This window comes from Ruditapes philippinarum, unplaced genomic scaffold (genome assembly GCF_026571515.1).
Source record: "Ruditapes philippinarum isolate M1 unplaced genomic scaffold, ASM2657151v2 ctg3864_1_1_1_1, whole genome shotgun sequence".
NCBI classification, from domain to species: Eukaryota; Metazoa; Mollusca; class Bivalvia; order Venerida; family Veneridae; genus Ruditapes; species Ruditapes philippinarum.
The window spans coordinates 127,896-199,984 of record NW_026859228.1 but is presented as its reverse complement, the minus strand read 5'-3'; the positions used below and the strand labels follow the sequence as shown (position 1 = coordinate 199,984).

The 72,089-nt window shown below is 31.9% G+C and overlaps 7 protein-coding genes across 8 annotated transcripts; all 7 read right to left on the bottom strand.

Moving 5' to 3' along the window:
* Positions 1-360: 360 nt before the first annotated feature.
* LOC132755694 (uncharacterized) lies at positions 361-2,118 on the bottom strand. The gene has a single exon (XM_060746584.1). The coding sequence runs from the start codon at positions 2,116-2,118 to the stop codon at positions 361-363; it is 1,758 nt and encodes a 585-aa protein (XP_060602567.1).
* Positions 2,119-24,911: 22,793 nt separating this feature from the next.
* On the bottom strand, positions 24,912-29,171 carry LOC132755712 (E3 ubiquitin-protein ligase TRIM71-like). Its single transcript, XM_060746616.1, has 2 exons — positions 29,042-29,171; positions 24,912-26,670 (listed from the first exon to the last, which is right to left on the bottom strand). The coding sequence occupies exon 2, from the start codon at positions 26,662-26,664 to the stop codon at positions 24,949-24,951; it is 1,716 nt and encodes a 571-aa protein (XP_060602599.1). The 5' UTR covers positions 26,665-26,670; positions 29,042-29,171; the 3' UTR covers positions 24,912-24,948.
* Positions 29,172-32,937: 3,766 nt separating this feature from the next.
* Positions 32,938-37,179, bottom strand: LOC132755702 (uncharacterized). Its single transcript, XM_060746598.1, has 2 exons — positions 36,680-37,179; positions 32,938-35,015 (listed from the first exon to the last, which is right to left on the bottom strand). Exon 2 carries the CDS (start codon positions 34,081-34,083, stop codon positions 33,289-33,291), a length of 795 nt encoding a protein of 264 aa, XP_060602581.1. The 5' UTR covers positions 34,084-35,015; positions 36,680-37,179; the 3' UTR covers positions 32,938-33,288.
* On the bottom strand, positions 34,242-35,009 carry LOC132755693 (E3 ubiquitin-protein ligase TRIM33-like). Its single transcript, XM_060746583.1, has one exon. It carries the CDS (start codon positions 35,007-35,009, stop codon positions 34,242-34,244), a length of 768 nt encoding a protein of 255 aa, XP_060602566.1.
* A 241-nt stretch (positions 37,180-37,420) lies between the features above and the next one.
* Positions 37,421-41,932, bottom strand: LOC132755701 (uncharacterized). The gene is made up of 2 exons (XM_060746597.1): positions 41,882-41,932; positions 37,421-40,073 (listed from the first exon to the last, which is right to left on the bottom strand). Exon 2 carries the CDS (start codon positions 40,065-40,067, stop codon positions 38,505-38,507), a length of 1,563 nt encoding a protein of 520 aa, XP_060602580.1. The 5' UTR covers positions 40,068-40,073; positions 41,882-41,932; the 3' UTR covers positions 37,421-38,504.
* A 4,932-nt stretch (positions 41,933-46,864) lies between these two features.
* LOC132755692 (E3 ubiquitin/ISG15 ligase TRIM25-like) lies at positions 46,865-48,319 on the bottom strand (the record flags this gene model as incomplete). The annotated part of the gene is made up of 1 exon (XM_060746582.1): positions 46,865-48,319. A coding segment is annotated over exon 1 (1,431 nt), but the record flags the coding sequence as incomplete, so codon positions are not given.
* An 8,986-nt stretch (positions 48,320-57,305) lies between these two features.
* Positions 57,306-63,368, bottom strand: LOC132755700 (uncharacterized). Of its 2 annotated transcripts, none has more exons than XM_060746596.1 (2): positions 63,285-63,368; positions 57,306-59,687 (listed from the first exon to the last, which is right to left on the bottom strand). In XM_060746596.1, exon 2 carries the CDS (start codon positions 59,679-59,681, stop codon positions 57,966-57,968), a length of 1,716 nt encoding a protein of 571 aa, XP_060602579.1. In that variant the 5' UTR covers positions 59,682-59,687; positions 63,285-63,368; the 3' UTR covers positions 57,306-57,965. The 2 variants fall into 2 exon arrangements, with proteins under 2 accessions (XP_060602579.1, XP_060602578.1); XM_060746595.1 differs by lacking the exon at positions 63,285-63,368 and adding an exon at positions 60,751-60,866.
* Positions 63,369-72,089: the final 8,721 nt, after the last annotated feature.

Sequence of the window (72,089 nt, the reverse complement as noted above, 5' to 3'; positions counted from 1 at the left end):
TTGTTCTTATTCCTTGCGTAAAAACGGTTATTGAATGTTCATAGGGTATTCAACTATTCTCTGGCAATAAAACACCTATTTCTGCATCTAGTTTTCCTTTATCCAAAGCCCATGCAAATATACATTTATTTACTCTGTAATCATCATAACTTAAAAAACGGCTTTAATGATTACAAAACGTTTTCCATCAACAATGTTTTTATCCTATTTCACCTTGTACCGATACATTAAGAGTGTACTAACCGGAGCCAAGTTATAATCTCAGTGCTCTATGATTCGCCGAATTAATGCATGAAAACTATTGTTCTCCACTAAACATAACCTAATACTGCAAAATCTATTCTATAAAGAAATTTATTGTCATGACGACATATTCCTTTGTATCCATTTAACATGGAATACTTTCACAATATCAGCCCGTGGTTTTTCTTTCTGTGATGGACAACTAACGTACAGTTTTTGTTCTGCTTCACAGTATGTTACAGCTGTTGGTAAATAGATATTTGCTTTCTCTAGTCCAATAATGTCACATTTTTTTAAGCTGCTTGACAGTCTCAGAATAGTGTGACTGTTTCTGCAACATATCAGTATAGTCTCATCTTCTAATTGTTCTTGGCCGTAAGGAGATTGATATTTTGGTTCTTCAAAAACGGTGTTAACATTTCCTTTCCAATCCATTTTCAAAACCTTGCTTTTTTGTTTCCAATCTGTATCCGATACATATATAAACGATTCATCATTGCTGATCAAAACTCTGGTAGGCCCATAGAATATAGTAGGAGAACCAAGAACATCAAGAATTTCTCCTTCAAGATTGATAATGATTATTTTCTTTGATTCCGCGGAGGAGACAATAAGTTTTCCCCGGCTATAAGCAACACCATTGCACTTGTTTCTTACATCTATAAGTTTATATAATGAAAGTTTCGCGTCAGAATAAGACAATATCTGAAGAAAAGTTTCACCATTCAAAGTTACAGCAAGCTTTTTTTCTGGAAGAGTTATAACATCCACCGGACCTAAAGACATCTTTACCTCTGTTACAACTACATTTTTTTCAATGTCGATCAGTGTTACGTTTTTGTTTTTGTTATCAGCAACAACCATTTTCGTAGGAGTAACCATAACCATTCCAGTAATACTACATTTTTCTTTTTCTGATATCTGTTTAATGTCTATTGTATCTATATATTGTAAATCTATTGCTCTATCTGGGTATGGTTGCACAAATGTTGCCAATGTTCCATAACTATTCTCAGTCTTAAGAAAATCTATAATGCTTGCGTTGCGGGTAAATTGAATACAATCGTTTGTTGTATTTGCATGCAATGCGTTCTTTTCCTTATCTGTCAGTATTGGCAGACTTTTTCCGACGTTTTTTATCTCGATAAAAAGCTTATTTTGCTTGTTCTGTTCTTGTAATGACCTTAACAACGAATGTGAACATTCAAGTTCTTCAGTTATCTCTAAGGAAGCAGCTTTTACGGTTTCCTGACTACACTTTGCTTCTTTTACTATTGTGTCAGCTTCCTTTAATATTCTGGTTTCCATTTTGTCCAAACATTCATTTATCTCTTTCCTGAAGACTTTGATATCTTCAACAACTTTGGCATGACTCTGGTCTAGATCTTGCGCAGCTTTGCTAACATAAAATATGTTTGATTTACATTTTGTTATCAATGCTTCCATTTGTTCTAATATATCTGTCATCTCGTCAGACAGGATTCCAGAAACATCAGGAATATAGTCCACCTTACACTGTTTGTGTTCTAATGTAACGCATACATAACAATCAACTGATGTGTGATCCCGACAATAAAATTCTAGTGGTTTGTCTTGGTGTTTCTTGCAAAAATCAGCTTTATCCCCAGACATGCCAGATGCTATTGGTGCATTTACCTGGGTTTTTGGCATAGATTCTTTGTCAATGAGGACATGATTTCTCATTGGGCGTGGCCGTCTGTGATGTTTGAAGCATGTTTCACATAGATGCTCTTGGCAGTCTTGGCAGAAGCCATAAGCTGGTTCCTTCAAACCATCATTTTCACACGGGAGACATACTAATGTCGAGTCTTCAGCACTTACAGCTCCTGGATCTAATTTCCCAGGGACCTCCATCCCAGCCTAAAAATATTACATGAAAAGTATTTATTTATATTAATATTTGTTATTCATATAATAAAACAATTATTGACTAGTGAGCCATTGAATATGATGTGATATTCACCGGCAGAAAGTCATATTGACCTCGGCTATCGCCTCGGTCAATATGTCATCTGCCGGTGAATATCACATCATATTCAATGGCTCACTAGTCAATAATTGTATAATAATGACAATTGACATAGGTTTATTGAATTCATCTTAATCTCAAGTTGAGTTAATGATAACTGATATATGATTATAGCCCTAGATGAGTTGTCTCATTGACGGTGTTCATTAGCTCACAGTATTTTATTATATCTCTTCTTTAGTAATGAAATAATGTTAGATATATATATATATATTTGTTTTGGATAGGGGTGCTTATAATATTTACATCGAAGAAGCGTATGGAAATCATCTCCTATACCGGATTGGCATTTTAAGCATTTTCTTTCACTGTATTCGGTGCGTCTGGTTTTCGATCGACCGGTTTCAACTGGTCATTTATGGTTTGATGTCCTAAATCTTAGAACCTTATTTCCCTTATATTGCGGTAATATCTTTAAGTAGTTTTAAAATTTAAATTTCTTTGAGAAAGGGGCATATTTTCTATCTTAATTTTATCCAATCTGATGACCACTTTTAAATGAATTGATTTACTAAAGATTTTTTTGATCATTTTCGCTATGCTATTGCTCGACAAAGATTTTTGCTGTAACCACAGATAAGAGTAGCCAGTATTGTAATGTAATTATTTTGTTTCATCCATTTAAATAAATAAGATATTTTAAAGTTATTTGAAAAAGCACCACGTAACAGAGTTATGATAATTTCGTATTTTTCTGGGTTACATGTTTGTCCCAGAAGGATATCATTATTGATTTGTTTGTTATTTCGATAGGGTAACGGCCTAGCTCGCCATGTAGTATAAAGAATGGGGTACTTTTATAGTTTTGGTGATTGTTCTTAAGAAGTATGTATTTCAATTAAAATAGAGTATCGACGTATTTTTCTTGTGCCAAATTTCATGACATTTTTTTCTGTATTATAGCTTTCAGTACTTGCAATAGTCATTGAAACCGTTTAGTGATTTTTTAAGTGAATTTTTAACAGTATCGTCTGCGTACAATAGGATTAGAACTTTAAATAGAAAGTGTGTTTCATTACTGTTAGCTTTTACCTCAATTACTTCATTACCGCATGACATAAAAAATGTTCAAGGTCATTTAGGTAAAAACTAATTATCAGGGAAGATAAATGGTCCCCCTGGCGTCCGATTTTTCTATTGCAAAAATGCTGATTTATCGTTATTTATTGATATAAACGATTAAATATAATTGTACATGATAAACTTTATTTTTAAAATCGGTTTAATTGTACCTACAAACCAGTTGTCCGGCAATTTTCCTGTATCTAAAACTTTATTAAAAAACAATCATAGAAAGGTATCATTAAATATTTTGAGCTTTTTAGATATTCATTTAATATCATGTCTTCTGAATGGGTTTTGCCAGTGTTTGATTTTAGATAACTTTTTTCAATTTCTTTCTGTGTTTTTGGCATATTTATAATTTCATCGTCGTCATTAAAAATGAAATTGGGCCTCATTTTCGCTAGACTAATTCATATTTAGGGGGTAATTATGTTTTTGTTTCGGTTTCATACTATTTGAATATTTCCAATAATCTTTCGGCCTTTTCGTAACGTTTTTCATTATTGTTTTTATTCTACATGGTGAAACTATTCATTACTTTTTTGTTATTTTTGCTAGATGTCTTTAGGTTTAATTTATTAATGTCTGATTTCAATTACTTATACTTTTTTCGAGCTAGATTGTATTTTATTCCTACCTATAGGGGCGAACCACAATTTGTTTACCGTGTTTTTATTTTTTTTGTTTCTGACACGGGCTATTATAATTGAGATGTGATTTTGAGTGAAAAGTTTTAACCGCAGAAAACTGAAATATAGCATTGATTTTTGCAGATACTATATTAAAACTTTTTTTTGTGTTGTCGCTGTACAGTTATGTGATGGCTGGCGAACGCTTTCTTCGTTTCTAAATTAATTAATTCGCGCATTCTTCATAATATTTAAGTTTATTGATAAAATACAATGGCCCTCGAAATGCATGGACTGTCTACTTCGATGATTTCAAAATTGAGAATTTTTTGTAATAAATAAACATTTGAAATACAATAGTCAATTATCGAAGCGTTGCGAAAAGTACATTTGCCAATGTTGGCAACTTTTTCTGTTCTGCCATAACAAATGAAAAAATTATTATTATTACAAATGTCTATTTATTTAAGTACTGTTTTTTCCTTATCGTGTGAGAACCTGCTTAATGATTTATTCCATTCTTTAAGTGTATTGTTTGCCTCATAGAAATGCATCATTTCAGGGTCATAGTCAAAATATTTTGCTAAAAATGATATTTTCGGGTTATCGGGTAACATTCCTGTATGTGCATTTGTATCGCAAGTCAAGGACACATTAATTATAATAATTTGGTTCAATTTTGAACAAAATATTGCTGGATATGTGACAATTAATCAATATTGTAAAACGCAGAACATACACAATAGCAATTCTAAAGAATAAAATATTTTTGGTTATTTGTAATCACAAAATGTACTCACAATCGCTATCTAAGATTTCTGTGTAACGAGAAATAATATTGTGTACAAATACACCAATTCCACCTAATTTTCGTATATTCGATTGTTCTCTTGGTTTAGAAATAAATTCATAGTTTTGTAAAGATATAACATAAGTGACGTTCAGCTTTGTTTCAGTAACACAACAAATATCAAAATTATTCATCAGATTCACTACTTCTGAGTATTTAATGCGAGTTTTCAGTCCACATTACACAGTGTTCCAATTTTAAGTACCGGGTAGATGGTTAAGTTGTTTCCCCTTATATCCCATTTGTCTGCCAGTGTCGAATCTGAAGGAGGTTGATATAAGTTTCAAATAAGAATTCACTTTCCGTCCGTATTTAACCATTTGCATGTAATATCATCATTTTAAGAAACACTTTGGTTGTATTTAGTGTGAGATAGATTTGTGTTGCACCATTAGATAACTCAATATTTAGAGAAAAAAAATGATAAAGCGTTATGTACTGACATCAAATATCAAAGAGATTTTCACTCTATACCAGTTGTCAAGAGGTAAAAGGAAAATACTAGTGGAGAGTCCTTAAAGTACGTTTATTTTATGTTTTGATTAAAGGGAAAATATCATTTAACTATTCTTCAAACTGAGATACCTTGCGTGTTTGTTTATTTCATAAACAAGAAAATAAAATAAGTTATAAATTTTATATTTGTTTACCGATTGGCAAAATTTTTAGTTACCTGATAAGATTATCAAGCGATTATTGACTGGCTTCGGTATATAGCGAAGCAAAGGGTGACCAATGCGTAGGAGTTTGTATCAGTGTACTTAAGTAAAATATTTAATGTCACGTGACTTGTTCAATATTTTATGTAGCAAATTTATAAACATTTATCACAATTAGCAAAATTTCGCAAATTGTTAATTTGCTTTGATTTTTACCTCGATATGGTTTATAATTTAGAAAGATAAAAATGAAAATATAAAAAGGAACAAAACAAAAAGTTGTGGTATGTGACTTGTCTTGAACACTTCAAATATACCTTTTTATCATTATGACGACAAATACATCATGTAATAAAATCTATTTTGTTAGTATACTCATAAAATTTGATTTGATATGATATTAATTTTAAATTAATTAAAATTTCTTACCTTGTAATAAATAGTCTTATGGTTTACTTTGGAACGCGGAAGTTCAAAAGAACGTAACAGGGGAATGAACTCTAATTAAACAAAACATTATCTATCTTATACTTAAATGAATATTGTAGATAGAATATTGTAGATATAATATATGTTTCTTAAGGTGCTTCATATTTTGTGAAATCTATAATATATCAGGTTCGAATCATGTATCAAAATTTTAGCTTGAAGAATGTTCTCTTTTAGCAGGGTCTTTCAAATAAGACTATGCTTTCACTGATTCATGCTATATCATGCTAAATGGCATGGTGCAATAAAAAGGGAATAAATCATGACGTAAAAGTAACATAAGAATTTGTATTAGTTTTATCCCTTTGATTAAAATGTCTTCAGGATAATCAATATAATTGAAACTGTAGTACATCAAGATAAAGCATTTCAGAACGCAAATTATGCATGCTAACTTAAGCACAGTTTGAACTAAAAAAATAAAACGGCATAGGATAGTATCAGTTAGTGACCACTTTAGCAATTAGTTCAATAGATTTATGTTTGAGTTAAATATGATAATGACCATTAATGTTCTTTAAATTTGACACAGTTCGTTTAAAGATTAAAGGACCTCAAAATTAAGTACGAAAATTAAGCCCTCTCGCGTGACTACAAGCAGGCAGACTGCTTGGCTCTATAAAGGTGACTAAGGCTAATCACTTTCTGTTACAGTAGTTTCAGAGTACATTGTAGTTATTTAAAGACCCCTACACGATTACTTGAAAACAGCAATATATATAAAAAACAACTTCACAGACATTTGCAAGTGGGTAACTGAAGACCTGTAGTAATTGAATCAATGTTAACAGCTCGCATGCCTTCAACCAGGACACATTGGTTTATACAGAATTTATTTTAGTTCGATATAAGCTTATAGACACACTTTCGAATCAGGAAACGTTGTGTATACTATACTAAGAGAAATGTTGTCTTTCGTAATGTAAATATTACAAACTATATATGTTGTCAGTTAAAGAGTAAATCAAGATGTCTAGGCATGGTCCAGCCCTTTTCTTTCACTTTCCCTGTTTTTCCTCTTGCACGGAAAGCATACGATGTTTGGTCGGGAGTCACGGTTAACAGGATACATGTTATATATTTCATTTCCGAATTGTTTCCATCAAACTAACTTTGAATATAGAAGTTCTGTGATATTTTCGAACAGCTTCTCAGCAACCGAACTTATTTGCAAACATATTTTGTGCATCTAAACTATAACAAACAACAACAAATTAAAGAAAGAAATGATATAAGTTTATGATTTATCTAAAGATCGTTAAGACTGAATGTCTTTTCAAACGTTTCTATAAAATCCCATCCTTTCTTCAGTATCAAAGAATGTAGATATGGTATCAAAAACTTAAGTATAAAACTACTTTTCATTACACATGCGGCTATTTAAGAAACGTTCCGACATAATATCGATGTGGAGGTTTGTTCAGATATTTGCAACTTACTAAGGTAAGCGTGTTTAGAAAGGAATCTACGAAATAGAATGCATTAGTCTTGGAATAAGCAATTTTCTGAATGTTGATTCTAAACGCAGAGTTGGGAAAATATAAAGTCCTTTAACAGTAATGAAAACTGCTAGGAAAAGGTTAAAGTCGCGATTACGGTTTATTTAGCCTGTGCACAAGAGACGCACATTACGAGAATATTATGTAAGTAGTGATAAAAATAAAGCAAGTGGACAATGCAACAAATTAAAATATCCAGTTGCTACAACGTCATATCATTTGAATGGTCTTATTTTATGCATTAAGTTTCTATCTTTCTATATATGAATCTAAGATTTCAAAAATGAATTAATGACCGAACGTTCCTGTGTATCTTTCAAGCTCATTCCACTCTAATATTTTTTTCTCTTTTAGCAACTAACGTACATAATGTTCTCTATCACAGTGTGCTTAAGTATTACCATTGTTTGCTTTCTTTGGTTATAAAATAACATATCTTAGGCTGCTCAACAGGTTCTTTGTTACACACAATTAAGAATCCTTTCATCTGTTATAGACAGTAATTACCTTCATAATTGATTCTTCAAATATTGATTTAAAATTTTTTTCCTATCAGTTTTTATAACTTTGCTTCGTTTGATCTTATCTATATCTGACCAGTTTTAAGAGCAACTTTAAACAAATACGTTTTAAACGGTCAGTGTTAGTTTGAATGACAACTTTGATATTCTGTTTTTCTAGAGCAACTTTAGAAATTGTTTGGACGTTTATGTTGCAAAAGGTGTTTGTTTCTATAAAACATTATGTGAGGATTAATTCTAAATTACCTAAATTGTGTCATAGTTTGGAAACCTTTCTGTTGGAAATGTGTCAGAGATAGATAGTATACATATACATGCACAGAGCGTTTAAACATTAACTGGACGATCAATCGATAAACAAAATATAAGATTTTTAACTTGTTTTTGTTTTCTTGTTTATGAAATAAACAAACACTCATGGTATCTTTGTTTGAAGGATAACCAAATGATATTCTTCCTTTAATTAAAATATAAAATAACCGTACAAAATTAAACTATGGATTCGACAATCTAGTAGTTTCCCTTTACCTCCAGACAACTGGTATACTGGGATCTGTCATAATACATGACAAAATATGGGTAGTTATATACATGATAGAAGCTACTTTTAGAGACAATCATGCTCTTGTAAATGATTAACATTGAGCTTGAAATTACGTTTTTTCTAATCCTTTTCAGACACATGCAATAGTGGAGTTAGTATTTGATGAAATAATTCGAAATAATTCGAAGTGATACCATTAGCCCAATTATTCAACCCTTATCCGTGATGATTTCATTTTTAGTAACTGTGATATTTTCATTTTTTTTTTTAGATTTTAAAGATGAAGTTTAGGTCGTTCTGAAAAAGAAAAAACTTCCATATAAAGACCATATGAAACACTTCCTTATAGGCTGTGATAATTTCAGCATTTTAGTTTTGAAAATTGAGACTACGTTTAGGTGAACAACAATGTTATTTTAATTATATTGATGAAATACATAGCTATATTAACATAAAATGAACTACTGTGATATAATTTATTTTCGACACAAATTGCTAATGAAATCTTATTTTATAACCTCAAAGGAAATATATAAGAAAAACATTTTGGCACCTAAGTCTGGCTAGATTATTTATGTGACAACAATTCTTTATAGCCACTCTATCAGCAATAATCAATGTGGTTTTATAATCGACTGGAGATGACCCGTATTCGAACTTGATCTAGTTATACATCAAAACAACCTTCCTAATAAATTTCCACTATAGTGTTAACAAGATTTTTCTATTTTTAGCTCATGTGACCTAGTTTTTGAGCAGAGATGACCCATATAAAAACTTTACCTAGAAATCAGCAAATACAATTTTCCTGATCAATTTCAATATATTTTGATAAAAACTGCAGCCACTAGAGTGCTAAAAATATTGTTCTATTTTTAGTGTCTGTGGCCTAGTTTTTGACCGGAGATGACCCATATTAAAACCTGACCTAGAAATCATCAAAGCAATCTCCTTATCAATTTCCAGGATATTTGGATCAATACTGCAGCCAATAGAGTGTTAACAAGATTTTTTTCTATTTTTAGCTCATGTAACCTAGCTTTTGACAAGAGACGACCTATTTTCAAACTTGATCTAGAAATTATCAAAACAACATTGCTGAATAATTTTCAGAATATTTGGATCGAAACTGCCGTTACTAGAGTGTTTACAAGATATTTCTATTTTTAGCTCATGTGACCTAGTTTTTGACCAGAGACGACCCATATTCGAACTTGACAAAGAAATCATCTAAACAACATTCTTCACCAATTTTCAGGATATCTGGATCAAAACTGCAGCCAATAGAATGTTAACAAGAGCTTTCTATTTTTAGCTCCTGTGACCTAGTTTTTGACCCGAGATGCCCCATAAAATCATTAAAGAAACTTTCCTGACCAATTTGCAGGATACTTGTATCAAAACTGCTGTCACTAGAGTGTTAACAAGATTTTTCTATTTTATGCTCCTGTGACCTAATTTTTGACCGGAGATGACTAAAATTCGAAATTGACCCAAAAATTACGAAAAAAACCCTCTTGACAAATTTCCAAGATATTTGGATCAAAACTGCAGCCGCTAGAGTTTTAACAAGAGCTTTCTATTTTTAGCTTCTGTGACCTAGTTTTTCACCCGGGATAACCCATACTCGAATTTGGCCTAGAAATCATTAAAGAAACCTTCCTGATCAATTTCCAGAATAATTGGATCAAAACTGCAGTAACTTGAGTGTTAACAAGATTTTTCTATTTTTAGCTCTTTGACCTAGTTTTTAACCGAAGATGACCCATATCAAAATTCGACCTAGACAAGATCTTTCTATTTTTAGCTCATGTGACCTAGTTTTTGACCCGATACGACCCGTTTTCGAAGTTAATCTAAAAATCTTCAAAACAACCTCCTTGACAATTTTTCAGAATATTTTGAACAAAACTGCAGCCACTAGAGAGATTTTTCAATTTTTACCTCCTGTGACCTAGTTTTGACCGGAGATGACCCATATTCGAATTTGACATAGAAATCAGCAAAACAACCTTTATGACCACTTTCCAGGATATTTGTATTAAAACTGCAGCCACTAGAGTGTTAACAAGCTATTTCTATTTTTAGCTACAGTGACCTAGTTTTTTACCCGAGATGACCCATATTCGAACTTGACCTGTATTTTTTAAACAAACATTCTGACAAAGTTTGATAATGATACAATAAAAACTGTGACTGCTAAAGTGTTAACAACCCAAATGTTGACGACGCACAACGCACGACGACGGACGTCGGACATAGCCCCATCACTATACCTCACCTTGACCACTTCGCGGTTAGGTGAGCTTAAAAATAAGAGAGTTATGACTGTTTTACTGAAATTTCTTAATAAAGAAAAGTAATTAAAAAAGAATTCCAAAATCACCTTTCTAGAATTTTTTTTCAGTTTGATTATATGCATTTCACAAGAAATTATTTAGTCAAGAAAATTGTAAGAAGAATGTAGTATATTTTTTCATGATAATGGTTAGGGGCATTACCCGGTGGTCGTAGACTGGTTAAATTTAACCATTGAATTTATCCCTTAGATAACTTTTGAGCAACATTGTTTGTTCAACTAGACAATTTTTAGCCAGTGGATATGATTTATCCGTTGGTTACGACTAACCGATGTTTTGAACCACCGGGTCCTTGTTTTTATCAGCAGGAAAGCTTCTTAAGTTTATATAAGGAACTAAAGGGAGATATCAGGCCAGAAGATCTTGTCATTGATTTTGCTGTACCAACACTCAATTGTCTAAAAGAGTATCATTTTGCAAAGAAAAAATGAAACCAAGTTTTTCAAGAGTAAATAGAAAATACGATTAAGCTTGCCAAGAAGAATATATGGAACTTAGACTATAATAATAATAATAATAATAATAATAATAATAATAATAATAATAATAATAATATTATATATATTTTCAAGCTATATGTTGATAGATGGTAAAAAATCAACTAAACTATCAATGTAGTAATAAAATTCTTTTGGGTATTTAGTGACATCAAACAGTTACTGAAAGAATGTAAAAATAGATGATAACACTAACTTCATTAAAAAGCAAAACAAAAAATACAATTTCATATACCTTTGAAAACAAAACACCAACAACGAGAACGAACATGACCTTTCTGACCTAAATGACAGTTTTAATTGATTACATCCGGTCAGACAATTTTGAACGTATCAACTTTCATTTCCATTGTTAAACAAAGTCAAGGGTTGAGCTCTATTTATAATAATAATGAATTTCTTATGGGAACAAAAGCTGAAGATACATCATAAAATTGTTTTTTTTTGCACGTTATCTTCATATACTCTTAATAAAAGAGCTGGGACAGTTAAAATATCTCACAAGATATAGTTCAGTTAACTTACAAGTGATAACAGTTCACCTTGTTTATTTTCCTTGTATTTTAAAATAATATTTTTGGTACATATGTCACCAATTAAGGTAGGGAAATACATTTAAAATTCAACTCATTCAATTAGTACGTGATATCAGCATGTGTTGACATTAATGTTATCAGCATGTGTTTACATAAATGTTATCAGCATTTGTTGACATAACCGGATTACGCTGTGACGAGTATATCATTTTATACACAAGCTGGTGATAGGTGTTTATCGAAAAAAGATAAAGTATGTCTTGATATGATTATTGGTCATTAAGATACTTAAAAGGGTGCAATGCATTGTTTTGTTGTATTTTGATTACCCCACCTGTTTTCACTGACCGGATCTTGACATGCTCACAAGATCCGGTTGGGGTTCAAATCGGTTATATACCGTGCTAACCGAAATAATCAGAAATGTGTAGGAAATAATGTTAATGATAATTATTAGTAAAGATAGTAAATAAAATCATTACAACACCAGTCCATCCAATGGCTTAAAGTGTAACACTGTAATTGTTTTTGCATTGACATTAGTTCAAAATAAGTTCTTAAATTATGATAACTATTTTGTACACGAGTCAAACAAAAGAAGATTTTTCAATATTTATCAAAAACATAACAAATAAAATGATTCGATCGCCTTGCCGACATTCTAGATATGCTTCTCAATGTAAACTCAAACGTCCTTATTTATCATTTAGTAACCATTTTGTACGATTTTTTTCAATAAAATGTATGGAATCATGTCATATCACGCTGTACGTGTATTTGTGCCCTTGTTAAAAACATTCTAGTTTTTGAACTATGAAAAAAATATGATTTTGTAAAATTATTTTTAGTAAAAGGCTTACATTCATACTTAATCGTCCGATTAAGCGTTACAAGGCAAAATAATTATTGCCTCTTTTGATTATATTTATTGTCACGTGACTTGTAAAATCTTTTGGTATACCTTTTACCTTTAAGAACAAACAAATCAACAAAAACAAAAAGCAAGAATACATGAATATACTAAAATTATCACAACAGCATACGTTATATTCAAGATATTATACTTAAATATTGAACATAGAAATATCTTACCTTTTAATCAATTAGCAATATATCTGCCTATGGAACGCGGAAGTTTGCCTGAAGATGAGTGCAGTCTTGTTATACTTAACATGATTATCTCAAATACGAGGGTTGTTCAAAAAGTAATAGGTCTGCTGCTCTACTTTTCACATTGTTTTTAATTTCCGTACACAATTTTACATAAAACAAATATCAAAACATGTTCTCTACATACAGTGAAAAAAACACAAAACACAACAATTCTGTTAAACCTACCAATGACAATTAAGGGGAACACGACCCAGCACACGCTAACAATAAATTAAATGACGTTTAAGACGTCGCATAATCAATTCAAAATATAACAAACTTTATTCTTTCTGAAAGTATTCTCCTCAGTGTTCTAGGTGTCCGAATCATGTACCTATATCCAGGCCTCGGCGAAAAAGAAAGCAATCACATTCTCGTTCCTCTCTACGAAACAATTACCCGGTGGCCGGCTAATCTCGGCTTTTTCTTACAACAATATGATTATGTACAGTGAATGAAAAAATCCAATTGAAAAGAGTTCTCTTGTACTGAGCACAAGCTATTATTCATTAAACTAAATCATTTAAAATGATACTAATAATTACTGTGTATCATTATCATATTTATTCAAATATAACACGTATATCTTGTATTTTAAATAGTTTTGAAAACAAATTTCTTATATTCAACCATTTGGTCAGAACCCGAGGAAGACATCGGACATGTCTGACATTTTGCAGACTGTTTACAGTCGATCCTATTATAGCGCAATCGCAAATGGCATCACTAACGTTTTGTCAATTTTCCGCTTTCATTCTCGCCTTTTCCTGCATGTGATCTCGTATTCACCGTCTTTGAACTGCTTGTGCCAGCTAAGATCGGGTGCCCTAATAGCCTAATAATTGTTCTGTGTAAATTAAATCTTTTCGTATGTAGCTGAAGAAGTATGGCCTAATTGTAAGCAAGATACAACGGTCGCAAATGTTCCGTTTTTCAACGAACGTTTAGGCTAACGCTATGACCACTGTTGTTTAAAACTTGATGATCATTTAGCTATTTTATTTCTTGTCTGAATGACATTAAATTTGGACATAATTTCCTTAAATATGATTAAACGTATTGGTGGAATATATGGAAAAACATACAACAACGTATGAATAAACTACATGTATATCAAAATCTTTCTGATGCGCTGCGCCAGGTGCGTGTTACCATGGTTATTCAATATCACAGGGAACAGTAATTCAAACAACGATTGTCGTACATATGAAAATATTATCAAATTAATGGAATATGAAGACTCAAGAGTCTTCATCCTATTAGTTTTTTTGAACAACCCTCGTACGTTAGGAAAATTATTTTTCATATAAAATATATTTCAATGATTGTCCATATACATGTATATTCGATCTTTATTTATTCTTTTACATCGAGAGTAGATCTGTACCAAACCATATGTGCACTGTCAAATACAGTGTTAAAGTTTTCTACGTAATACAACTACACATTTAAGAGAAAGAATCGTGACGATTTACTGAATTTGGAATGTAGTGTAGTTTTAACCCTTTTAACAGTTATTTAAAGAAATAAATCGCTTATAGATATAATTATATTAATTGAAATGAAAAATGTAGACGTGCAACAGTGTTGAAAGCAATATAAGAACGTATGCACGAAATACAGGTTGATACATTCAACTTTATGAGATCTTAATTTCATCTTTTCGACTTCTATGGTTCACGATCACAACATAATGAATTCACGAATTCACGATTTCAAGTTGGTGACATGACGTTTTGAACTTTACGATTTTAACTTCTTGAATAATTAATGCTTGTTCACGGGTCAAGATATAGTTTGAACTGAGCGTTTTAAGGTAACTTAAAACCCCCGCCCCCACACACAAAAAGAAAATTTTTACTCAATTTTCAACACTTAAATGTGTTGGAATCAATGATCCCGAAAGACCAGAAAAATATAACGAAAAATATAACACCACTGAAGTAAAGTACGGGTCGAACACTATTGATTATCTTTGAATTCATATTTATTTCATGTCATATTTGAATAGAAAGGACTATGAGAAAAGTCAACGCTTAAAGATATTTGCACATGTTTATGAAAAAACAAAATATGTATCTTCAACTGAACAAACTGCAGTCTACTATAGAGTGTGTGAGCGAAATGCACGTTGCTGATAAATTTTGCACATTAGAAAATATTATAGTGTGGTCCTCTACGTTTTCCATGACCCAGAGTTTGAAATTTGCGCCTGACCGAGGGCCAGTAAAAATTCTCGTTCTGTCAAACAACAATGTCCGAAAATAATCTTTGGTATATACAAAGATTTAAATATTATATATTTCAAATAACTAAGACATTTTTTGTATTTAAGTGAATGAAGTATTTGTTTTATTTTAGAAAGTGTTATTGAAAAATATTTATCAACATCCACAATAACCATGGTAAAAACTAGTGTTTAAAGGTAGATATTAGCTTTTATATAAACATAAAGCACTAACAGAATTTGATGATATTAATTCAAAACATTGTGCATATTTACAAGAAAAGCAGTAAATTAAAATCTAACCACTTTATAACAGCTTTATTTATTACACTAAGAAGCTTAAGCTGAGAGTTAGGACTGTATCGCATTTTACAATATTTACTCAAACATACTTAAAAAATAAATCATTGTGTAAAAACTAAAATGTTTGGCAACCTGTACATGCATTGTAAGTTAAAAAAAACTTAAAAAAAACTTTACATTAAACCGGCTGTCTATGTTTATCTCCAAGGCTGCCAACGCATTATCACACGTTTTGTTCCTTCTAGCATGTTTTTATATAACCTTTCAAACCTATCGTTCGATTATTTCTGTCTTAATCGTTCATATCATAAAATCAATCATTCATGTCACATTTACACGTAATTCAATGACAATAAAAAAAAATCACTTATCAACCAAGGTTATGAAAAATATATCAGATTGAAACTCGTAAAATATGAAAACAAGAATCAACAAGGAAGAGTGGTATTCAATGAACGCACCCTCAACACAATCCAGCCACAAAGGACCACCGGCATGGTACCCGATAGGACACTAAAATACAGGAATGGGCACAAGGGCAAAGCACTGGCGGAGGGAAAGAGGGCGTTATTATAAAGAAAACAAAAAAGGTTATTGAACTAATCATATTCCTTAAAAACCTTACCTTAGATTGATTCTGTTTACTTGTAAATATCTAAATTGCTTTATTTGTTCATTTCATATTATTTTACTCTTAAACACATTTCCAAAATTTTCATGAAAATTAACGTTAATCTGTAGGCGTGCTGCTTTAAAACCGAAAGTTTTACATTGCCGCAATATGGACTCCGTTAAGGTTTCCTTTAAGTCATAAAAGTTGTGCTCTTTAATTTATGGCTTGTTTTCTAACCCTACTCAACATTTCTCATGCCAGTTAATATTTAACGTCTGCTACACCAACCTCCTCGCACCTTGCGTACTAATCAGGGGAAGTTACCGTTGCTGGTACACTACATTTCTCGCAGCGGTTACTTCCCCTTATCATTACAGCTCTTGCAAATCTCATTCATTATAAGATGGGCTTTCACTAGTGTGATATTCTTTAAACATTATTAACAGTAAAAGGCAGTCACTTAAATGATAGCAGGCGACTCCCTTTTATAGCGGAAAAAACATTAATACAATATGTAATATTATAGCTCGAAACGTAAGTACCAGATGGATTGGCAAATTGTAATTAGCTCCTGGTCAACTTGATTAAAATGAAGAAATATGTATCACTAAAAATCTTAAAGGAATATTGAAATATTACTGTTCCATGGGTATGACCATATAAAGGCATATTTGGCATTATTATTTTGATCACTTACGGCCTGTCTATAGTCGATCGCTTTTCAACAGGGGTCGCCTTTTCACGCGTGGGTGGCTCATTAAATAACTGGAAAATCTGTACGGTGTCAATTTTCAGCGATGTAACACCGGCAATATCTTCAATTTTCCGTTCTGGGTGTTTTTAAAGTTTCATTAGGTTATCCCTAAAAACTTGAAATGACAGGCCGATGATTTTAATGTTGAAAATTATGCACTGCTCAAATCGGTGCTAGGGGGCCGTGATGGATGTTGCACTTTTTCATTATCCCTCATGTACAGACTCAATCAAACCGAGTCTGCAATTTTCATGTAATTTTGTTGTAATTACTGCTTCTGAGGGGTCACTTTCAGATTATTTTCCTGAAAAGGTGAATTCATCTAAAGATACTTGGTGGAGAAGTTGGTGGTAAGAGCATATCCATCAGAAGTTTCTTATTCCATAGCTATAAAGGAGCATGCAAGTTCCTGATGTGTGACCTCTTAAATAGTGTGAATATCAGTACACATATATCCTGCTATATTTGAATTTAATTCATATTATAGTATATGCTATCTTTGAGAGTTTGTTATTTTTCTATTCTTTTAACATCATATTTTTAGATATTGCACAAATTATCATTTCATTTTCTGCAGACTTGTACATCCCTTTATCAGTGATATTGACCGTAGACCTTTTCGGACGGCTTCGAAAATATTTGCAAATTATTATTCACGCTCCTAATCACCAAGGAAAGAACACGGACTGTGCGACCACCTCATGTACTCATAGCAAATGATGGAAATAGTTCCTCAGACCTCGGAAAGCGTTCGCAAGAAATAGTTCCCGTTTACTGTAGTTGAAATATTTTAAATAGTTTTCGGCATTACTTCGCCAGAATTAACAACTGTATACAGTTATCAAGGCTGCTTCTTGAGACTTTACATTTAATGCTTTTTCATATTTATACTTGTAGTTATAGGCAATATATTACATGCATTTTAAAGAAGTAGCTTTCGTTTCATCTGATATTCATTTGAAAGTTTTAGAATAGTTTGTGCACTTCGACTCGGATCTTCGCAGCAACCATAGCAAAATCTTTTGCAATTTTATAACCAACATATATTAACTTTATTTAAGTACAATAAAATAGAATATTAATAAAACATATCACTATAGGGTGTTTACTGTTGTTTTCTTTATTGAGTAAGGAAATAAATTGCATACTTTTGCAATTTACCCCAATTCTTTTTTTTCACCGACGTAAAATAGCGACTATAGATTTATGGTTTGCAAGTCTTGCGAGTAGGGACCCAGACATGTCACTAGTCATGACTGTCACTAAAGGGTTAATTTCGAAGCAAAAAGTAGGTAAATGTTCGGCGGCCAATAAGACCCTAAAGTGTTTAGTAACCTGTGACAATTTGAAAAAGAGGTAGCACTGAAAAGGGCTGTTATGCCAGCAAAGGGAGCTAGCCGTCTAACCGTACTAGGGGCTCACGCACCCTTTCTCGTCATCTCTAATATCCCGTCAAAAATATCGAGTACAATGTACAAGTTCTGGTCTTTGTTTAGTTTTCGCCAATTTTCTTTATTAATTATGAAGGATAATAATTGAAAGAGTAAAGTTTTTTCTGACATAATGTACACTTTAAAATATATAACTTCATACAGAGCTGAATGATGGCGAGAAACTAAAATTTAGATGTAGACAGTAAATACTTTAATATATTGTTACACAAAAATATTTAACCAATTGTCATTCTTTTATCAAGTCTTTTTAAAGCAATAATTTCCTTGATTATATCTCATCTTACTATGATAAAACAAACTAGAGATATCACTAAAGCTGATCCATATTCCCACCAGTAACTTTAACTTTCTGGAGCAAATTTTGAAATCGACTTATAATTTATGTTTTGTCTGTGTACTGTGTAATAATTAATACACTTAATTGCATATCTTCCAGAAATTATTTTTCTATTTTGAGTACCTTGTCCTAGGGGTCCCACCGAACTAAATGCTAAGTTTCGTTACAATAGCTCATTTCCTCCAGTAGCAATTTTCCTATTTTTAGTAACAGTAACATTGACGTAGGGAGCAATTCCATCCAGGGTCTTCATATAAGCTTGCTTTATACCAAGTTTGATTACAATATCTCATTGTCAACTTTAGTTATCATCCAGAAACCATTTTTTTTCTAATTTAAGTAACAGTGACATTGACCAAAAGGAGTCCAGAAGCAACCCATACCAGGGTCTTCATATAAGCTTGCTTTTTACCAAGTTTTATTACAAAATATAATTCGTAACCTTTCTTTATTGTCCAGAAACCATTTTTCTATTTTTTAGTTACAGTGCCCTTGACCAAAGGGAAAGACGCAACCCCAACTGGGGCCTTTATATAAACTTGCTTTATACCGCAAGTTTCTATCAAAAATTTCATTACTAACTCTAGTTATTGTCCGGAAGCCATTTTCCTATTTCTAAGTTACAGTGACATAGACCTTGACCCCAGGGGGTTCAAAAGCAAATCAATAGGGGTATCCGCATAAGGTTGATATAAACTAAATTTGATTACACTGTCCATTCCAGACTCTAGTTATCGTAGGGAAACAATGAAGTGGACAGACCGATGAACCGAACTACAAGCTAACTCCTATTTACCTTCGTTTGTGGGGGTATAAAAACCCATAATATCTGCTGAAAGGAAGGAAATACTTTAATTTTGAATACACACATGTAATAGATTTATCTGGTTTAGTTGTTTTTTTCTACTGCAAACAAGTTTTGAACTATAAGCCGTGAACGCGTGAGGTTTCGTGCAATTTTCTCTTACATTTAAGACTTGGTCCTACAGTCAAGCGAGTTAAGTTGAGTTAACGGTATTTAAGTAAATGTGGCCAGAGTAAAAATGGGGCGATGGTTGCAGAAAAAGCAATTTCTTTGAAATAAAGTACAAAAGGCCTTTATACAAACACAATATAATTAAAATATATACATATACACAAATATATATATACATGAATATCGCATGCCAATACGCTGTTACAATATACGTCTTTAAAGATTAACATACGCGGGTTCAGAAAGGTATGACATAATTAATCACATCAACATATTTACAATACATGCGAAAAGTGAAAACATATTTATATATAAAAACTTAACAACAGGACATACTTTTAAGATTTTTGTATATATTTTAATACAGATTGACTGGCTTTAAGAATAGAATTCTATTCGTGTGGGCAGTATCGCAAAAAATGACAATAATGATTAATAAAGTTAAGAAAGTACACTGGTAAAAACTGAATGCATAGCATAGATACATATTTGCAAGTGTGTACTGTACATAAATTATATCATTACATGTTATATTATTTTAATATACGAGTAGTTCATCATTTAACAATTGAACATTTATCATTCTATTTCCATATCAATAATTGTAATTAACTTTCGGTAGTATCTTCTTCATTAAATTCATTAGAAAATAATTATGCACTGTGTGGTATTTAGATGCCTCCAAAGAGGCAAATGTGGTACAAAATGTATCTTTCTTTTGACTTAGAGGGGAAAAGAAGGAAAAAAATTAGTGACGAATCATTTTTACGTCCACAAAGTTTGTTGAATTTAGTTGTAATGAATATAAAACTTCAGCTTGCAATTCGCACAATTATCCGGGAAACTGAAAATATAGCTGACCCTAATCAGTAAGGCAACTTGGGCCACCAGAAAGGAAAAGGACAATCTATGGTAGCTTTGACAAACTGCACCGAAACATGATGCAATCTTAAAATGTGTACAAACTACTAGTGTTAAACAGTCGTATATGAATTTAATAAATCCCAACACCAACAATCTGTGAGCATGCTACAAGTCACAAATTTGAGCTAATTTGTGAAATATTTCGCGTAGATACAGCGGTAGGGAAAGAGGTCATGACCCTTCCCAAACACGGATTAATATAAAGGATATATAGAAGATATTTTTGGAAATCGATGTTTTTTTTAGTGAATATCATGCAAACAGTTTACCCATGGCCTCCTGGAAAAACTTATAAAATGTCGAATCTTCTCTCAAAAATCAACTTTTGTCAAAAGTGTGTTTGGGATCAGGTATGTATGCTTTTACAATTGTCAAATGAAAAGCCTTTTGATTTATATATGAGAATAATCTCTAAATCAAGCTATATTCAAAGTAAAAGCTGATAATGTTAGGTTATTGTTTGAAAAAATAATGCTTTAACTGTCAATATTATTTTATTATCAACCTTGTTAGTTGTGAAGGAAAAGAAACTTCCCACCAATTTGACACCAGGGCCATAACTAATAACAATTTTGCATATGTCACAAGGTAATGTTGCATGTTGAACATCTTAGCTTTTGGCATTGCAGTTTCCCAAAATAAGACTAAAATGTGTTTTCTTATACAGGTGATATTATATGTAAAACATGTAAACTCTGGGTATTGTAGTTTCATACAATAAGTCTCAGGTGTGTCTTTCTCAAATGCATCTATATCAATCAAGTGACCCCAGGGACGGGGCCAATATTGAACCATTTGGCACGATTCAAGTAAGTTTTGTAAAGGTTACTAAGGCAATGTTACATGCTAAATATCTAAGCTCTAGACATTCCTACAATGAAACTTAAACGTGTTTTCCTGTTTCAGATTTTTTATAAATCAAGTTATCCCGAAGCGGGGTCAATTTTGATATCAGGAAATCTGAACTTGTGTTCTGCATACCGTCTCATTAAAAGGAATATTTCTGCAAAAGGTTTTAATTTATTTCGGTTATAAATATACAAAGCGAACGCAAAATTTGAAATTGATACAAAATGACTAAGTGTGACCATGGCCTGAAAAAGTCAAATGTGCGCCCTTAACATCGCCTTTTAATTGTTTATATTTCTGCCCAGTATCTTCAATTTCCTTTTACCGGTTCAAAAGATCCAGACCTTACACGAAAACTGCTAACTGACGGACAGACTTACGGACGACCATGTGTATAACATTATACGCCCACATTTTGTTCCGGGTATATAACAACAAATCAATCAATGCAATAAACAGATCTTACAGATTTGATATAATAAAAAAACACTAGCCAAATATCCTTCAATCAAATTAAGCAGGACATTGCATTTATAAATACCACATTCTTGGCATATTTTACACACAAACTCAGAAAAGTTAATTAAATCAACATGTATTCCAGATAAGCAAAATAAATAAATAAATGTTAATATAAGAAGATAATACATTATAAATACTGACAAATCATTATCTGATATTAAAATTTCTCATTGTTATAAAATAACTCAACAATTCCCTTCAACTTCAAGTTTGCGTTGTGTTTCTGCAGTTTTGTTTGTTTTTACGATAAAAAAACTACAGAATAAGAAAATAAAAAATAACATACATAAATATCTGTACACATATTTTCAATAAATAATAAGGGCAATTGGCCTCAAGCGCTCACCTGAGGTTATACTGTTATGTAAAAGCATTCAAAACTAGTTTTTATTACAAGAAATTGAACGATGTTGGTCACTAGACCAAACTTCATGACAAATATATTTCTTAATAATACTATTTACATGGTCATAATTTCATTGCTGTACACCAAATATAAGAAAGTAGGTCAATGATAAGGTAATTTGATATCTAATTTCAGTTCTACTCCTGGAATTGTGCACACATTGTGTCAAAATGTCATGGCTGTGTATAAAAAAGCCAAAAAAGCCAATTTTAAAAAATCAACATCAAAGGACAAGAAAGAACATCACTTGTCAAAATTTAGGTCAGTTATATCCAAGTTCAATTTAACATCTCGAACTGTGCGCATGGTCTAAATTTCATAGTTCTACACTAAAGGCAAAGGCATTTACTTAAACAATCTTAATACAGGTCCACAAGACAATGTTTCATGTCATATTTTAAGCTCTATAAAGCTTTATCCTTTTCAGAAAACATTATTTTTAGTTTTTGGTAAATGTATATAAAGAATGATCTTGACCCCTAGAGAAATGCTTAAATAGTACTTAGGGCAATAAATTGAACAATCTTTGTGGAGGTTCACAATGTTTCATGCCAAATATCTAAGCTCCAGCCCTTGACGCTTCAGAGGAAAGGTGTCCCATTATTTTTATATGTTTGTAATAAAAATCTATGCCAACGGGGCAGGGCCAATATGACTCAAAGGCCATTATTTGATCAAACTTAGAAAAGGTCACGCCAATTATTTAACCTTTTGCCTTTGTCATTTCAGAGAAGATATTTCTTATTTTCTTACTATATACATATAAGGAAAGCATATGGCCACCGGGTTTGGCCAATTTTGACACTAGAGACAAAATTCTAACAACATTGAAAACGATGTTTTATGCTCTCAGAGAAGAAAATTCTTTAAGTTTTTACATTAAAAGAAAACTTCTGACCCCTCGGGATAGGGTCAATTATGACACTATGGGCAAAATTTGAACAAATTTGGGAGATAATCTTTAGATGATATATATTAAATATCAAAGCTCTGGGTCTTGTACTTTCAGAAAAGAAGATTTTAAAGTGTTTACTATATAGATTTTAAAAGTTTTTACTATATATACATAATGATAATTATTGACCCCCGAAGCGGTGCCAATTGTGACACAACGATTATATTGAACAATCTTTGTAGAGGTCTACAACACAATTTTTTATGCTAAATACCTAATATCTAGCCTTTGTCAATTCTTACTATATACATAAAAGGAAAAATTATGATTCCCGGGGTGGGTCCAATTTGACACAAAAAATAAAATTTGGCAAACTTTGGTAGAGGACCTACAGATAAAATCATGAACCAAATATCAAAATTCTGGGTTTTGTTCTTTCAAACAAGATACTTTTTTTAAATTGGCATTTGAAACTCTTTTTCAGACTCTGTGAAAAACTTATGCAACAGACCATTTGTATAACTTTTAAAGGGGACAATCTAAGAATCATTCCTGTAAAGTTGTAAATGTGCAGTCCTTGGTTTCAGATGATATGTTGTTGAAAGAAATTGATAATAACACACGACGCTAGATGCCAGATGACGGATATAGGGGGAATGACAATAGCTGGCAATGAGCTAGTTTTGCTTAGGTGAGCTAAAAATAAAACCCCATAAAATAGAGGGGATAGTGGCTCTTCCTGCTTTACACCCATAAACATATGATATAAACAGATAAACATCTATTTACATTGAAACATAAGCTATTAAACTTTTAGGAAATACGCTTGCTGTGACTTCGGTGGAGGAAAAGTGTACATCCAAAAATTAATAATTCAACATTACTTTAACAGTTTTTAGACCCTTAATATTTCAGGACAGAACATTCCAGTCATACACTCTCCTGCCTTTGAGGCTGTGCCATGTGGTTCAACTTTGGTGGTCTGTGCGTACATCTGGTTGTTGATGAAAAGCTTGTCCCGGACCAAGACTGACTTCTTGTCAGCTATTCTGGCCCTTCGCACCTTCGGGATAAGTGAACGTCTCCGATCCATTACCTCGAGTGGCACCTGCTCAGTCACAATTTACGACAAGCTTCTGAAATAGCCTTATAATAAGCATTGACGGCTTTATCAGACTGCTTAGTTTTAAAGCGTACAAAGATGGGTTTTGTTAGAAGCAGTTGCCCCAACTGTGTAGGAAACATGCGACTGAAGATCGGAATTATTTAATATTTCATAATAGTTTAACAGATTACCTTCGTCGGTTCGGGACAACCGGAATTACTCTGAGCCATTAGCCAATTCTATCTAGATACCGTCTTTGATTTGAGGACATGGTTACATACGGTATGTCCACTAAGAAACGTTCTTGTAGAAATTAAAATGAGATTTATGTATTATGGATCAAATGTTACGACAGCATTAGAAATATGCATTAGTTGAAATATTACGAAGTGTGCATGTTTATATTTCAATTGTATAGTTCTCATATAATGAAGACACAACAATTTTGTAAAGAAACTTTTATCATATCCATCATTTTCTTTGTAATGTTCATATCCACTTCTGATTGAATACTTTGACAATATCAGCATTCAGTTGTCCTTTCTTGGTTGAACAACTGACGTACAATTTATGTTCTCTGTCACAGTATGTTAAAGCTTTCGGTTGATAAATATTTAATTTATCTAGTCCAACAATCTCACACCTTTTTAAACTGCTCGACAATCTAAGGACAGTATCACTGCCTCTGTAAGTCACTAATGTCGTGTCATCTTCTAATTGTTGCAGACCGTAAGGATATTCATATCCTGGTTCTTCAAAAACGTTCTTAACATTTCCTTCAAAGTCAATTTTCATAACCTTGTGATTTTGGCCGTTCATTGCATCTGATACATAAAGGAACTTCTCGTCATTACTGGATATCACTCTGAGGGGCCCATGAAATAGACTAGGAGAACCAAACACATTAAGAACATCTCCATCTAAGTTAAGAATGCTTAGTTTCCCTACTTTCCAGCTGGAAAAAACAAACTTATTTTGACAATAAGCTAACCCATTGCATGCTTCGCTGACAGTTATATGTCGTTGTAATGAAAGTCCGGTGTCATTATAAGACAATATCTGAATACACTTTTCCTCCACCGAAGTCACAGCAAGCGTATTTCCTAAAAGTTTAATAGCTTCATACGTTTTGGAAGGCATCCTTGCTTCTATTATTATTGAACCATTCTCAACGTCAATCAGTTTTATGCTGTTGTTATTATAATCAGCAACAATCAGTTTCTTTGGAGCAATCATAACCATACCTGTGATGTTACACTCTTTTTTATCGGATGCAGATTTCACATTTACTGTATGCGAATATTGTAAATCTAATGCTCTATCAGAGGACGGATGTACTCTTGTTGACAATATTCCATAGTTATTCAGAGTCTTAAGACCGTCTATTAGGCTTGGGTTCCGTGTAAATTGGATACAATCGTCTGCTGTATTTGCTTCTATTACTTGCTTTTCCTTATCTGTCAGTATTTGCAGACGTTTTGTGGCATTTTTCATCTCAATAAAAAGCGTATTTTGCTTGTTTTCTTCTTTTAATGTATTTAACGACGAATATGAACATTGGAGTTCCTCCATAATCTCTAAGGAAGTAGCTTTAACGGTTTCCTGTTTATATTTTGCATTCTTGACAACTATATCAGCTTCCTCCAATATTTTTGTTTCCATCCTATCCAAACATTCATTTCTCTCTTTCCTCAATACTTTGATATCTTCAACCACTTTTGCATGACTCTGGTCTAGATTTTGCGTAGCTTTATTAATATTTTCTGTGTTGGATATACATTTAATAACCAACGATTCCATTTGTTGTAATATACCATTCAACTCCACAGACATGTTTTCCGAAACATCAGGTATATAGTCCACATTACATTGTTTGTGTTCTAGTGTAGCACAGACATAGCACATCACCGATTTGTGATCGTTGCAATAAAATTCTGGCGGTTTATCTTGATGCTTCTCGCAAAGATTCGCTCTATTGTCAGATATATTAGGTAACATTATCAGGGACATTGGCATAGAGTCTTTGTCAATGAGAGCATGGTTTTTGAATGGACGTGCGCGTCTTTGATGTTTGTAGCATGTTTCACATAGATGCTCTTGACAGTCTTGGCAGAAGCCATAAGCAGGTTCCTGCAAACCATCAATGTCACACGGGAGACATACTAATTTTGTGACATCAATGCCTAGTTTTCCTGGGACCTCCATCTATACCTGAAAAAAATATTACATGAAAAAAATAACAATTATATTTTGGCTTAAAACTTAATTTTTGTCTGAAACCATACACTTTTCATAAAGTGACCAGCTAAGTATTTTAACAATCAAATCATTGCACCTTTTTCATGTCTTGTGAACGGCGCACTTTAATGTCACATAGTTGACTGAGGAAGTGAAATCAAATAAATTTGCCTAAATTAACGGTCAATACATCATAACTTGATTAAAGACAATTAGGTCTAGGTTCATTATATATTTTCGGGCCAAAACATTTTTATTTACTTCACTCAAATGCATGATAATGTAAAAATAAGGAAATATTCAGTTTACGGACTGTTCATTTGATTTTTGCCTTATATAATATAAACCAGGTAAATATTATCAAATGTTATCTTCTCCTCGGCAAGCTATAAAACACACATACGAATCCGTTCCTGTAATTCACCAGAACTAGGTGAGTTCAAAGTTTCTTGTTCCAGGAATCAACAGTTTGCTCCAGAAGGTTTTAACCGAAGAGGCAAGCTTTCTCATTTTACATTTACTAGCCCCCATGATGTTTTATGTCATAGTGTTCTATTTGTATTCCATAAATTTATCTAATATATTGACCATGAATGGAAATTTTTTATCCATCTTTTAAGTCCATTTAAAAAGAAGAACCTTTATGAAATTCAAAAAACAACGACCGTACTTTAATAATGTCAGATTTAAAAAGCTTTTAATATAAGTGTCCAGCAATGCCGTAGCAAGGTTTGCGAAAGCCTAAGCGTATACAAACACACATACACAAAATTAAAAAAAAGACACAGAGACATGACAAGAACTTTCAACTACGAGTCATTAAGTCATCACACATATTTTCTGATTCTGTAAAGTTATTTATACTTAAAATCTTCATGGCATATCAGATAATTTCTTATTGCACATGACTATAACGTTTCCCTGTTAATTTTCATTAACAAAATTTCAAAGCTAGAAATCTTTTATTTAGTTCATTTAGATTAGATAAAATATTAAATGTTTCATGACTTGTTGTAAAACCTTAAATCTTACTAAAAAGAAAACCGTTAAAGATCTTGTAGCACACATTTTTTATGGTTTTGTATCATAAATATGATGCTCGTATTAAGATTTATCAATTTTGTAAGTTCCAAAAAGCATTATTTATCAAGATATTACCAAATTTAACATTTCATGTAAATAAAGGGAGGTAATAAAAAATTATTTTTTATAAAGTCTCAGTCAAATTTATCAATAAAAAATGAATGCATATATTTTTATGATAACATATAATATGTACAAATATTTGCAGAACATATTTGACATATTCTTCTATGTTTGAAAATTGTTTTACAAGCATAATTATATACATATATATAATTTCATTTAAATGTGGTATACAAGCCCAAGTACAACATACAGGATCTTAAAGTAAACAACAAAATTGCATATTGAAACCACCCTTGTCAGCAGACGTACTAAATATGATATTAATTATACATTAATCCTAATGTTCATGAATTTCTTACCTTTCGTTGGGTCTTAGTAAATATTTTCATTATCGTTAAATAGGAGATCAATTTATTGTACCATCAGTCCTGTGAAATGATTTAATAAATCCAACGTCTTAAAGACCCTGTTACTCATTTTTTTTAGTGTTGAATATCATAAATATGATGCGTAAATGAAGATTTGTCAATATTGTAAGCTCGAAAAAGCATTATTTGTAAAGATATTTCCGAATTTACATTTCATATCATAAAGGGAGGTAATTAGAAATTTAGTTTTGATAAAATCTTAGCCAAATCTTTCAATAAGAAATGAATGCATATATCTAATGATTACATATAATGCGCATAAACATCTACAGTACATATTTAATATATATTTGGGAATTTTTTTTAGGAGACTAACTATATGCATATTTAAAATTTCCCTTAAGTTTTGTTTCGTTGTTAATTACAACATACAGGATCTTTAAAGTGTAACACTAAATGCTTGTCCATTTGAAATAGGTCCGTTTAAAAGACACTGAATGTGTTAACAATTGTGTTTTGTATTTTTGTATTTTTGTTCACGATTTTTAACCTAAATTACTTGTTGTTTCTTTACTTAATATTAAGACTGCCTTTCCATTTTAGAGGTATTTCTCAATGTACACTTGTAAGAATTATCAACCAAAATTGTCCTTAAATCAATATTTATGATTCATTTTTTTGAACGATTTTTTAATATAAATTTTCGGAAGCATGTCATTATTAAGTCACTGTTCAAGAGTTAATGTTAAAATGATAAACACACATACAAGTTTTTGAATTATTAATAATGATAATGACATTGTAAAATGTGTTTATTAAAAGCCTACCTTTTATCTTATTATCCGATTCGGCGTAAATTTAAAAGGCAAAATAATTTGTGTATCTATGGAAAATATTACTGTTAATGATGTATCCATAGTTTTTATTTAATATCATGTGAGTTGTTTAACCATAAAGAACAAACGTGATGGAAAAAAACAGCCTCAATATAAACAATAATATTTACTTAAATCATACGTTTTAACCGTCAAATTTTCCTTTCAAATTTAAAAAGTATATTCTTACCTTTAAACAAAGTTTATGAAACGCGGAAGTTTAATTTTGTCAACAGAGGGAGTGCATCTTTTTAACTTAACATTAGATTTACATGATTATCTCAACATCTGTATTCAAATAAAACAAATACTATTCCTGTCCATATATATCCCATCTTTATTATACTAGTATATCTCGAGCCATTCTGTACCAAACCTTATTTGTATTAAAAAGGCTTTTTTCTCATTTACAGTGTTAACAAAGATTAGTTTTCAACTGTAAATAGACAAAGAGAAGAAATCATAACAATTGACTAAACTTGGAATACATTTTAGTTGCAACCCCTTTTAGAATAAAATAAAGAAATCAATTGCTTATCAATATATCAATCAAATTGTAAATTGAAACCTGCAATAGTATATAAATGTATTGTTGGAAGCAATATAAGAACTATATATGGAAGACGGGTGGGGATATTTCAACTTTATGAGTTCTTAATTTCTTTTATATGAGTAAACAATATCGACTTCAAGAATACACGATTTCAACATATTGAATTCGTGAATTCATGATTTCAACTTTATGTATTAACGATTTCAACTTAACGAATTCACAATTTCGAATTCATGAATTAAAAATTACATTCTTAAATTCACTATTTCAATTTCATCAATCATCAATTCACAATTTCAACTTTACAAAATAGAGAAAATAGGAATCCCTAAAGAAAGACCAACACGGCAAAATTGAAAATATTGCAGGCTCGGTTTGATTGAGCCTATTCAATGTAGGTACTGTCAAGTGAAAACTACCATCTACGCCCTTTAGCACCGGCTTAAGCAAATCATGGTAAAGTGTAACAGAATTTGATATGGTAGTTAAAATTTATATGAATATGGTGAAGATCATCAAGAAACAGTAGTGTACATACGCCACATACTTGACAATGCGAAGACAAACATACATATCGTACGAAGTAGTACACGGTAAACGACCTATGGAAATACCTGAAATAAGGTTATGGGCCCTGGATCATACAAATTAGCTACATTTGAACATCAGTTGTAAATTGAAAAACTTTTCTTATGTTTGAGTTCATTTTGAACTGTTTGAATAACAGACATTGCAACTACAAACTCTTTAAACGTTACTTCGCTAGAACTAACTCTCATCATTGAATTTAAGTGATATTTTGTTATATGATTTATTTTACATCACGCTCCGGTGACTTTTCGGCAAGATCCGTGATTGTATCAAGTATCAGCAATTATTTCATACTTTCCGAAACGACAATCTAGCTGTATTATCAAACAAGTAATTAATCATTCATTATACCATTTCGTAAATCCCACAATGTTCTATCTTTTACATCAATCATAAATACTGCTTCATATCATCAGAAATACAGTTCAACAGGGAATGTTTAGACGTCTGTAACATTCTCAAGAAAGACACACTGAGTTGATATTTGGCATGAATAAATCTAATGTGTATATGTATAACATGTTATCCTTTCATATATTTCAGAAATATTGTGAACAAAGAAAAAGAGCAAACTATCATTTTCAGCTGTATATATTAACACGCTCAAAATATTTTTGGAAATTGGGAAACGAGTTTAAAATTACCTGAGAGTATCACCAGTCAATGGACAGTAAGTCTAAAGCAATGTAAGTCTAATGTCCTTATTTGCGTAATATGATATTCAAAACAACCTTTGATAGTTTTATAAGTTTGTAACTTACATGTAGTAATCAGCAAATTTTTAGGTTTCTGTCGTCACTACAACAATCTGTCAGCACTGGCGCCTGCATTGAGGTGTTCATTATGTGAAAAAAATGCAAATTATAGATAGAAAGGCAGTTTTCTGATTTTGGTACAGTATTTTTCGTGTTTGATTGCATATTTTTAATAATTCTAAAAGGATCAGAGATGCTTTATGTTTTGATCTCGGTGATTTTTTCCTTTTGTTTACATAATGTAATTGTTATTGTATTAATTGCAAGCAAACATGTTGAACTTCTGTTTTATCCTGTTTATCCTTATTTGAAACATTTGATATATTTCACGTTTTAACAGTCCTGGCAAAAACAAATAAGCTGATTTAGTTAAAATTTATCTGCGTATTGTTCTTGCAGCAGTAAGATGTGTCAATTATTAAGTTCTAACTCTACACAAATGTACCTAGGCACATACTAAAAATTTTATATCTTGTTAAGACAGTCAAATTAGCGAAGATGTAAATTTGATAAGCCCATAATGTTCTCACAGCTAGCATACAGTTAAAGTGACATTTGTCAGAGAAACTTTTTCATCTGAATGTCTTTTTTTATTTCTTCTTTTATATCCTATAAAAAGTTTAACCCTATAACTAGTTTTAACCTTCAGTATGCTATCTAAACACACGCAGCATTATAATTATGCAGAAGAGATCGGTCAAAATGTTCTAGTATTAAGTTTCAATATCTTTGAAGTCAATTGTTTCAAAGTTAACTATATATCAAACATTTCCATAATCGACACTCCTTTTTGAACTTCAGAAGCGTTTTTATGTTAAATTGGCCTATATATGCATCATTTTATGAATTACTAAATAAACAGATTTTCTGTACGAAAAGGTGGGCTATGAAGTCTTTTTTTATCAGCATTGCTTTGGTCATTGATTGTAAGGAAAACCTAAATACCTTTCAAACGCAATAAAAAGTCCAATGTGAAAATGGAGGTTACGGTTTCATAGAGTCTCATCATAAAAGGCACGCTATTTAAGAATATTTCAGTATAAAACATGATAAATAATCTAGGTCATTGTAAAGCAAATCATATTAATCCTTTAATTTATCCAGCAAACGCGATTATTATAATCGAATAAAGTTATCTTTTCTATGCAAAAACCATTTTAACCTATTTTTTATGAAAAACAAATGACGTACGATAGGCCACTGACACATGTCTTACTCACCTTATGGATTATAACACCCAAGGTTTATACACAGGCAAGATAATGTTAGACCTACAAAAAACATTCGATACTGTTGACTATGACATTTTATGTGGAAAATTTAAATTAATGGGTATATCAAATACTAACTGGTTTATGCCTTATCTAAAAGGTATAAAACAAATTGTTAGTGTTGAAAGTATTCTATCAGATTATATGCCTGTTACATGTGGGGTTCCCAAAGAGAAGCATCATGGGTCCTCTATTATTTTGTGCTATGTAAATGACATGTGAATTAGTAAAGGTGAAGAATGTAAGCTTATCCTGTATGCGGATGACAGTGTAATTCTTTTTGCTCGCAAAATCTAAGATAACAAATTGCCACTACATCTAGGAAAGACTGAGGGCCTTATATATGTTTGGTTCCCAGCATAAAATAAAACAAGTTGAAGTATTTAAAATTGTTTGTAATTGACATGTTATTGAATCCACAAACTCTGTCAAATACATGTATCTAGGTTTTAATATTAATGATTCTTTGTCTGGTGATTCTATTGTTAATATTATTCTTACAAAGGTAAATTAACGCCTTAAATTTGTGTATAGGCAAGCAAATGGTTTATATTTTAGGACTATAACATATTTATGCTCAGCACTAATACAGTGCCACCTCGATTATACATGATGTTCTTTTTGGTACCCGAGTCTGAACAAGTGTTTTAAAAGTAGGACTCAACTTTGTAAAAATAAAACTGTTAGAATTATACAAGGCATGGGACCTAAATATAGTGTCAATAATGTTATACTAGCTAATATGTTTTTATTAAATGTTGCAAAACAGAAATAAGCAATTACGTGTAAATCATATTTTTAAAATTGCCAATATCTAGGCCCTTCATATATGAAAGAAACTTTTGTACCTGTTAGAGACATTCGTTCTTATTAAATTTGGATGAATCAGTGTAATTTTAGGGTTCCAAGATGTTATGGGAAAGATAATATACTAGTAACTCTTTTTTCCAAAAAGCAATTAATAATTGAAATTCCTTGCCATAATTAAGATATATTGTGATTTGATGACGTAATATTCCCTTGTAAAGTTCAGATCCACTTAACATTGAATATTTTCACAATATCAGCGTTTTGTTTCCCTTTCTCTGATGAACAACTTACATAAAGTTTGTGATATATGTGACAGTATGTTATAGCTTTTGGGCGATACATATTTTCCTTCTCTGGTCCAATAATGTCACATCTCTTTAAGCTGCTTGTTAGTCTCAGGACAGTTCCTCTGTCTTGAAAACACACAAGTATCGTCTCGTCTTCTAATTGTTGCAGACCATAAGGAACAGCATATCCTGACTCTTTAAAAACGCTAATAAGATTTCCTTCCAAATCAATTTTCATAACACTGCTGTTAGACCTCAAATCTCTGTCTGTTACATATAGAAACTTCTCATCCTTGCTGATCAAAACTCTGCTAGGCCCATTAAACATAGCAGGAGAACGTAAAACTTTGAGAATACATCCTTCAAGATTGATAATGATTATTTTTTTAGATGACCAGCAAGTGACAACAAACTTATAATGACAATAAGCTATCCCGTTGCAAAGTTCTTTAACATCTATACGTCGATCTGATGAAAGATCTACATCAGTATAAGACATTATCTGAATACACTTTTCACTTTCCAATGTCACAGCAAGCTTATTTTCTGGAAGAATTATAACATCAACCGGTTGTGAGGACATCTTATTCTCCGTCACGACTACACATTTCTCATTGTCAATTAGTTTGATTTTGAAGTTTGTATTGTCAGCAACGATCATTCTTGTAGGAGCAATCATAACCATACCCATGATGTTACATTGTTTCTCTTCGGATTTGGTCTTCATGTTAATCGTATCCGTATATTGTATATTTATTGTTCTATCTGGAGAAGGTTGTACACCTGTAAACAATATTCCATACACATTCTCAGATTCAAATTGATTAATCAGATCTGTGTTCCGGGTTAATTTGATACAATCATCTATTGTATTTTCATCTAATACTAATTTTCTTTATCTTCCAGTAAAGGCAGACGTTTTGCGACATTTTTCATCGCAATAAAAAGCTTGTTGTGCTTGGCATCTTCTCTTAATTTACTTACAACCGAATGTGAATATTCAAGTTCTTCAGTTACATCTAAGCAAGCAGATTTTATGGTTTTTTGTTTAATTTTTGCATTCTTTACAAACGATTCGGCTTTATTAATTATTTCGGTTTCCATTCGATCCAGACACTCATTCAATTTTTTCCTAAAGGCACTTATATCTTTAACAAATTTTGCATATCTCTGGTCTAGACTTTGGGCAGCTTTGCTAATATTTTCTATGTTTGATTGACATTTTGTTATTAAAGATTCCATTTGTTTTAATAGATCATTAAACTCATCAGACAGGCTTCCAGAAACATCAGGAATATAGTCCACTTTACACTGTTTGTGTTCCAATGTAACACACACATAACAAGCCACCAATTTGTGGTCTCTGCAATAGAATTCTAATGGCTTATCTTGGTGGTTGGCGCAAAGATCTGCGGTATCGTCCGATGAAATTACCCGGATATTTGGCATGGATTCTTTGTCAATGAGTTCATGGTTTTTAAATGGACGTGCACGTCTGTGATGTTTATAGCATGTTTCACATAGGTGCTCCTGGCAGTCCTGACAGAAGCCATAGGCTGGTTCCTTTAAACCATCAATATCACAAGAGAGACATATTAATGTTGTGTCATCAGCTCTTGAAGCTTCTTCGTCTTGTTTACCAGGAACCTCCATGAAAGTCTGAAAAAAGTTAAATAAAAATAATATTTTTCTTCTTTTTTATTTAATTTATTTTGTATTAATTTTTACGCTTTTTATGTTTAATAAATATATCATTCATAAAAAAAAATTACGTATTTTACCAAACTTTCCTGAAAAAAAAACAGTTATAATAATATTCAGTACAATGATCTCCATATGTGAATAGAAAATTACAATAAGCATTTAACAAGTTCTTCAAAAAATATCTATAGTAGATTGTATCCTATTTTGCTATACTGAAGTAAAGATCTCCGGTAATATTTAAAGATTAATCTATCAAATGCTTGTCACACCGATCTGTGTCTAACTAAAATAATCAGAAAATAAATAGTGCACGGCAATAATGTTTGATAAATATCATACTGAATAACACATCAAATTATTGCAATACCAGTCCTGTGACAAGCGTTGTTTATAATTTAATAGTCAGTATAAAAGAAATTTGTCATCTCTGCAAAGCATTCAAAATATCATACTTATAACAAATGTGAAAACTTTTTTTTACTCAATTTGGTAAAAATTGATGTATTCTGTATGCGTGTTAATCCAACATTTTGTGTAACTGGTATAATTTGTGTTTATTATTGTGTCCATGTATAATTTCTTTCTTATTAAAATCTTACACTAAACCCACGAGTATTTCTCACAATTATGTTAAGATGAATAATTCGCCTTCCCGACTTCTTTACTTATATTTCCTAAAGATCCTTTAACTCAATTGATTTATGGTTTAATATCATAAATATGATCCTCAAATGAAACTTTATCAATATTGTAAGTTCCAAAAAGCATACTTACGAATTTATATTTCGTGTAAATAAAGGAAGGTAATTAGGCATTTTTTTCCGATAAAGTCTAAGCCAAATTTCTCAATAAGAAATGAATGCATATTTCTTAAAGATTATTTATAATACGTATAAACATTTGCATTACATATTTAACATATTATTCGAAGTTTTGAAATTGTTTTAGAGGAAAAATTATATGCATATATAAACTTTAACTTACATCCTTAATTACAACATGCAGGATCTTTAAAGGTATACCATATATAAGCCGAAAACTGTCCAATATGTAAAAAATTGAAAATACTTGCAAATACCTTATAGGTAGCCTTTTGAATGATTAGATGTCTATATCTTGAAATTTTCGTGTTTTGGAATATGTAGTAGATATAAGCCGAAAACTGTCAAATATGTAAATATTTAATTTCATGAATTCGCACAGATATGAAATGTTGCGTTCAAATGACTATTTGTGTGAATTTTAGATGATATCCAATAAAATTATAATTTCTTATTTGTCATACCACATGAGTCTGAAATGTTTCTAAATATAGGTTATACGTATATATGATCAAATATAACCAGTTTTGTATTGCAAAGATGCATTTATTTTCGCTATTGTAAAGTAGAAAAAACTACAACATTACGTACATACAATGAAGCAAATCAAACAAGGTGATTCAGCATTGTTAGCCATGTTTGTTTTCACTAAGTGGGTCCAAAAGGAAAGTAGGCCAAAATTCATATAAAACAAAGTTCACAACGTAAATGATAAATAATTTGCAATTACACTTCTACGTCTATATTTTAAAGACTATTATTATCAAAAATAAAAATGATAACAATAAGAATATTTACCTTGAATGTGCATAATTGCTGAAGACAGAGTTAAATATGTTGCAAAGTTTTCTGCACATGTAATAAATGGCAAAATCCAGAAAAGAATTTAGTATCACTAAGTATTAATACTGTGTTATCTTTAGTTTGTAGAGTTTTAAACATGACATAGCTACCCGGTGCATACTTTAAACATGTTGATTTAACATTTCATATCGTATGTAGTTTTAATCAATATTTTGATAAATCAATAAGGAAATGTCAACCGAAAACGTATTTAAATCATCATTTATATTCAATTTTGAAAAATGTTCTATTTTAAATTAACGAAAACATGTCGTGTCATGTGTTTTCATAAATCTGAAAGGCGTTGCTTCAAGTTATCTTGTTAAAATGATAAACAAACATTCAAGTCTTTGAATCATGAAAAAGTTACGAATTTGTAAAGATACGTTTAGTGTAAAAAAAACCCCTACCTTTATATATTATTATCCGATTTAGCATTAAAACACCTTCAACGTAAAGGTACACTTGTTCGTCTACATTATGAAATTAATAATATCACGTGACTTGTTTAAGACCAAACGTTGCGTAAGAGAAGAATAACAACAAAAATATATACAAAAAATAATCGTGAAGGCATAAATTATGTTGTAGCTATAATTTTATTCTTGAAATGTTTAATAAATATTCTTAAATATTAACTAATATATTAGGAATATCTGCTTATGGAACGCGGAAGTTAATCTTGTTAAACAAACATTGGATTTACATGATTATCTCATAGATTTGGTTTAAAATAATAATTAATTAAAAAAAAAATTATATTACTAATCATCTATATCCAATCTTCATTATATTATTAGCTCTGTACCGGACTTTATTTGCATTGTTAAAAGCTATTTCTCAACAAAATGAAATTTTGAAAGGGGAACAGAGGTTGAAAAGCCTGCATATCACAGAAAAGACGTCAAAAGACAAAATACAACATATCCTAAGGGCAATTCAATAGTATTCAAGTAGGAGTACAGTGACCACCTAATCAGAAAAAGGTCAAAGAAAATAACTTAAATCCCCACGAACATGCAAACAAACAACAAAAATGTCGTGCTGATCGAAAATTATATGTACGGGTCGGGAATAGTTTTTTTCTACTTTTTTAAGCAGAAAGAAGAAATGAAAGAAAAACTAAATTTCGGATATATATTTTAGTTGCAGCCGCTTTTAACAATACTAGCATTCATTTATTCCTCAAAGAATGTTACAGCTTATGGATGATAGCTTTCCCTAGTCTAATAATACCATATCTGTTTAAGCTGCCAGGCGGTTTCAAGAAGTATCGCTGCCTTTGAAACACACAGGTATCAGTTATAGATCATATAGTACCATAAACATAAAGATCCTGTTTCTTCAAAAACGTTCATGCAATTCCCTTCACAACCAATTTTAAAACATTCTTACTGTTGCTCAAACATGTATCTGATAATTGTGTAACATGTTCATATCAACGTTACAAGATTGTTAAAATTCGAAACTGTTGCAATGTATATTTTCTTTATATGTGAAGAATGTCAACATTGAAAATTATACGATTCTTAAACGTCTTAATTAATGTCATATATTATCCGTTTATGAAAGGTACACACAATTTCTGTAAGAGTTTATTCAATGACGTCAATAGTTTTTGTGACGCCTAGGTCCAATACACATTGAATATTTTAACAATATCAGCCTTCCATTTTCCTTTCATTGATGAACAACTTACGTACAGTTTTTGTTCTCTGTCAAAGTATGATACAGCTGTTGGGCTATAAATATTTGCTACCTCTAGTCCAATAATGTCACATCATTTTAAGCTGCTTGACAGTCTCAGAATAGTGTTACTGTCTCCGTAACACACAAGTGCCGTGTCATCTTCTAACATTTGAAGACCAAAAGGAACTTTACATTCCGAGTCGTTAGAAATGCTCTTAACATTTCCTTCCCAATCAATTTGCACAACCTTGCCATTGTTTTCGGAATCCGTATCTGAAATATATAGGAACTTTTCATCATTGCTGACGGAAACTCGGACTGGTCCATAAAACCTAGCAAGAGAACCACGGTCATTGAGAATATCACCTTCATGATTGATTATAATTATTTTCTTTGATGCCCAGCAAGAGACAACATACTTATTCTGGCAATAAGCTACACCATTGCAATATTCTCCTACAGCTATACGTCGATCTAATGAAAGTTCTGCTTCAGTATGAGACAATAACTGAATACATTTTTCATTTGTTAAAGTCACAGCTAGTTTATTTCCTGGAATAGTTATAACATCATTTGGTTGAGAAGACAAAATTGTCTCTGTTATAACTGATTTTGTCTCAACATCAATCATTTTGATACTGTTGTTGTAATTGTCAGCAACAATAATTTTCATAGGAGCAATCATAGCTATACCGGTGATGTTACATTCTTTCTTATCGGATTTATACTTCACGTTTAGTGTATCATCATATTGTAAATTTAATGTTTTATCTGAAGACGGTTGTACACATGTTAACAATTTTCCAAATTCATTCTCATTCTTCAGTCGATCTAAGAGGCTCGTGTTCCTTGTAAATTGGATACATTTGATTGTTTCATTTGCATCTGATACTTGCACTTCCTTATCTGTCAATATCGACAGACGTTTTTCGGCGTTTTTCATCTCAATGAAAAGCTTGTTTTGCTTGTTTTCTTCTCTTAATGCAATTAACAACGAATGTGAACATTCAAGTTCTTCAGTTATCTCTAAGCAAGCATTTAATACGGTTTCCTGTTTACATTTCGCATTTTTTACAGTTGTGTCAGTTTCTTTTAATATCTGGGTTTCCATTCTATCCAAACATTCATTTATTTCTTTCCTGAAAACTTTGATATCTTCAACAACTTTCGCATGACTCAGATCTAGATTTTGCGCAGCTTTGCTTACATATTCTACATCCGATTTACATTTTGTAATCAACGATTCCATTTGTTCTAATATATCAGTCATCTCTTCAGACATGTTTCCAGAAACATCAGGAATATAGTCCACATCACACTGTTTGTGTTCCAGAGTCACACAAACATAACAAGCCACTAGTTTGTGATCTCTACAATAGAATTCTAATGGTTTATCAAGGTGTTTCTCGCAATGACCCGCCGTATCGTCCGATGTTGTAGGTGCGATTGCCGGCGTCTTTGGCATGGACTCTTTGTCAATGAGGACATGATTTCTTAATGGACGTGCACGTCGGTGATGTTTGAAGCATGTTTCACATAGGTGCTCCTGGCAATCCTGGCAAAAACCATAAACTGTTTCCTTCAAACCATCTCTATCACACGGAAGACATAGTAATGTAGAGTCTTCATGACCAAGTTTCCCGGGGACCTCCATTTATACCTGAAAACAATAATTACATTAAAAGAATGTTTCATATTTTGATTATATTCAATGGCCCATTAATCTTCAGAAATGTTTTTTATTTTTGTTTCTCAAAAATCTTTAATTATTGTGTATCCAAAATGTTACTCATTTGTCAATTGCCTGAACTACCATCTTTTTCATCTGTTCTTTTTTTGTAATATGTACAGTTAGTATTTTGTATAATTACTATGTTGTTTGCATTTTGCTACCTTTAAGACAAATTATTTCACATTTATCGTTACTTCCTTCATATAACTAGCATCTAACAGACTCCAAAAACATTATTTTAACATTATAAAATTCATGTTTGCCATTTCTAAAGAAGTAAAACTTTATTTCTTTCTGGGACATAGTTTGCCTGTTATGCTTCAATCAGTTTTTACTTCAATTTTGCCTTAAACCGTACACATCTTATTATGATGATTTCATTGTTTATTTTTTTATAAAACTTTGACAATTTCAACATTTATAACTGACTCAAGTTACTGGATCGTGTGGGGGTTGCGTGCGTTGAACGCCGCCTTTCCTTGTTGATCTTGTTTACCAAATTTATTCTGTCAACAAACTAATCATTACACCCTTTATCTGTTTAGTTTACGGACGTGCATAGCGTTAGGGGTAAGTAAAATTAGATAAAATAACTAAATGATCTAAAGGTCATTAACTAAAAAAACGAAGAAAAAACAACAACAAAACAATACGATATTGTCATTTGGTCAGATTAAGTAAAATGAAAAAAGGTATCAAATTTTTTCGAAATGAAGATAGATCTTATCTTGAACAACAAAGGATACTAAAGTTCATTTGCGCAATAAACGACCTCTAACAATACCGTAGCCAGGCCTTGAAAATAATGAAACAGAATATGTATATGCGGGTGTAGTGCACGCATGCTCCCACATATTATTTTACTAGGAGCGATTTTCTAGGTATTTTAATAATAATCTTTAATGTTTAACTAATATTTGAACATACATAATGTTTACTAATGTCTTTCCTTAAGGCCCATTACACCTAATAAATGCTTTATTTTTATTTCTCAAAATTTTTTGTGCCCTCTTATAATTTCGAAAAGTTACTAATTGGTCAATTACTTGAACTGTTGCTTCTGTTGCTTTTTTTTAGAGGGGCCGGGGTGGGGGGCAACTGGTACAGTTTTAGTGACTTTGATTTTGTATGAAAGTCAAAATCCTAATTTATTTACATTTTGCTACACTGATGACGAATATTTTCACATTTATCGATACATTGAGTCTTAAGGGGATAATGATAATAGATACCTTATTGGAAGGTTTTAGAAGTCATGTTGCCCTTTTTAAGGAAAGAAATTTATTTGGTTTTGAAGCATAATTTGCCTTTAAAGTTAAAATCTATTCTACTCTATTTTCATCTATTGTCAATTTGTTTCAATATGTGTAGGTTTTCGAAGGGAATTTGATAAGTAATTGGGCAAAATGAAATAAAAAATAAACAAATAAAGAATCCCCGTGCAACAAAAGCAAACACAACAAATATTCACTGCATATCAAATAACTACCTTTCGGACACAAAGGTATTATAAACTAAGGTTAACTGTATTGAATAGAAATTTTATCTTTCACCCGATCGTTTATTTACAATGTACTTAAGTCACGTGACATGTTGTGAAATCTATCAATATACATATTTATCATAAAAGAACGTTATAAACACAACAGTATTATGTACTTAAATTCATCTTGTTGACAAACGTTTGAAATATGATTTTATTGCAAGTATGATATTAATATTATTAAATTTCTTACCTTCTAACCAACAAGCAACGTATTGATTGAACTTTGGAACGCGGAAGTTTCAAAAAAAGGGGAATGCACTCTTGTTGTATGAAAAATTAATCTTTAATAAATTCTGTGTAAATAAAGTTAAGTTTATACAATTGTTCGTATTCTTATGAAATATGTGCAATATTAATTTAAGCACATATCCGTATTACAATGTTGCTCGAACTTTTAAAGAATTCCTTCTGTTACAGATTTAGTCTTACTTTACCAATAACTTGACACTACACAGGGAAACAATCGCGACAGTTAAGTAACATTCGAATGTGTTGCAGTTTTGTCCTTTGATGAATAAAACGATCAATTGAATTGATATGAGAACGAACTTAGGTATTATAGAAATATCTTTATGTAAAGATGACATCATGACCCTGCATGAATGTCTTTCCCGTGGTTCTGTTTGACTAGATAATGTCGTTAGAAAGTCGCAATTTCTATCTTGATCTTTAAGTTATGGCTTCAGGATCATTGATTCCAGCACTTTTAAGTGTTAAAAACTTAGTACCGTCGCTCAAGCCGGTGCTAGTGGTGGTGAGACATGTTGCATTTATTATTAATCACACATGTACAGACTCTATCAAACCGAGTCTGTTATTTTCATGTAATTTTGTTGTGACTAATGATTCCGAGGATTCATCCATCTCCTTTCTTTGAACTGAAATAAATAAACACATTCAACGGATTATTTAGAGATAAATTTAAAAAGTAGACAAGTGTTACTTTACTTTACCATATTTTCATCACATCCTCAAAAGTAATATTTATCATCAATGATACTGATTACTTTCAAGCACTGATAAATGGGTTGTTTGGTACTGAAGTTATGTTGATTAATTTAAAAAATGTGTTCATAACTTGATTTGTAATAAATAATGAGGAAACTATAAGTTAAAATAACAAGATTATTTCAATTTCAATGCAATCACACATTTAGAATAAATGACAGATGCATGAATTAAACAAATGCAATCAAAATGTTTGATAACAATAACCATGTTTTAATGTCAAATGCGAATGAATTTTACAATTTACTAATTATATCATTTATTAAGACATATCAAATTGTTAGAAAATGCTAAAGACGTTATAAAGTTTGCACTTGACGAAAATCATTTGAGGGAAAAATAAAACACCACAAGCAAAGAGCTGTACAGCCTTTCGACCTTTACTTTGACGTTGATTTCTATACTTATACGTTCATTTCAAATGAATACTTTGTCATGATACGTGTTCAATTAAAGCAAGGTTTTAAAATATCAATGATAAAAACTACTTCTTTCACAAAGTGAAGATATAACTATAAATAACTTGCTTCAACTTTAGAGACTACAAAATGATAACATTTTAAAATGATTAAGCTTTTAAAGAACTATTACTAGTATTCCCCATCCTCTTCCATAAAAATTGCTTTGTATGTTGTCGGTAAACCCAGACGATGATTAGACAATGCTAGACAACAGTCGCTTAAATTTAAGATCACAGTGACTTGAGAAACCCTAGGTTATAATTGTCACTGGGACCTCGCAAAAATGTTTGTCCAACCTATAACTAGCAAATGCCAAGGCCAAGAATCCATATATTTAGTTGGAGGTTGGTATTGACTATTAGATGACACCGGTTAGTATTTAGGGCAAATATCTGAAGGTTGATGTAGTTGTAACATTGAAAAGAAAGCTTATGCGATCAAAATCTTCATATCATTTTGATATATAGTACATACATTTTGTCATACGTAGTAGATGACCACCTTATACTGCAAGGTTAATAGCTTGAAGGTCACTGTGACCTTGACCACAAAATGCTTTTCTGATCAATATATAAAACTCAAAAAAATATCTTGACCTAAGATTTAGTGTGGAGGTTCAATTAGTCAAGCCCAATTTATTTATGTATTGATTTTGAGGTCAAAAGTTCCGAATTATGTGACCTCAATCATTTGAAGCTTGACCAAATAATAATATAAGAAAACTGAGTTGATGATTTTAATGAGAAGAAGAGGGAGTATGGAGTATGTTAAACATAAAAAACATTACATGAGCATGTCTCTCTGAAGAGTAGACCTCAGAGATATACTATGCTCAAATTTGATATTAGAAAATATTGATAATTGCTATTAAGTCTCTTTGTAAATTAACATAAACGTGTTCTGACTGTTCACAAAGTGGATCTATAATGTTTAAAATAATATACACTAAAGGCGGTCAAAATATGAATATGTAGCGTTAATAAAAATCAGTTCTTTAGGCAAACACCAACTTTAATTTACTTGTAATAGGGAACGCAGCTTCCCATACACGTACACAATTGTTTCATTCTTTTAATCAAATTAAGCATATTCAGTAAGAAGTTCATACATTTCAATAAATCTCTGTGATTAAAATGTTTTACTCAAGGATGAGCATAGTATATCCATAAAAAGTGGTCAGGTAAAATAGCCGGAAAAAACAACAACGAAACATTCAATACTATTATTCTCACCCATAGATCTCACGAATAGTCCAACTGCCTTAAAACCACCATCACCACTCTAAAATCTTATTGACTAATAAAGCACTTTTGTTGGATATAAATCCCCCGCCTAAGGGAAGTTTTACATTGAGCATCACACTGTGCTTTTTCAAAAGATTGAGGTATGGATCTGGACTTTCAGTGTAATAACAATTATTCTATACGGAGTTGTGGTTCTTTTTCTGGAAACTCTAATACTTTTGAAGTTATTCTCGTTAAAGAAAAAAAAAAGATCACGATTACCTTTGAAATGTAAGTGTAACCTTGATTGATTCATGAAATGGTATGGACCGGACACAAAATATATCCTATGACAGACCATGTTAAGCTTGACCTTCAAGTGTGACATTGACCGTAAAGGTAGGGTGCGGGTGTTACGCATGACACATCATCTTATTATTGTAAACACTTCTATAAGTAATTTAAGAATCACATAAACGATGAAAAAATTATTGACCGGACACAAATATACTCAATAGACCATGTTAATCATTGATCTACATTTATGACATTGACATTGGAGATAGGGTTCCGGGTATTGCACATGACACGTCATCTTATTATTGTGAACATTAGTGCCAATTGATTCTAAAATTCAAATCCCTTGATATATGAAAAAGTTATGAACCGGACACAAAATATACGCTATAAAATCATGTTAAGCTTTGACCATTTGTTTAGAAAAAAAAGGCGGGGATATAAACGTAGGCTTGATCATCGCTAAACAAACCTTAAAGTGATACTCAGGCAAATTAATGACAAAATATTAAAATGATATTGTGTACTCTAATCACATCAAAATGACATTTTATAAATTCTCGGCATGAATTTCTGTATAAATTCTATATATTTTGGGTTTGAATCGTAAATATATTTATATGTTGAGTTAAACGAAATTTAGGCGCCGACGGAATCACCAAGTAGTTTAAAAACAAGTCGTGTAGCTTGAACAAACACTGAAACTTACAATTATAACTGTTGTGGATATGTATTATTGAAACAAGTCTAAGTAATTCATTTGACATGTTTTTTTAACGTCTCCAAAGTTCACTTTGACAACTATTGTGAAATCTTAACGCTCTTACCTGACCCACGTGGATCAAGTAAGGAAACCTACATTTTCTTCCTATAAGGACTATTAGGAGAAAAGTTTTGTTCCTGTGACTGCTTAGTCACGTTTACAGAATAATGAATGAAAAAATCAAAATGAAGAAATGAAAATTTTGCCTGTGTCTCCCTTTAAATGTAAATAATTCCCTACAGCTGGTTTACAAACAGAAGCATATAAACATCCCTTACTTAACAGGAAAGAATTAAAATCAGAATGACGATATTAATACAATTCCTTTTATTTCTTTAATTATATTTAATTTTATATACCAATCACCAAATATTTTGTTACATATGGCGATGAAAATTAAATGCTAATATATACAATTCACTTCTAGTTGAGAACAGTAGAAATATAAAAAAGATGTACTTTTTTCATATTAAATTATTATAGTCAAATTGTGTAAATTGTCAACCATTATTTTGTAAAACAATAGCCAACTTTCTTTGCTACAAAGTGCGAAGGGTTCAAATAAACACATTATGTTGATGTTTATGACGTTATATTATTTCTGGTTATGTTTATATCCGTTTAATATTAAAACACTTGATTTGACAATTTCAGCATTCATATATTCTATGTCAAAGAATGTTTTAGCTAATAGATGATAAATATCCTCTAGTCAAATAATTCAATGTCTCTTAAAGCTGCTAGCCTGTCTCAAGAAATATCGTTATCTTGGAAACACACAAGTATCGTCTCATCTTCGAATGGTTGTAGACCATAAGGACCTCCATATCCTGAATCTTTTAATATGTGTCAGAAACTAATTTTTATCATTTGTGTAACATATTCATATCAACGTAACATGCTTGTTAAATCAACATTTCTAGTCAAATCCAAAATTGCAAAACTGTCACAAGATATATGTTCTATATATATTTAAAAGCACCATTTATGGTTAGGGAATAAAATCGGTTTGCAATAGAAAATGTGAAGAATGTCAACATTGACAATTATTCGATTCTTCAACGTTTTATTGTGAAGTGAAAATTTTATACGTTTATGAAACTTACACACCTGTTACGTATGACAACAATATTCATTGTAACGCCTAGATCCAATTCACACGGAATACTTTAACAATATCAGCCGTCCAATTTTCTTTCTTTGATGAACAACTTACGTACAGTTTTTGTTCTCTGTCACAGTATGTTACAGCTGTTGGGGAATAAATATTTGCTTTCTCTAGTCCAATAGTATGACATCTTTTTAAGCTGTTCGAAAATCTCAGGACAGTGTTACTGTCTCTGTAACACACGAGTGTCGTTTTATCTTCTAAAAGTTGTAGGGCCAAAGGAGATTTACATCTTGAGTCTTCGAATTTGTTTTCCTTCCCAATCAATTTTCACAACCTTGCTATTGTTTTCAAAATCCGTATCCGAAACATATAGGAACGTCTCATCATTGCGGACCGAAACTCTGACTGGTCCATAAAACATAGCAGGAGAACCAAGGACATTGAGAATATTTCCTTCATCATTGATAATAATTATTTTCTTTGATGCCCTGCAAGAGACAACAAACTTATTCTGGCAATAAGCTACACCACTGCAATTTTCTCCTACAGCTATACGTCGATCTAATGAAAATTCTGCTTCAGTATGAGACAATAACTGAATACATTTTTCATTTGTTAAAGTCACAGCTAGTTTATTTCCTGGAATAGCTATAACATCATATGGCTGTGAAGACAAAATTGTCTCTATTATAACTGATTTTGTCTCAACGTCTATCATTTTGATACTGTTGTTGGCATTGTCAGCAACAATTATTTTCATAGGAGCAATCATAGCTATACCCAAGATATGGCATTGTTTCTTATCGGATTTAAACTTCACGTTTAGTGTATGATCATATTGTAAGTTTAATGTTTTATCTGGTGACGGTTGTACACATGTTAACAATGTTCCAAATTCAATCTCGTTCTTCAGCCGATCTAAGAGGCTCGTGTTCCTTGTAAATTGGATACATTCGATTGTTGTATTTGCATCTAATACTTGCACTTCCTTATCTGTCAATATCGGTAGACGTTTTTCGGCGTTTTTCATCTCAATGAAAAGCTTGTTTTGCTTGTTTTCTTCTCTTAATGCAATTAACAACGAATGTGAACATTCAAGTTCTTCAGTTATCTCTAAGCAAGCATTTAATACGGTTTCCTCTTTACTTTTTTCACTGTTTACCATTAAGTCAGCTTCTTTGAATATTTGGTTTTCCATTCTATCCAAACATTCATTTATTTCTTTCCTGAAAACTTTGATATCTTCAACAACTTTCGCATGACTCTGGTCTAGATTTCGCGCAGCTTTATTAACATATTCTACCTTCGATTTACATCTTTTAATAAACGATTCCAACTGTTCTAATACATCAGTCATCTCATCAGACATGTTTTCAGAAACATCAGGAATATAGTTCACCTTACACTGTTTGTGTTCCAGTGTCACACAAACATAACAAGCCACCAGTTTGTGATCTCTACAATAGAATTCTAATGGTTTATCAAGGTGTTTCTCGCAATGATCCACCGTATCGTCCGATGTTGAAGATGCAATTGCCCGGGTCTTTGGCATGGATTCTTTGTCAATGAGGACATGATTTCGTAATGGACGTGCACGTCTGTGATGTTTGTAGCATGTTTCACATAGATGCTCCTGGCAGTCCTGGCAAAAACCATAAGCTGGTTCCTTTACAGCATCTCTATCACACGGGATACATACTAATGTCGAGTCGTCGTGACCAAGTTTCCCGGAGACCTCCATTCATGCCTGAAAACAATATTACATCAAAATAATGTTTTACATTTTGTTTTTATTTAAAGGTCCATTATTCTTTAGAAATGTTTTAATTTTTATTTCTCAAAATTTTTTTTTTTTAATTTTGGTGTACTTTTACAGTATCCAAAAAAGTTACTCATTGAACATTAACCTGAACCATTTTTTCAATCTCTTCCTTTTTGACAATATGTACAGTTATAATGAATAAGTATTTTGTATGGAAGTCAAAATTCTATGTTGTTTACATTTTGCTACTTTTATTATTTCACATTTATCATTATTTTCTTCATGTAACAAACATCTTATAATCTCTAAAATCATTATTTTACATCATAAAATTCATGTTTGCACTTCCAAAAGAATAAAATCTTCTTTTTTTTGTTTCTGGGACAAAGTGTGCCGTTAATGCTTCGTCAGTTTTCACCCTCTATTTTTGCCGTACACATCTTATTAAGATGATTTAATCGTTTGTATTTTTATAAAATTTTGACCATCAGTTTCATCATTTAATGCTAATACTATCAACAATTTCATTATTGCATCCTTTATCTGTCTGATTAACGGGAATACAGTGTGTAAAGGGTAGGTAAGAATAAATTAAATAACTAAATGAACAAAAGGTCAATATTTTGAAATAAAAGGATATTTTCATTTGATTAAATATAATGAAAGAAGTATCAAATTTAGAAATATAGATAGACCTTTCCTTGAATAACTAGCGGAAACTTAAGTTCCTCATATAAACGACCTTTAAAAATGCTGTAGCCAGGCCTTAAAAATAATGACACAGAATATGTATATGCCGGGGGGGGGGGCAGGGCGCGTATCCTCCACCGGATTAATTCACTAGAAGCGATTTTCTGGGAAAATAAATCTTTTTTAACTGTATAAATATTTCATATAAACTTACATTTGAACATTCATAATGTTTGCTAATTTCTTTCCTTAAAGGCCCATTACACCCAACAAATGCTTAAATTTTTATTTTTCAAAAAACAAATTATTGTTGGTGTCCTCTGATAATTTTCGAAAAGAAGGGGCCGGGGGGGGGGGGCAATTGGTACAGTTTTATTAACTTTGAATTTTGTATGAAAGTCAAAATCCTAATTTATTTACATTTTGCTACATTCATGACAAGTATTTTCACATTTATCGATACATTGAGTCTTAAGGATATAATGATCTAACATTATAAAAATACCTTATTGAAAGGTTTTAAAACTCATGTTGCCCTTACTAAGGAAAGAAAATTATTTGGTTTGGAAGCATAATGTGCCTTTAAAGTTAAAGTTTGTTCTACTTTATTTTTATCTGTTGCTAATTTGCTTCAATATGCGTAGGTATTCTAAGGAAATTTGATAAGTAACTGGGCAAAATAAAATAAAAAATAAACAAAAAAGGAACCCCCATGCTTCAAAAACAAACGCAACAAATATTCACTACATATACAAAAAACTACCTTTCGGACACAAAGTTATTATTAACTTATGTTAACTGTATTGACAAATTTAGATAAATACTGTTTGCACATCATGACAAGTCGACATGTAGATATACATTTAGGCTTTTATCTAATTTCACAATTCATGTATATAAAGGTGTACAAAATTCATATGTCAAGAATGATCGATATCAGTTCTACATACAACTCAAGGCGCGTGCATGTATATCAAATATCAATTATTAGGAGAATGTATATTTATGTTGACAGTTTTCACTTTTGTACAGCGTCCACCGGATATAGCCCCTAAAAACACCGAAAACGAAAGTAGAAAGCTGCACACCGAGTACACCCAAGGTAATGTTTTAACTTATTTCTTCATCATAACTTCATCGATTTTTCCAAACTAAACAATTTTGTGAAGCTAAATGTTTCTAGTTTTAGAGCAATATTCGCTTTTGTTTGCAAATTGAATACTTTTTGTTAACTTGGTGAAAAATGTAGCCTATTTGTTGACATGTGCAAACGATGTTGATATTTACCAGTAAATCAAGCCCAAAATGCATTTGCTGTATCAAATTCCGCCCTTAATACAAACTATAGTCATCCCTCTACATATGTTTCAGTATTCATCCTTCAACTCGAGCTGCTTTTAACAAAATTTGCAAAAAAAACGGCCTTGCCTTGTGTACAGAGTCTAGCAAAGAATACAAATTCAAGTGAACGGGGTGTAGTACTTTAATGTACAGAGTTAAGTAGATGTTTACGGAGTCTAGCAGTAACATATTTTTTAAAGTATAGTCTTTTATATTATTTTTTAATTGGAAATAATCTCATTTCAGACTAAACATGAAAAATTAGAGGAGGATAAAGAGTTATTTGTTAAATAATTTAACTTTTTAGTGTTTTTGTTCTACGTGTCACACCATGACAATCATAAGCTGAATAGTGTCTGTCGGTATTTATAAGACGTGTTGGGGAGTTTTCTGACCAACTCGCTGAATGAAAATGGTTCGAATGGGGATATATTCATATATATACATGTATAACTAACCTACACATAAGACAGGAGGTCGATAATTGATCAGACAGACACTTAAAAGATTATGCACGAGTGTCGTTTTCTACAAAACGGCATTAGCACTGTCTTAAAAAATTATAAAACAGTTCTAGCCGCCTTGTCGACTTAGAATTGAGATACCGTTTCTCTGCTACAATTTGTTGTATAGTACATATTCTTCTAGCTGACCACTGTCATCACAGCTGGTAGAATCTGTACTAACTCTGCAAATGTGTCATCTTCTTGAGATAAGTCCAATACATGTCAGCATTTGTGGAAGAAACATCAGATGAATTCACTTCTAACTCTCTATGTCGAATTTCCAAATTGAAAGGATATTCTATAATATGCCGAATAGACTCTTTCAATGTTTCATATATCTCTGCACACTCTAGCTGTTCATTGATATGGCATTGTTGAACTGAAAACTAAAATACCATCATATTATCATCATCGTCATCATCATTGAATAGTCATTATTATCATTTTCTGAAAAGCAGCAGCATAAGCGGCAGCATTGTATATTATTGTTTTTCAATGAAGTCTTAAGACCGGTAAACTAATAAACGAATATGACAAGTTTAGATCAAGTTTTGTTCACAATGCATAACTCGAACATGGTTTGATATTGTTTAAGACACATTATAGAATTTGATGTAATGTTCTTCCAATATGGATTGAAATTGTGGTCTTTTGAGTTTAACATTTTTCCTATTACATTGTAACTTATAGTCACGCATGAAAAGTGGTCTAGCAGGACGGAAACTGTTTACTGTTTGGTAACATGTTAATAATTTTATTAAACATTTTTATCCTTTATAAAATTAAAATCATTCAACTCACAATCCTTGCTCCCGACATTGATCGTTTTCTTCATCAGCGTACGTGTATATGCTCTGGTTCTGAATTTATTTTGCAGAAAATGACATTTGTTTACCTACTACACCCCGTACATATCCGTGCTAGACTCTGTACACAAGGCAATGCCGTTTTTTGTAAATTTTGTTAAAAGCAGCTCGAGTTGAAGAGTGAAAACTCAAATATTAGTAGAGGAATGACTATAGTTTGTATTAACGGCGAAATTTGATACAGCAAATGCGTTTTGGGCTTGATTTAGTGGTAAATATCAACATCGTTCGCAATTGTCAACAAATACGCTACAATTTATCACCAATTTAACAAAAAGTATTGAATTTGCAGAGAAAAGCAAACACTGCTCTAAAACTAGACATATTTAGCTTCACAATATTGTTTAGTATGGAAAAATCGATAAAGTTATGATGAAGAAATAAGTTAAAACATTACCTTGGGTGTACTCGGTGTGCAGCTTTCTACTTTCGTTTTCGATGTTTTTTGGGGCTATATCCGGTGGACGCTGTACATCAGTGGTTTTACTTGTTGAGTTTTCATGATAAATACTTGTCTTAAAGCCCAGTCTGGGGAGTTTGAATGTGCGAGTTGATCAGAGCAGTTATATACACTAATAGTATAAAAATGTAAAAGTCAGTTCATCCACTATACAACACACCCGTTCGTTTATTTACAATGTGTACTTAAGTTACATGACATGTTGTGAAATCTATCAATATACATATTTATCCTAAAAGAATGTAATAAACACAACACTATTAAGTACTTAAATTCACCTTGTTAAGAAACGTTTGAAATATGATTTATTGTAAATATGATATTATTATTATTACATTTCTTACCTTCTAATCAAAAAGCAAACTTTTGAACTTTAGAACACGGAAGTTTAAAAACAAGGGGAATGCACTCTTTTCGTATGAAATATTACTCTTTAATAAATTCTGTGAATATCAAGTTAAGTTCATACAATTGTTCGTATTCTTATGAAATATGTGAAATATTGAGCACATATCCGTATTACAATGTTGATTGTACTTTTTAAGAATTCTTTAACAGATTTAGTCCTACTTCAACAATAACAAGATACTACTTAAGGGAAACAATCGCGACAGCTAAGTAACATTCGAATATGTTGCAGTTTTGTCCCTTTGATAAATGAAACGATAAATTGAAGTGATATAAGAACGAAAACGCAGGTATTGTAGAAATATTTTTATTTAAAGATGACATCAGAGCCCTGCATGAATATCTTTCCCATGGTTCTGTTTGACTAGATAATGTCGTTAGAAAGTCGCAATTTATATCTTGATCTTTATGTCATGGCTTCAGGATCATTTATTCCAGCACTTTTAAGTGTTGAAAACTGAGTACCGCCGCTCAATACATAAATACAGAATCCGTAAAGAATGCCCAACACGACAAAATTGAAAATGTTGCAGGCTCGGTTTGATTGAGCCTGTTAATGGACGGTACTGGAAAGTGTAAGTTACCGTCCACGCCCCCTAGCACCGGCTTAAGCAGAATTCAACATTTAAACATGAAATAGTAAAATTTTGAATTTAGAAACATCCGCAGATGTGTTCATACGGCGGTTATCATGGAACCTTCAATATGACACTTCCGTGCCATTCCATGAAAAGCGGCGTATGGTCCCCAAGTATTAAAAAGCGTGTGTCCTAAACGAGAAAACAATGGGCGGAACTAATTAAAATTGAATTTTGAAAGGGGATCAGAGGTTATGAGCCGGTGCTAGTGGTTGTGAGACATGTTCCATTTATTAATTATTACACATATACAGACTCAATCAAACCGAGTGTGTAATTTTCATGTAATTTATTTGTGACTAATGCTTCTGAGGGTTCATCCTTCTTCTTTCTTTGAACTGAAATAAAAAGGCAGTTTCATACGAAATTATTGAAATTACTGTAAAGATCAATACGACCATACCAGGTTTAACAATTATGATTATTTTGAAGAAAAAAATACAAATGTATAAAAGTCTTTTGTCAATTGAACAGGATATTAGTAAGTCAAAGCCATTAACTATCCTTATAAATACATTTCTTATATAGTTATAAATGAAAAATTGATGAAATAAAAAGCGTATTTTTATTTTCCGTATTTTCACTGTAAAAAATTGTATTCAACTTTACTGAAGGACTTTTCCAAATTCTAAGTGGTGTTTTGCCGGATTTGTTTCTTCTAAATTCAGTCAATACACAAAATTAAACGGTAATTCTTACTTATCATAGATTACAAAAGAGGAAAAGTAAATCATAAACTGAAAATTCAAGTTTATCTATTCATACGGGATTTTATTTCACCTTTGTGTTTAAAATTTTCATATTTCACTTGTGGTTACTGCCACTTGTGAAATATTTATTTTCATACCTCTCGATGAAAATAAATCCTGAATTTTAAACGAACGTGTCCTTCATCTGTATTTAAAACAAAGCGAAACTTTCTAGCGTTGATAGTGCGATCTATTACATGTTTTACTATAATACTGAGTGTATTTATATATTGTATTCACTAAAATGTTTATTATTAAATACATATTCAACGGAAAACAATTGTATTGATTTGAAATGTGTTTTTAATACTTGCAACTGAATGCTCTTAACAATACAAACAAATAAAGTTATTAGAGATAAATTTAAAAAGTAGACACGTGTTACTTTACTTTACCATATTTTCATCACATCCTTAAAAGTAATATTTATCATCAATGATACTGATTACTTTCAAGCACTGATAAATGGGTTGTTTAGTAGTGGAGTTATGTTGATTACTTTTAAACATGTGTTCATACATTGATTTCGTTTGTAATAAATAATAAGGAAACTATCAGTTAAGAGAACAAAATTATTGCAATTTCAATGCAATCAAACATTTACAAAAATTGGCAGATGCATGAATTAAACAAATGCAATCAAAATGTTTGATAATAAAAACCATGTTTTAATGTGATTCATATCGAATGAATTTTACAATTTACTAATTATATCATTTATTAAGACATGTAAAATTGTTAGAAAATGCTAAAGACGTTATTAAGTTTGCACTTGACGGAATCATTTGAGGGAAAAAGAAAACAACAAAAACAAAAAGCTGTTCAGCTTTTCGAACCTTTTACTTTGACGTTGATTTCTATACTTATACGTTAAATTAGTGTGATAATTTCAAATTAATACTCTGTCGTGTTACGTGTTAAATTAAAGCAAGGTTCTAAAATATCAACTACTTTTTGACAAAGTGAACTTTTGATATTCCAGATATAACTATGAATAACTTGCTTCAACTTAAGAGACTACAAAATGATAACATTTAAAAATGATTAAGCTTTTAAAGAACTATTACTAGTATTCCCAATCCTTTTCCATAGAAATTGCTTTGCATGTTGTCTTTAAACCTAGCCTATGATTATGAAATGCTTTAGCCAATAGTCGCTTAAATGTAAAATCACAGTGACTCAAACCTAGGTTATTATTGTCACTGGGACCTCGCAAAAATGTTTGTCCAACCTATAACCAGCAAATACTAAGGCCAAGAATCCATATATTTAGTGGGAGGTTGAAGTTGACTAATAGATGACCCCGATTAAGATTGATGGCAAATATCTGGAGGTTGATGTAGTTGTGACATTGACAAGACAGATTATACGACCAAAAACTACATAACATATTGATCTTTAGTATTTATGAGACTTTGTCATACCTAGTAAATGACCACCTTATTCTTCGAGGTTAATAGCTCAAAAGTCACTGTGACATTGACCACACAATGCTTGTCTGGTCAATTTCAAAAACCTAGGAAAATCTTGACCTTAGATTTGGTATGGAGGTCCCAAGAGTCATGCCTAATTTATTTCTGTATTGATTATGAGGTTTCGGATTATGTGACCTCAACCATTTGAAGCGTGACTAATCAATTATATAATTGCACTTGATTTTAATTAGGAGAGGCAGTATGGAGTATTTTAAGCATAAAAATCATTACATGAGCATGTTTTTCTAAAAAGTAGCCCTCAAAGATATATTTTGCTCAAATTTGATATCACAAAACATTGATAATTGCTATTCAGTCCCTTTGTAAATTTAAAAATAAACATGTTTTAATTTCACACAAAGTAGATATGTAATGTTTAAAATTCTTAACACTATATGTGGTCGAATTATAGATATGTAGTGTCATTGAACCCATTACTGCATGAGCATTTTGTGAAATTTGCTGTTTTCATTGAAAAGTCTCCCGTTACAAGTTCAAATTGCTATAAAACTATAAATACTGCTTCAATACTAATCAAACTTGTTGACTGGACCATTGCCTTTCTAACGACATGCTCAGTCTTTCCTGTAACCATCACAAGTTTGCGTTAACTTTTTCCATCAAAACTGATTTCAAAGTGCTGCAACTTATCAACGGATTGAGACAGAGTCAAAGGTTTTTCAGCATTGGTTACACGTAACCTTGATGAAAATACACAAAATCGCGTTTTTCCATGTTAAAACATCGTGTCATATTATTATTGTGAACATTTGAGTAAAGTTATTTCAAAATACATGTACCTTGATCGATGAAAATGTTATGGCGTGGGCACAAAACATATCCTATAACAAACTATGTTAAACTGTTTGGGGTCCTCCTGGGCTCATTGCCACTGGAGTTTGTTGCTGGTTCGTGTGGGGGTTGCGTTCATTGAACGCCGCCTTTCCTTGTTGATCTTGTTTATCATATTTAGTCCACAAGTGTGACATATATGTTCGAACCCCGTCAGAGGCAAGTCCGTTTCCTTGAGCAAGAAACTTTACACTGATTGCTCTGTACTGGTTGGTTCAAGGAACGGATTCAAGAGTGTATCTTAGCTTACAGCTACCTACACAATAGAACTAAAAAAAGTTCTGTATTAAGTGTGACATTGACCTTAAAGATAGGGGTCCGGGTGTTGCGCATGATACGTCGTTCCATTATTGTGAACATTTTTGGCAAGCATTTTCAAAATCCCTTGAACAAGTAATTTCAAAATCACTTGAACGATGAAAACAATTAAGGACCGAAGGTCAATGTTAACATTGACCTTCAAATGTGAACTTGACCTTGAAGGGTCACATCGTCACATTATTTTAAACCTTTGTACCAAGTAATTTTAAATTGATATAAACGATGAAAAATTATGGACCATATACAAAATATGCCATATAACAGAAATTTAAGGTAGGGTAATGGGTGTTGCACATGACACGTCGTCTTATTATTATGAACATTTGGCACTAATACAATTCATTTTATTTCTTCAATTATATTTAATTTCATTTAAAAAATCACCAATTATTTTGTTACATATAGCGAAGTAAATAAAATGCTAATATATACAATTGTTGTCTTGTTGAGAGCTACAGAAAAATAAAAGTGAGGAACTATTTTTTCATGTTAAATATACTGCAATAATGATGTAAATTGTCAATTAAATAAAGTAAAATTAATTTTTTTGAAGCAAAAAACATATTCAGGTGCGTTAAATCGTTTTTCTGCAAAGTGCGAAGGGTAATTATTTTTGTTTTTGATGTTGGGAGTTAAAATAATCAAGAAGACTTCACAAAATAGTGATGTAAGACAAACACGTGTTTACTCTACAAGATGTACATTTATTTTTCTAAAATCCCTAACATTATATGTTATTGAGCATGCGCAATGTGCATATATTATAAGCTAGCTAATCAGCTGATATAACTACAGTTTCATCCTCAAGTCAAAAAGTATGACATTATATTTTCTGGTTACGCGAAGATCCGTTTGAAATGGAAACAGTTTAACAATACTAGCATTCATTTATTCGTCAAAGAATGTTGCAACTTATGGATGATAAATATTCGCTTTCTCTAGTATAATAATACCATATCTGTTTAAGCTGCTAGGCGGTTTCAAGACGTATCGCTGCCTTTGAAACACACAGGTATCATCTCATCTTTTATGGTTATAGATCATATAGTACCATAGACATAAAGATCCTGTTTCTTCAAAAACGTTCATGCAATTCCCTTCACAATCAATTTTAAAGCATTCTTACTATTGCTCAAACATGTATCTGATGATTGTGTAACATGTTCATATCAACATTACAAGATTGTTAAAATTCGAAACTGTTACAATGTATATTTCCTTTATATATGAAGAATGTCAACATTGAAAATTATTCGATTTTTAAACGTCACACTGCCATATTTTATCCGTTCATGAAACGTTCATACAAAATTCTGTAAAAATTTATTAAACGATTGTGACGCCTAGATCCAATACATTTGGAATACTTTCACAATATCAGCCCGCCAGTCTTCTTTCACTGATGAACAACAAACGTACAGTTTTTGTTCTCTATCACAGTATGTTACAGCTGTTGGGAAATAGATATTTTCTTTCTCTAGTCCACTGATGTCACATCTCTTTAAGCTGCTTGACAGTCTAAGGACAGTGTTACTGTATCTGTTACACACTAGTGCCGTGTCATCTTCTAACATGTGTAGAGCCAAGAGAGATTTACATCTGGAGTCTACAAATTTGTTGATAACATTTCCTTTCCAATCAATTTTCACAACCTTGCTATTGTTTTTGAAATCCGTATCTGAGACATATATGAACTTCTCATCATTGCTGACCGAAACTCTGACTGGTCCATAAAACATAGCAGGAGAACCAAGGACATTGAGAATATCTCCTTCATGATTGATAATAATTATTTTCTTTGAATCCCAGCAAGATACAACAAACTTATTCTGGCAATAAGCTACACCATTGCAATATTCTCCTACAGCTATACGTCGATCTAATGAAAGTTCTGCTTCAGTATGAGACAATAACTGAATAATTTTTTCATTTGTTAAAGTCACAGCTATTTTTTTTTCTGGAATAGTAACAACATCATCTGGTCGTGAAGACAAAATTATCTCTTTTATACCAGATCTTGTCTCAACGTCAATCATTTTGATACTGTTGTTGTTACTGTCAGCAACAATAATTTTCATAGGAGCAATCATAGCTATACCAGTGATGTGACATTCTTTCTTATCGGATTTATACTTCAGGTTTAGTGTATCATCATATTGTAAATTTAATGTTTTATCTGAAGACGGCTGTACACCTGTTAACAATGTTCCAAATTCATTGTCATTCCGCAGTCGATCTAAGAGGCTTGTGTTCCTTGTAAATTTGATACATTTAATTGTTGCATTTGCATCTGATACTTGCACTTCCTTATCTGTCAATATCGATAGACGTTTTTCGGCGTTTTTCATCTCAATGAAAAGCTTGTTTTGCTTGTTTTCTTCTCTTAATGCAATTAACAACGAATGTGAACATTCAAGTTCTTCAGTTATCTCTAAGCAAGCATTTAATACGGTTTCCTGTTTACTTTTTGCACCTTTTACAATTGTGTCAGCTTCTTTTAATATCTGGGTTTCCATTCTATCCAAACATTCATTTATTTCTTTCCTGAAGACTTTGATATCTTCAACAACTTTAGAATGACTCTGATCTAGATTTTGCGCAGCTTTGCTAACATATTCTACATTCCATTTACATTTTGTAATCAACGATTCCATTTGTTCTAATATATCTGTCATCTCGTCAGATATGTTTCCAGAAACATCAGGAATGTAATCCACGTTACATTGTTTGTGTTCCAGGGTCACACAAACATAACAAGCTACCAATTTGTGATCTCTACAATAGAATTCTAATGGTTTATCAAGGTGTTTCTCGCAAAGATCTGCCGTATCGTCCGATTTTGTAGATGCGATTGCCCGGGTCTTTGGCATGGATTCTTTGTCGATTAGGACATGATTTCTTAATGGACGTGCACGTCTGTGATGTTTGTAGCATGTTTCACATAGATGCTCCTGGCAGTCCTGGCAAAAACCATAAACTGGTTCCTTCAAACCATCTCTATCACACGGGAGACATAGTAATGTCGTGTCTTCATGGCCAAGTTTCCCGGGGACCTCCATTTATGCCTGAAAAGAATATTACATCAAAATAATGATTTACATTTTGATTTTATTTAAAGGCCCATTATTCTTCAGAATTGTTTTTATTTTTATTTTTCAAAAGTTTTGTTTTTAATTTTGGTATACATGTACTTTTACAGTATCCAAAGAATTACTCATTGGTCATTTACCTGAACCATCTTTTTTATCTGTCCTTTTTGGCAATATGAACCGTTATATTGAATGAGTATTTTGTATTGAAGTTAAATTACTATGTTGTTTACATTTTGCTACCTTTATTATTTCACTTTTATCGTTACTTTCTTCATGTAACAAACATCTTACATACTCTAAAATCATTTTTTAAGATTATAAAATTCATGTTTGCACTTCCTAAAGAATTAAAAACCTTTTTGTTTCTGGGACATAGTGTGCCTTTAATGCATCGTCAGTTTTCACCCTTAAATTTGCCTTAAACAGTACACATCTTATTAAGACAATTTCATTGTTTATATTTTTTTTATAAAACTTTTACATCAATTTCAACATATATAACGAAACTAATCATTACACCCTTTATCTGTTTGGTTAATGGGCGTGCATAGCGTAAGGAGTTAATAAAATTAAATAAAATAACTAAATAAACTAAAGGTCATTAACTAAAAAAGCCAGCGAAACAATAGTAATTGAAGATAAATCATTTCTTGAAATACTAAAGGATACTAAGTATTAAATATTTTATATTAACTTACATTTGAACATACATAATGTTTGCTAATTTATTTCCTTAAAGGCCCATGACACCGAAAAATTGCTTTATTTTTATTTCTCAACAGTTTTTATTTTTGGTGCCCTCTTATTATTTCAGAAAAGTTACTTATTGGTCAATTACTTGAACTATTGCATCTGTTGCTTTCTTTTTGGAGGGGCCGGGATGGGGGCAGTTGGTACTTTTATGACAAATATTTTCAAATTCATCGATACATGGAGTCTTACGAGATAATGATCTAACATTATCTAAATATATTGTTTAAACGTTTTAAACCCTTTTTAAGGAAGAAAAATTATTCGGTTCTAAAGCAAAATGTACCTTTAAAGTTGAAGTTTATTCTACCCTATTTGTATCTGTTGTCAATTTGCTGCAATGTGTGTAGGTATTCTAAGGGAATTTGATGGGCTAAATAAAACTAGAACTATCACTAAATGTGATTAATACCCCCTGCAAGACTGCTTCGGAAATGAGGATGTTACTAGTAACAAAATACCTTGTAAAGAATTGAAACAGAGTTATGGTTGTGGGCAATTAAAGATAGTTGTGGTTCTTGTATGTTGCATTTCCTTTCAATGTGGTTGGCCATTGATGAAGTTTTATTGGATTACTCTGTAAGAAGTCCAGAAAGACAAGGAAAAGGAACAAAGGGCAATAACTCTATAAATAATGAAGATTGAGTTATGGCTATTGTACACTGCACTTCCTCTCATTGCGCTTGACCATTGTATGAAGTTGTATTGAATTCCAACTACTAGTTTTCAAGTTATGCACTGCGACAAAAAGTAACAAAAGCAATAACTGTAATTAGTCCAAATAGAGTTATTGTTCTTGTGTTACTGCACTTCATCTCACTGCCCTTGACCATTGTATAAAGTTTCATTGAATTCCAACCATTAATTTTTAAAGTTATGCACTGGACAATAAAAAGTAACAAAAAGGCCAAAAACTTTTAAATTAGTCAAAAAAAGAGTTATGCTTTCTGTGCACTGCACTTCCTCTCAATATACTTGACCATAGTATGAAATAGGTTTAAATCCAACTAGTAGTTTTTCAAGTTATGCTCTGGACAAGGAAAAGTAACGAAGGGCAGTAACTCTGTAATTTAGTCAAAATGGAGTTATGGTTCTTGTGCACTGCACTTTCTCTTATTGTGCTTGACCATTGTATGAAGTTGTTTTAAATTCCAACCAGTATGTTTTAAGTTATGCTCCAGACAAGGAAAAGTATCAAAGGGCAATAACTCTGTTATTTGTCAAAATGGAGTTATAATTCTTATGCACTGCATTTCCTCTTAATGTGCTTGACAACTGCATGAAGTTGTATTGAATTCCAACCAGTAGTTTTCAAGTTATGCTCCAGACAAGGAAAAGTAACAAAGGGCAATAACTCTGTCATTAGTCAAGATGGAGTTATGGTTCTCATGCATTGCACTTCCTCTCAATGTGCTTGACCATTGTATGAAGTTATATTGAAATCCAACTAGTAGTCTTCAAGTTATGCTCCGGGCAAAAAAAGCAATCGAAAAGTAACAAAGGGCAATAACTCTGTAATTAGTCAAAATGGAGTTATGGTTCTTATGCATGGCACTTCCCGTTATTGTGCTTGGCCATTGTATTAAGTTGTTTTGAATTCCAACCAGTAGTTTTCAAGTTATGCTCCGGACAAGGAAAAGTAACAAAGGGCAATAACTCTGTAATTAGTAAAAATGGAGTTATGGTTCTCATGCACTGCACTTCCTCTCAATGTGCTTGACCATTGTATGAAGTTATATTGAATTCCAACAATTAGTCTTTAAGTTTGAGTCCGGACAAAAGAAAGCAATGGAAAAATAACAAAGGGCAATAACTCTGTAATTACTTTAGATAGAGTTATGGTTCTTGTGCACTGCACTTCCCCTTATTGTGCTTGACAATTGCATGAAGTTGTTTTGAGTTTCAACTAGTAGTTTTCAAGTTATGCTCCGGACAAGGAAAAGTAACAAAGGGCAGTAACTCTGTAATTAGTCAAAATGGAGTTATGGTTCTTTTACACTGCACTTCCTCTCAATGTGCTTAACCATTGTATGAAGTTATATTGAATTCCAACTATTAGTCTTCAAGTTATAGTCCGAACAAAAGAAAGCAATGGAAAAATAACAAAGGGCAATAACTCTGTTATGACTTTAGATAGAGTTATGGTTATTGTGCACTGCACTTTCCCTTATTGTGCTTGACAATTGTATGAAGTTGTTTCGAGTTTCAACCAGTAGTTTTCAAGTTATGCTCCGAACAAGGAAAAGTAACAAAGAGCAATAACTCTGTAATTTGTCAAGATAGAGTTACGGTTTTTATGCACCGCACTTCTTCTCATTGCTCTTGACCATTGTATGATTAGTCTTCAAGCTATGCTCCGGACAAGGAAAATGCAACGGACCGCTGGACCGACCGACCGACCAACCAACCGACCGACGACCACCAGGTGGACTCCTATATACCCCCCCCCCCCCCCCAAACATCGTTTTTGGGGGTATAATAAAAAATAAACAAATAAGAACCCCTCATGCAACAAAAGCAAACACAACAAATAGTCACTGTATGTCAAATAACTACCTTTCGGACACAAAGGTATTATAAACTAATGTTAACTGTATTGACAAAATTTTAAAATTAGACATTTTTATCTTTTTGCACCAGTTCGTCTTAGCAACCATGTACTTAAGTCACGTGACATGTTGTGAAATCTATCAATATTCATATTTATCCTTAAAAAACGTAAAAACACAACAATATGATGTACTTAAATTCACCTTGTTAACAAACGTTTGAAATATGATTTCATTGTAAGTATGATATTAATATTATAAAATGTCTTACCTTCTGATCAACAAGCAAAACATTGAACTTTGGAACGCGGAAGTTTAAAAACAAGGGGAATGCACTCTTTTTGTATGAACTATTACTCTTTAATAAATTATGTGTATATAAAGTTAAGTTGATACAATTGACCGTATTCTTATGAAATATGGGTAATATTGGGCACGAATCCGTATTTCAATTTTGCTTGTACTTTTAAAGAATTCTTTTAAGATTTAGTCCTACTTTAACAATAACATGACGCTACATAAGGGATACAATCGCGACAGTTAAGTAACAATCGAATATGGTGCAGTTTAGTCCCTTTGATAAATATATCAGAATTGTAGAGGATATTTTTATTTAAAGATGACATCGGAGCCCTGCATGAATGTCTTTCCCGTGGTTTTGTTTGCCTAGAAAATGACGTAAGAAAGTTGCAATTTCTTTTTTGTTTTTAAGTAATGGATTCGGGATAATTGATTCCAGCACGTTTTAGTGTTGAAAATTGAGTACCGCTCAAGCCGATGCTAGGGGTCGTGAGGCATGTTGCACTTATCAATTATCCCTCATATAAAGACTAAATCAAACCGAGCCTGCAATTTTCATGTATTTCTTTTGTGATTAATGCTTCCGAGGATCAACATGCTTCCAAATGTATACTTCACACTAGCAGGTGCCAAGTCCCGTGTGGTAGTTGTAAACAGTTGCCACGTATTTCACTTAAGTGTTGTTTCATTTTTCTTGTCCTTCGGGATGATTGATTCCAACACTCTTAAGAAGAGTACCGCTTAAGCCGGTTCAAGGGGGCGTAAGGTATGTTGCACTTTTTCCTTATCCCTAATGAACAAACCCAATTAACCCGACTCTGCAATGTTCATGTAATTTTGTCGTGATTAAAGATCCTGTAACACAATTTTTTATGGTTTTATATCCTAAATATAATGCTCAAACGAAGATTTATCAATATTGTAAGTACCAAAAAGCATTATTTGTAACGATATTACCGAATAATAAAGGGAGGTAATTAGAAATTTATTTTCTATAAACTCTAAACAAATTTTTCAATAAGAAACGAATGTTTATATTTAAATGATTACATATAATGTGGACAAATATTTGCAGTACATATTTTACATATTCTTCGATGTTTTAAAATTGTTCTAGAAGCATAATTATATACATATATAAAATTTCACTGAAGTGTGGTTACAACTTTAATTACAACGTACAGGATCTTTAATGCTTCCGAGAGAGTATCCTTCTTCCAGATTTTTTTTCCGTGATTCCGTTTCTACACTGTAAAGGGCTGATCATTCGAGAGCAATGACTAAAAAATAGACCACTGAAATGTGTAGATTCGGTGTGACTGAAATGATGAAAGGTGTAGAATCTCTCACACTCCAAGCACTGCCTCAATTAAATCAAAACTCAACATATCAAATTTTAGTATCAATGATCCCGGAAGACCAATACTTTTACATCATTGAGATGAGGCGCAAGATAGTTTATTTTACAATGGCCACAAAGCACTTTAACACCTGTTGTTATAAGTATAATGTTCCGAACTAAATTGTTTTAGGACTTCTTACGATAACAATATATACTTTCTATAAATTTGATTTCAAGACAGTTATTGGTAATTAGCTTTTAATTAAATTCAGAAGCAATTCCTTATTATATTAACATTTAAATTAATATGATTGTAATAACTTAGTAAATGGAATTTAAAATTAGTATCTTACCTTAAAATCTGTTTAAGTATATTTTCGTCTAGTTTGATATGAATATCAACAGACATGATTTGTTCTCAAATAATTCGCAAGTATTGTAAATGAATTAATATCAATACCAGAAGTTCAAAATACATGTAGTCAGTAAATGAACATCTTTCTAATATGTTCCATATCAATTTATCATGTTGCTGCAAGGTTAGGTAGTGAACCAAGAAACAACAATGGAAAATATCATTTTTCAAAAAGAAGTATAATTAAACATGAATAAACAGTTCCGGTGTTATTTCTTATTAATCTTGTAATAATGCAGAAATATTATCATTGCAAAAAAATGCTGTGTAATGTCTGAGTAATTCTTGTATCAATTCAAGAAGCACACAGATGCAGTCAGTTATTGTTAGAACGTTTTCTTAATCCTATCTTGTGATATCGAAATTACTATTTACTGCTGTCGTATTTGCTGCGCTTGAAAATATCAGATAGAACTGTCTATACTTGAAAACATGTGCTATTTTCACTATCAAATTTAAACATACCTTTTATTTCTACCAAGTAAACATTTATTGTAAGTTTTCTGTTTGCTCTTTCTTTCTTCACATCAAATTAAAAGCAGACACTTTTTACAATATCTATGGTAATCCTATGGTCTGAAATTAGGTATCGACACAGTTCTCTGAAAACCTTTCCGGCAAATACCGGGAAAACATGACAAATAGACTGTTGATCTAACTAAAAATCAAAGAGCAAGAACCCAAGGTCGAAAAAAGTACGATTTCATTAAGAACATATTTATAATTTTCTTGAAACATAGCAAGGGGCATTTAAAATTTACAGGAAAGTTTTAATAATTCAAGGCAAGCGTTGATTTGAATATCCTCAAGCGTGTGTGAATTTGATTATATTTACCCATGACGAACAAAATTGTTTTTATTTGCCATAAGTTTCAACGCATTTCATCAATAGTTCTATATTCCTAGATAGTCTTATTTTAGTGTAGATATAATTCTTCGGACGTTCTTTAAGGTTTCCATGTTATTTATTTCAGGTATAACCATATATGTCAGTTTATGTTCTTCATTTAAACAAATCAGATTTTTTCAGTACTTTTGGTTTATTAACTCAATCCATTCCATACCTGGATAATGCGAGAATGCAACTTCTTACCCTAAAGTTTAATTCCCAATTAGTAGACGTTCACCTTAAAACTGTCACACTCTGTGTGGGCCCGTCTATTTAGATAGACATTAAATTACCTGTAAAACTGTCACGGTTTTTAAAAAACATGCACAGCTAAATTCTACTTTTATTATTAACGTATTTTGTATGTAGTCTACAGTTATCAAATTGCCATAGTCTGGGAGAAATCCCGCCGTGGAATGTGTGTATTATTCCCAAATTTGTAATAAAAGTGCAATAAAAAGGGTGTTTATTAAAATACGAAGATATCTGAAATTATTGTTAAATTTGTCTGCGTTAAAATATGCTTTAAATATCGCCTGTCGTTTACATGCAAATTATGTATGATTGAATTGAAAACGTTTTTTTATTAGATATAAGACATCATCAGGTTTATCATAATGTGTTGTTATAATGCCATTCATTTTTAAATACGAACACTAAATTTAATGATAAAAAGGCAGTAGAAGGTAGTACTGACAGGAAAACCGTGAAACAACTTGGAGACCATACATCGTATTTTAGGTTAAATGATAACCACCATATGAACACATCTGCAAATCTGCCTAAATTCTAAATCAGACCCTTTTCATTTTTAATAATGTTAAATTTGCATAAGTAGCTTAGGGTTCTTGGATGTACGCATTAACTTACCACTACCGTACATCCAGCTATGCCTGTAACAGTTTCAATTTGTCCGTGTCGGTTCTTTATTTTGGCGTTTTTCTTTTTGTTTGATATATCAGAGATTATAAACAAGAAGTTTATAAATTCAATTTAGTACGACTAGTTGTAGATTTAAATATGATTGATACTTTTATATATAGTGTCTCATAACGGATGCACTCATTTGAATAAACCAACCTTTGCAGCCAAATGTATAGCGACCTGTCAATTACTTACGTTAAACAAATGTTCATTTATGTTCATTTGCTTAAGTCGTAGCTTTGGGACTTGTACGAAAGCTTGCAAATACTAGTATCAATGAACAGGGTCAGTCAAACCGAACCTGCAACATGTTTTATAATGTTTCATAACCTCAGATCCCCTTTCAAAATTCCATTTTATTTAGTTCCGCCCATTGTTTTCTCGTTTAGGGCACACGCATTTTTTTTTACTTGGGGACCATATGCCGCTTTTCATGGCATGGCACTACAACGTGCCACACTGAAAGTTCCATGATAACCGCCATATGAACACATCTGCGGGTGTTCCAAAATTCTAAATTTTACCAGTTCAGGTTAAATGTTGAATTCTGCTTAAGCCGGTGCTAGGGGGCGTGGACGGTAACTTGCACTTTTCAGTACCGTCCATGAACAGGCTCAATCAAACCGAGCCTGCAACATTTTCAATTTTGTCGTGCTGGGCGTTCTTCGGGGATTCTGTATTTATCTATTTTACTTGTGCCGCTATGTGTATTCAAAAGGGAGTCTCCCTATCTATAAGCTTATAAAACAAGAAAATCCACGTTGCTTGTCTTTTTGGCCAAAAGGTTATACTTTCTGTTTTTGTTTGGGATCCTCCTGGGCTCCTTGCCGCTGGTTCTTGTTGCCGTGTCGTGTGGGGGTTACGTTCATTGAACGCCGTCTTTCCTTGTTGATCTTGTTTATCATATTGTTTGAATTAAACAGTTTTATCAGTAAAGTTACCAAAGAAAGTATTGGACATAATTCTAAACATCTTCAGATATGGGAAAATTCCAAGTCACAGAAACCATTGAGTTTGATAGGTTCAGAAAAAAATAAGTATTAAGCCTATGGCATAAAAACTTCCAGTTGTATGTGTTCATCGATAATCTTATACAGTTTTGTGTAATATATCAAGTTAGTTATCATCATTTTGTATTAATTGAGCTACATATATATGTTCTGTTCTCCATATTTAATCAGCGTCATTTTGTCCTAGACACAGTAAAGCGTTAAGTTATGTAAAAGTAAGACCTCCAAATAAATCAGGTAAGAAAATATACCCGTAAAAATAAGTTTTGAGATCAAAGCAAATGATATCATGTTATCGATTGACCAACTTATATTCATATTCGAGTCCGATTCCTGGAATTCAAGCCTGTTTTCATATGATGAAACATGGTCGTGACCCAGTATGGCTCGAACTCAGGATCCCTGGATTAAGAATCAGACACCTTTACTACAAGGCCACCGTTTAATAAAATTATTTTAAAAATGAGGCATTGAATATATAATATACATGTACAAGAAAAGAGAATAGGGGAGGAATGTGTCCATCAAAATGCATTTTATAAAAGATAGTTTAATATACTAAACATATATAGTCACAGTCTCCTGAACAGGTCATTTTATGAGGCACAATGAATTTCATGACATTTCTAATACCCCCGTAGCACCGGTTTAACATTATTTTATCAAAACAAAGATCCCAGGGTGTAAGAAAAACTTATCATCACTAAGATGAAGTACATGTGAAGTTATTTACGGAATATTTCCTTGTCTTAAACATTGAATTTCAAGTACGGTGCGGCGGTGTTCTTTATAGTTAACTCTCCGGATCACGGGCGTTAGCCACTTAGAATTTACCAGAGCACAGTTCAGCCACAACATCATCCTGTCAAGCAGTTTACCAGAACAAGTGCCTTCATTTTCGCTAGGAACTGGTATAACTTCTGAACATGCGAGAGCAAAGGTTTAGTGCGAATAACCTTAGAAAGCATTAATATGAGCAATCACAACAAAAGTGGCCTGCACCGTCTGGAAATCGAATCCGGGCTGCCCGAATTACAGTCTACCAATTGAGCTAACCGGACAGTGCATTCAAGTACGATGTACTTAAAATCAAAAATTTAATATAAAAAAGACAACAAACACTTTATTTTCTGTATTAAGCTCTGTTTTTGAAAGATTTATGCGGCCTAAAAAGTGAAATCAAATTGTATCATGAAATGAGCCGCGTCACGACAAAACCAACATAATGGGTTTGCGACCAGCATGGATCCAGACCAGCCTGCGCATCCGCGCAGTCTGATCAGGATCCATGCTGTTCGCTATCAGTTTCTCTACATGTAATAGGGTTTGTTAGCGAACAGCATGGATCCTGATCAGACTGCGCGGATGCGCAGGCTGATCTGGATCCATGCTGGTCGCAAACCTATTATGTTGGTTTTGTCATGACGCGGCTCAAATTATCTTCTAAAATGAAGTTATTGACTTTAGTGACACATACGAATGTTTTATGTTCTACACCTGGTATATTGGTATACATAAACGATTGAACGAATGGTGAACATTTAATTTATAAATGTCAACAAGTGAAATGTAACATGTTTTCTGCTTAAAAGATTTTATTGTGGATAAGTTGAAGTGATGTAGAAACATCTAATTCATGTTTGTAGCATGAATAAGACAACTGTTTGAATAAGAATGATCGGATAAGAAAAACTTGCAAAAAACGCTTTCTTCTTTTTTCCTTTTCTTACTTTTTTTTCTTTCTTCATTGTGTTTTTAGCTTAAAATATAAAGTGAAAGATTTATAACTATATGAAAGTTTCAAGTTCCATTTTTACATCTAAGTTGGAGATTTATTGACAGTTCAAAGGTGGTTCTGCATTCGAGAGAGCATCCGAGCAAAAATCATCATCATACCTTCCATTGTATGAGTTGGACAGGCAATAATACATGAAAATCTCATTTGCACTTTCTTTAATTACAATGATCGGTAGAAGTTAAGGATATGATATAGAAATAGACTATAAAGTAGATAAGTTCAAATAAATGTAAGAGGCTTACCTTATTTGGTTACATCGGTTCAAATTTGTTTAACTTTTCTTCCAGTTCTTGTGTAAACATCATTCTTCTAATCTACCAAAGGTTTTTGTTCTTGTGTAAGTATGTGTGAATAATGTTTTTGTTTCACTTTCTTTTTCATTTTGGGGAAGAGTTAAAGAGGATGAAAAATCGGCTCTGTTATGTAGGTTTATTTCTTGTAGTATTTTCTTTTTGTAAGTTAGATCTTGATGTGCGTCCTTATGATATATGGATTCTATTTGTAAAATTAGAAAATTTGTTTCAAGCTATAGAAAGACACATATTTTGGCAACATATTGCCACAATATGATTACGATATATTATGAACAGTATTTAATATATCATCCACTGGTTGATAGATTCTGAAATCATATTGGGTTTAAACCCCTCTACCGCATAATACTTGAATAAAAGAGAAAGTATTTGAACCCAGAGCCTCCCGCGGAGGCCGTCATTTTTCTCAATATCATTGGGTAAATCCTGTTTCACGCTACCCTGAATCTAAATGTGCTATCGAATCTATTCAGAGTCTCTTTTATGAAAATATCAATTTTAAGTTAATTTTCGGCAATAAAAAGGTATTTAACTATCGCCGATCTTATTAATGTATTACAGACATATAAATACCAATGTAGAAATATGAAAACACAGTTGAGACGCTAGTACTTAAAAGACTTGATTTTTTGACGGTAAATTTGTTTCAAAAATTATTCAAGAGTGAACTTTATGTTCTGGTTTTCTTAACATTTCACGCTCAATGTCCAAAACATCATGGCTGATCAATGGTCAATTTGATTACATTTGATCACTAATCCATTACCCATCATCGTGGTACAGATATAATAAATTAATCCAGGTGCTACGTGGCCATATTTATTCATTAACTGATTCACTTTAATTCTTTAATTCGCTCATTTCTATTACAGACATGCCTTGATTAGACGCCTCACCTGATTATAATTAAATACGTTTTCCATGTCTGATGCATATTAATTTATTTCAATAATCGCTAAGCAAATTCTTTAACAACATGTAGGAGGATGCCAAATTCCTACGCTAAATTATCTGTTTCATAAGACGCCAATGACCGTTGTCGGAAAAGTGCAATGTTATTCAGTAACAGTTAAAAATAGGAGAAAAAAAGCATAAACGGACAGTGGGTGTAGGCTGGATGATAGTCCTCTAGCTGACATAGCAGTATTAGGTTACTTGTTAAATAAAGACATAAATTTCAATCTATCATTAAGTAAAGCAAAGAATGCCTGTTAGCGTACGGTTTTTGTCCACCCTGTGCCCGTTCATATGCAAAGCGACGGTGAATTTTGTCATACCATTTTCTTTAGTAACAAGGAAAACATCTGCCGGCTCTTCATCTATTGAAAACTTGTAGAAACTTAGTAGGTGATTATTACTAGGAGGTTATTCAACTGACAGAGGTAGTCGCTACCAATTTGTACAAATCGTCCACGAACCGTGCAAATTACAACTGATCGATTTCAGTTTTCACGTGTAAATTATTACCTTGGTTGACAACACGTTGATAAAGCTACGATAATATATTGGACTATAATTGCACTCTTTACCTAATTGTTGTAAAAGTTCGCCCAAGGTCAAGAAGTTATTATGTTATTATTATAAGCTTTCTGTGACTGCATCATTCCAATTCTAAATTACAACGGTATCATATACACCTGTTTTACTGTCATCCAATAAGCGTCAAATGTAGTCAATATTTATACGAGTTGGTCAAGTCAATCTCTCCTTGTCTGCATTCTTAATGAAAATAATATTCGACAAGGCAACTACCTTACCTATATCGGCTCTGGATCTTACCAGAAAAGAAAGTTTATCAAAGTTATGTATTAAATAATGTTAATTTCAACAAAAGATTGAACTAATACTTTCAAAGTCGTTTTTGGGGGGAGGGGGTCGGGTGGAAGGGGGCATAATTTTAAATTAAAATTAATCATTGTTTTAATTGTCTCGTATCACTAAAATTATTAAAGGACAAAATATGTTTTACTTTCATATTTTCATATTTTGTTAAAAACAGTTAAAGTGATTATTTTAAATATATTTTTAATTACAAGATGATTCAAAGGCGTGTGTCAACTAAACAGATGAAGCCATGTTCAAAG

Excerpts from the sequence above, each read along its gene's own strand:
- LOC132755712 (XM_060746616.1), bottom strand. The coding sequence starts at position 26,664 with ATGGAGGTCCCAGGAAAACTAGGCATTGATGTCACAAAATTAGTATGT.
- LOC132755700 (XM_060746596.1), bottom strand. The coding sequence starts at position 59,681 with ATGGAGGTCCCCGGGAAACTTGGCCATGAAGACACGACATTACTATGT.
- LOC132755702 (XM_060746598.1), bottom strand. The coding sequence starts at position 34,083 with ATGAAGACCAAATCCGAAGAGAAACAATGTAACATCATGGGTATGGTT.
- LOC132755693 (XM_060746583.1), bottom strand. The coding sequence starts at position 35,009 with ATGGAGGTTCCTGGTAAACAAGACGAAGAAGCTTCAAGAGCTGATGAC.
- LOC132755701 (XM_060746597.1), bottom strand. The coding sequence starts at position 40,067 with ATGGAGGTCCCCGGGAAACTTGGTCATGAAGACTCTACATTACTATGT.
- LOC132755694 (XM_060746584.1), bottom strand. The coding sequence starts at position 2,118 with ATGGAGGTCCCTGGGAAATTAGATCCAGGAGCTGTAAGTGCTGAAGAC.